Here is a 72,089-nt window from a genome sequence, read left to right as displayed (position 1 = left end):
TTGTGATTCAAGTTAAATGAGAAATATATTTGGATATTTATACGTAAGTACGTACTTTTATACACAAGTAGTATGCTTAACACGTTGAAAATGTTTACCAAAACAAAAAAACGTTGAAAATGAGTCACTAAAAAGAGAGTTCAAAATGAGCTATTATATTGATGCCATCACCTCCACACGTTCTCATATTGAGGTCAGTAAGTGATCATGCTCTACGCACTAAGACCCTCGACGCATGCAGGGCAAGGATTAATATTTATTTTTTTGTAATAAGAAGAGCAAGCATTGATATTTATTTATTTATTTTAGTAAGAAGGGCAATTAGCATTGTTAGCTCTTGCTAATGATATTATATTTAGCGTTTTCAACTTTATACATACCATGAAAACTATATCCACTAGTACTTTAGCAGCCACTTGCATTTATCTTTTCCCGTTAGGCCGTTACCTCTACTAATGCCAAAGGGCCTTTCAATTCTTGTTCAAATTGCCTACATTTGAATTTGATTCCAACTAAACTTTTATTCTAATCAACCCTCCGTTTTTTTGCTGGAGATAAAACAAGATATCAGCCACCAACCACTAGTATCTTTTCCCTACAAGATTTTTGTTAGGTCCTGGATAGATCGTATTGCTATACAGCCTGTTAAATAACAAGAGAAAAGAGATGAATATTTGAAAAAAATTTGTGTGTATTGACTGATGAAGGCTGTACAATATATAAACAGACTAATGGGCTAAGCCCAAACCTAACGTAATCTGACCTAATACAAAATAAGGAAACCCTAATTACAATATATTTCTAACACTCCCCCTCAAGCCCCTCAAGTTGGAGCGTATAGGTCATATGCACCAAGCTTGTTACATATAAACTCTATTCGAGGGCCCCTCAAAGATTTTGTAAACACATCTGCTAATTGCTCATTAGAGGGTACAAAGCTAGTTTTAATTTCACCAGCAAGAACCTTTTCTCGAACAAAGTGGCAATCTATTTCTATATGCTTGGTTCTTTCATGAAACACTGGATTTGATGAAATGTGTAGAGCTGCTTGATTATCACAAATGAGAGTTGCATGTCCAGTGTCTCCAAACTTAAGTTCTCTAAGAAGCTGTTTAAGCCAGATGAGATCGCAAGTAGTAGTCGCCATGGAGCGGTATTCTGCTTCAGCACTTGATCTGGCAACTACGCGCACTCACGCGCGCGTGACAGCTAGGTCACTCTCGGCCACTCTCCTTCACTCCGGCGGCGAGTGGCGGCGCGTGGAGGCCACTCTCCGGCCGCGGCTGGTTGCGATCTTCTCGTCTCCTTGCGTAGGTTGTGGATCTGGTCTTGTTTTGGTGTTTGGACCTCTTTTTGTGTTGACGCACAGGTCCCTCTTCTACCGGTTAGTTTTTGACCTGTTCTTTCTGCCTTTTTCCTTTGATTATGGACACTCCTGTCTCCAACGTTTCTGTTTTTGGGACTTCGGCGGGACAAAAGTCGGAGTCTACTATTTTCTCAAATTATATCCTTGCTCCGTTGAGTGTGGATAAATTGGATGGTCCAATTATAATACTTGGTCTTCCGATCTGCGACTCTGGTTGGATGGGCAGAATTATACATCCCATCTCGCCACTAAAGCTGAATCTGTGGCGGAAAATGAGCGCACACAATGGAAGATGATTGATGCTCAGTAGTGTAGTCTCATTAAAGCTACTCTTCATCCGTCTATCAAGCAGATTTTTCGACCTGCTGTTACCTGTGAAGCTATTTGGAGTCAGCAAAAGCTTTTGTGACTTGGTGGTCTGAGAAGCAAACATCAGGTCCTACTGCATCCATTGCTCCCACTGGTAATTCTGGTAATTCTTTTGCTGGCATATCTCAGTTGCACTCTATTGGCCCTTGGATTCTAGATTCTGGGGCTTATGATCACATTTCTGGTAATAAGTCCTTATTCACTTCCCTTTGTACTACTGGTTCTTTTCCCACTATTACTATGGCCAATGGGTCTCTGGTCCAATCAAGGGGAATTGGCACGGTTCTTCTTTTACCTAATTTATCTCTGGATCATGTTCTATATGTTCCTGATTCTCCTTTTAACTTACTTTCTATTAGTCGGTTGACCAAATCCATTGATTGTGTTGTTTCTTTTACTAAAACCTCTATCATCTTTCAGGATCGGAGTTCGGGGAAGGAGATTACCAAAGGACGTGAGTCTCAGGGCCTCTATCAACTAGTTCCCTCTTCTTCAGCCTGCTCCACTGTGGATTCTCCTCTTACTATCCATGCTCGTCTGGGCCATCCTAGCCTTGCAAAGCTTCAGAAGATGGTTCCCCATTTATCGTCTCTTTCTACTTTAAATTGTGAGTCTTGTCAGTTTGGGAAACATACTCGTAGTACGTTTCCGAGTCGTCTTAGCCGTCAAGTTGTTTCTCCTTTTTCTGTGGTCCACTCTGATGTTTGGGGACCAAGTCATCATTCTTCTACTTTGGGTTTTAAGTACTTTGTTACTTTTATTGATGATTATTCCAGATGTACCTGGTTATTTTTAATGAAAAAGCGGTCTGAGTTGTTTTCTATTTTTCAGTTATTTTATAATGAAATAAAAACTCAATTTGGTATTCCTATTCGTACTTTTCGTAGTGATAATGCATGTGAGTACTTATCTCATCAATTTCAACAATTCTTTTCATCTCATGGCATTCTTCATCAAACATCTTTCCCTCATACACCTCAACAAAATGGTGTAGCCGAGTGCAAGAATCGCCATCTGGTTGAAACCACTCATGCCTTGTTAATTAATGGTAATGTTCCATACACATTATGGGGTGATGCTATACTTACTGCATGCTATCTCATTAATCACATGCCGTCATCTGTTCTCAATCATAAGGTACCTCACTCTATTTTATTTCCCCATCAAGCTTTATATCCTTTAACTCCACATGTGTTTGGTTCTACGTGTTTTGTTCATCATCTTGGTCCAGGTTTGGATAAATTAGCTCCCAAGTCTCATAAATGTGTTTTTCTGGGTTATCCTCGGTCTTAGAAGGGTTACCGTTGCTACTCTCCTACTTTACGTCGATACTTTATCTCGGCGGATGTCTCCTTTTTTGAATCAGATCCCCTTTTTGGAACCTCTACTACTCCTGTGGATACTGATTTTGTACAGTCGTCCTTCCCAAGTGACCTTCTTTACCTTCCGTCTTTACCCGCCCATGTTTCTAACTCTCCTTCTATCACCTCTTCTGCTGATGAGATCGAGCATAGTTCGTCAGATGTATCTGTGGACTCACATTCAACTGCATCTCCTCCCATGGCTTCGGTCCCACCTTCAGATTGTGACCTTCTCATTGCTCTTCGTAAGGGTACTCGTGATACTCGCCCTCCGGCCAGGTATACAGTCAATATTAGTTATCATCGTCTTTCTCCATCATATTTTGCTTGCCTTTCCTCTTTGTCCTCTGTATCTGTTCCTAAGACCACAGGTGATGCACTTTCACATTCGGGATGGAGACAAGCTATGCTTGATGAAATGAGTGCTCTTCATCATAATGGCACATGGGACCTGTGCCTCTTCCTTCTGGAAAATTTGTGGTTGGTTGCAGATGGATTTATGCTGTTAAGGTTGGACCTGATGGTCAAGTGGATCGTCTTAAAGCTCGCTTGGTGGCGAAGGGTTTTACTCAGGTCTTTGGCTTGGATTTTATTGATACTTTTTCTCCTGTGGCGAAAATGTCTACTGTTCGCCTTTTTATTGCCATGGCTGCTATTAGCCATTGGCCTCTCTACCAACTGGATATCAAGAATGCTTTTCTTCATGGTGATCTTGAGGAAGAAATTTATATGGAGCAACCTCCTGGATTTGTTGCTCAGGGGGAGTCAGGTCTTGTTTGTCGTCTTCGTAAGTCTCTCTATGGCCTCAAACAATCTCCAAGAGCTTGGTTTGGTAAATTTAGCAGTGTTGTTCAACAATTTGGCATGACTCGGAGTGCAGCTGATCATTCTCTCTTTTATCGTCATTCTGCTTCTGGATCTATTTATCTGGTGGTATATGTGGATGATATTGTCATCACAGGCAGTGATCAGCATGGGATCACTCGATTGAAACAACACTTATGTCATCATTTTCAGACTAAGGGTCTTGGGAAACTTCGATACTTCTTAGGAATCGAGGTGGCCCAATCTAAATCTGGTGTTGTGATATCTCAGAGGAAATATGCTCTGGATATTCTTGAAGAAACTGCTCTGATACCATGTTAAATAACAAGAAAAAAGAGAGGAACATTTGAAATATTTTTGTGTGTATTGACTGATGAAGGTTATACAATATATAAACAGACTAATGGGCTAAGCCCAAACCTAACGTAATCTGACCTAATACAAAATAAGGAAACCCTAATTACAAAATAAGGAAACCCTAATTACAATATATTTCTAACACAGCCTATACCAAATAGTATGCGCTCAGAGATACTATAGAAGTAGGTATGTATTTGGCCTATGGCCAATATCCCAATCACTGCGCACAAATAATAGGCTTATAGCCAAGACGTGGGTGTATGCACAGTGTTGGCAGTAATAGTAAATAGGTTAAAAGTGTGTAGCTGAGGTCTTTAGGCTCTTATTTATAAGGATTACCTTCCTAGACATGGGCCTTTTTAGATCTCCTATATTGCGTTAGGATTCAGCTCCCTTTCTATTGGGATGAGGTCCTTATCTTGAGTACTTGATATCTCAATATTGTTGAGATAATTATGTATTTATCCCTTAGTGGATTCTTAGGTGAGTAGTTAGGATATGATGTATATATCCATAACAATTGCCCCCCAGCCCGGTGTTACGAAGCTCGGAATGCCGGGGTGTTGGAATATCGTGTCGGCTTCGACATCGTTGAATTCACGTATTATGTGTTTGAGGTCGACTGGGTCGGAGATTGGATCATGCGTTTGACATTTGATATGTCATCAAGGCGTGAACTTTCTTTTGGCCGAGCTGTTGATTTCGTCGTCCTTGGCCGTGATGTGCATTTCGGCTGCGACGTCACGATCAAGCTCGGGTTTGATCTACGACATCTTGGTCGAGCTCGGGTTCGATCTCATCGTATCGATCTGACCTTTCGTTTCTTACCGGCAATAGCGGTTACGAACTCCCACGTGTTGTCCCCTCATTGGTGGTTCGTGCATCGTGGAACGAGCGCCGTTCTGAGCTTTTGCAGGTCATGAGTGTGTTTATTAAATGTGTGCAGAAGCAATTTTACCATTTAGCCCTTGATTACTCAACCGTTTGCGGCCTCTTCATCTTCGCGCCTGGTGCTTTTCTTCCTTTAAATACCAGTTTTCAAAATGGTATAGGATTTTCATTCTTCTTTGGGTTTTCCTTCTGGAATTATCTTCGCCCAGTGTTTTCTCTTGTCATTGTTGTTTGTGAAGGTTCTTGTTGAGTTCACGTCTTCTCTAGTCATTTCACAGTTGCTCTGCTCATCCTTTACTTAGGTACTCCTTTCTTCCCTCTTTGTTTTTGTTCAGACTTTGGTTCGGTTATCGCTTGCATTTCCTTTCAATTTAAGTTTGGAATTAGTGTTTATTCTTAATTGAAGTGAGGGGAAAGCTTGCGTTTCCTTTGAGTCTTCATTCGAGATTTTTTAGAGAGGTTCTTTGTCTATTGTGATTTTGGGGCTGGACATGGATATTCCTAGTTCATCTTCGGGCTCGGCTGCTGGCCGAGGTGATGAGGTGGATGAGGAAGTAGTAAAGCAGCTGCCTCGAGCCGTTCAATATTGGTTTTATGGCAAGGAATACACTGAGGAGGAGAAACTTCAACAGCTTCTCTACGGTCCTCGAGGAGGTCGCTGGAGTTCCCAAGGTGGACGTGGTAGGAGAAGGAGAGGACGGAGAGGAGGGGGTCGTCAGACTCAACTTAATTTTGGTAGGGGCGATCCCCCTTTGGTCTCGAATCCTTCAACTCCTGGGTTGAACCCCTCTCCTGATCTGGTTCCTTTATCCTATATTTTTCCGTCATCTCAGGTGGTCACGGATCCGAGGTTCGTTTTAGATCAGATCCCTCCCCTTGTGTTGAATGACAGTTCTTCCAGCCCTTCTTCATCCGAGCTGGGTTTTCCAGAGTCGAATACCCCTTCTTCTTGCTTCGATGATTCGGCTTCAAGTCGGATGCCGTTTGTTGATCTTGTCAGTAGTTCTGACAGCTCCATCCCTTTTTCTTTGAGTCCATGCTCGTTGCCATCTGATCTCAGAAGTTCAAGGTCAGATTTGGCTGATTTTTGTACTGATCCTCATCCTTCGTGTTCCAGGGCCGTAACTATGGAAGAGTCTGACGTCCAAAATTGGGTTCTTCTCGAGATTCTCTACATGCGATCTACGATGTCTCCTACCGATGTAGTCCAACTTCCAGTTGGAGATCCCAGTGGGGTTGATATTCTTCCAGTAGGTGATCATCCAGTGTACGAGGGTCTTAACTTGGACGAGCCCCATTTCTTTTGTTTTTATCAGGATCTGATTACCAAGATAGGGATTCGGTTCCCTCTTACCGAGTTTCAAATGGCCGTGATCCGTAGACTTCAGATTGCTCCTTCACAACTGTAAATAATCTTGGGATACACCACCCCAAAAGCTAGCTCAAAGGGTGGGAGTGCCCAAGGCCTTATAAACTCCACATTAGTTGCACATACAACCAATGTGGGACTATATATCTCAACACGCCCCCTCACACAAGAGCCCGTTGGGCTTGAAAAGTGGACAATGCAACAGGCCCAGCCTACCTGTGCTAAGAAACTCCACAAGAGAAAGTGGGGGGCGGCGAGGCTCTGATACCAAATTGAATCTGAAATATATTGTATATTCGAGTGTATAAGTCTGTACAAGGAGGCTCTCTATTTATAGAGACTAAAAGACCTAACGGAATGACCTAATGGGCCAAGCCCACGATCTAGACTATTCTAGACTATTCTAATAATAATAAATAAATTAATATTATTTCTAACAACAACTTTATCCCAACTCATGGGCCTTCATCCAGGGTTTCGAGAAAGTGTGTGCATACCTTTGTCTTCCTTGCACAGTTTGCCTATTTTTCTTTTTGTTTGATGTATATACAGTCCAGACTGGGGCCGAGGCTAATGACAGGGAGGGTTGGGTTACCCTTCGAGGTGCTCCGAACCGGGATATTTTTATCCCCTACTCTCAAACTTTCAAAGGCTTCAAGAATGCCTATTTCAAGGTGGCAGCTCGTTCTGATTCCATCCCCTGGTTTGCCTCGTCTTGGTTAGACGAAGGGGATTTGGCGTGTCGGTTCGAGCTTTATTGGACGCAGAATCACTATCAAAGGCGTCATAGAGATTACGCTACCCCAGGAGTAGCTCTTTCCGACTCGGAGAGGTTGGCGGCGTCCGTCCTAATCGATTATGCCGACGAATATGGAATTATTGATCTAAGTCGGATTGTAGATAAGTTTGGGGAAGATGTCCTTTGTGAGCTCGGTATGTGGTTTATCTTCATGGTTTATTTTTGGGATAACTTATAACTTTCATTCTGATCTTTGATCCTCTTTTGCAGTCAGTATGACGAGCTTTGAGTACAAGAAATTTCTGCCCAAGTCCAAGAAAACTTCTGTAAGAACCCGCACTGTTAATTAAGGAAGTTAATAAATTAATTATGTGAAATTCTGAAATATTCCATAATTGACCTTAATAATTATGAGAAGGCTTAAATAATTATGGTAAGTGATTAAGAATGCTGAAAGTCGCTTTTCTGATGAAAAGTGCAGATACCGATTCTGCTACTCGGTATAAATGCGTACCAATGAAGTATCCCAAAAAATTATAATAAGTGCATGAATATTACTAGAATATTATATAGGACTTGTAAAACAAGTTTCAAGTTAAAATAATGAGAACTGGTTCCAGAACTGATACTGGCTATGGAAAAGCGCGTACTGAAAAGGTGCTGCAAAAAATAAAATAAAAATATGAAAAATCTTAGAAAAATGAGTAGGTTCAGAATCCTAAGTTTGGGATTTAAATTCTAATCGTGGCTATTAGTGCTAATACAATGTGTTTAAAATTTAATGAGGCTATATAAGGGCATGGCACACACTTCTAGGTCAGATTTTGTGCCTTCTACGTAGGAAATTCTGAGCTTGTGAGTGCAGCCCCCTTCTATACCATTCTCCATAGCTTTCTCCTCCAAAGAAACCACCTTTCTTCCATTTCTCTTCACCAAAATACCTTGTGTGAGTGAGAGGGATCGTAGGGGTTGAGTGAGAGGCCTCACTTCTAAGTTTGGAGTTCTGTTTTTCTAGAGTCTTGGAGCTAACTTTGTTGTTTGGTTTGTGGGAGCCATTGTTATGGAATTTTGTGCTCCAAGGAGTGATCTTTGGGTGCAAAGAACCAACCTTTGATCACATTTTCGTGCACCTTCAAAGTCAGAACCTTTGAAGCTGGTTGGTGAGCTCCAAGAGCCATTGTTGCTCTGTTTTAAGCTTGGGTAAGCTTCATCACCTTAGATCATGAGTTTTATACGTTAAAAGTTGAGTCTTGGCATGTTTAATGAGTTAAACAAGTAACCAATCTGTATATGAACTTAAAAGAGAGTAAAAATGCATGCTTTAACGTTTAGAAGTGTTAAAAGATGAACCTTTGGAGTGATATCTCGCAAAATGCAGAAACTGCATTCTGTCGCGAAATGCAGAAACTGCATTCTGTCGCGAAATATTCGGATATTGATATCCGGATATGGGGTGTGTGATATCCGGATATTGATATCCGGATATGGGCTCTGTGATATCCGAATATGGATATCCGGATATGGATATCCGGATATGCCCCTGACATATATCCGGATATTCTGAGTTTTCGCAGAGCAGTAGCTGTATTGTTAATACAGAAGGCTGTTTTGGGTTTGTGCATCCTAGATTGATGAAGTGGCACTTCTGTAATGATTAATCTAAGTGATTAATGGCTTATGGCTTTGTGAGAAGCCTAAAGACATGAAACGTAGGAAAGGCGTTGTCTTTGTGTCTTATACTTGTTGAGTATGATTAGTGATATGATTGCTGGTCCGAAACAGATTGTGATTCTGCTGTGTTTGGGCTTTAATCTTGTGTGGACTCTTGACTTGGATAGCTAGCTTGCAAAGTAAGCTTTCGTGTCCTCGGTTTAGCCATTGTTGGTTCCACCATACCCCATGGAGAATGGTTTATATGCATGATGTGTTTTAATGTATTGATATTTGAAATGTTGTTGAGTTGTTATGTGTTGAATGCCTTATAATATGCATGTGTTGTTCCACCTAGACGGTAAGCTTGAGTATGTGGCGTCATACAAGATGGTGATTCTGTGGGTGGAGTGCAAGTGGCGTCTTGCACTATATGTAGGAAATAGACGTATATCCTGCATTTCTCTGGCCAGTAGAAAAGTTGACACACATGGCGTTATTATGCTGCTGCATTGCACTAATTTTTGGAACTTATATTGTTAATTGCTTTTGAACTTATATTGCACATGTAAGTGAGCTTGGGGTGGAAGATCCTTGAAGACCCCTTGTCTTACTGAGATTTCTGTATAGAGATCTCACCCCACGTTTGGGGCACCATTTTCAGCTTCAGGTAATGCAGGGGTTGAGTCCTCTAGCGGCAGGAGGCTGGATGCTTAGCTGCTTTTTATGTTGTTATGCTGATTATGTTGGATGCTGGATTATGCGTGTTGCTATTATGCCATTTGTTTCATTCTGCATTGTTATTATGTTGCTATTGTTGAGATAATGTTGGGCTTATTGCTTTATTTGGTGAACATGTGGATTGTCCATGCCACATTGTTTGACTATGTCTTATTTTATATTCGAGTTGTAATAATGTATCAGGATATTGTCCGGACTACGTGTTGTAGTTCCGTGATTTTAGATACTCACTGTTAATTATATATTGAGGTATTTCAGTTAGATGTCTTTTGCAATTTATATAGAGGCAATGTTTTTATGAAAATGATTAAGTAATCCACTCGGCTAATGATAATGACGTCATAATTGAAAGTGAAAAGTTATTCCGCATTTTTAATTAAGCGTGGCTTAATACGATGACATGATAACAAATCGGGTATACACGGGGTGTTACATTTTATGGTATCAGAGCACTTTCTAGGGAAAAGCCTGTATGTGTTGTAAACTTGATGTTTTGTTGTGAGTCGTTTCTGTGTGTTCTCTCTATTAGGTTTTGCTATGATGATGCATATGTGACCACATTGCATGGGCCTGATCAACTCATTCTTTGTGTAACTTATGCAGAGTCATGGTACTACCTCGAAGGAACCGAGACACTAGCGAGGATCAACCTGATCCTGTCCTGGCTGCATTGGCTGAGATGCAGGCGGCTCGACTAGCTGACCAGAAGGCCATGAGAATGGCAAACCAGGCTATGTTGGACGCCGTCAGAGAGGCGAACAGGAAAGTCACTGAGGATGTACTGGAGGCGAACTGCCTGGCGAACATGACTATGATGAGGGTCATGTTGGAGGAGATGAGGGCTGGTCCTGCTGTTGGTCAGTTCCCTCCGCCACCACCTCCATCGCCGCCACCACCTCCACCTCCACCTCCACCTAGCTTTCAGGACGAGAGCATGAGTCACGTTGAGGGTGCCACTCCTTTTACTGGGGTGATGGGACCCTACTTGGAACTTGTTGAGGACCGATGATGCTATTGATCGTCGGCTGAATGCTTTCCGTAAGCATAAGCCACCTTCTTTCGATGGATCCTATGATCCTATTACTGCTGCGAGATGGCTTCAGGCGCTGGATAAGATTTTCTGGGTCAAGCAGTGTACGGATCTGCAGAAGCTGATGTTCGCGACCTACATGCTGGAGGGCGACGCACATGAGTGGTGGATGAACACCTCTCACGCTTATGAGATGCAGGGTCATGTGATGACATGGCCATTCTTTGAGGACTGCTTTTTGGGCAGATACTTCCCTTACGACGCGTAGGAGAGGAAGCAGGGGGAGTTCGACAGATTGGTACAGGGCTCGATGTCGGTTGACGAGTACCTGGCGAAGTTTAATGAGCTGGTTAAGTTCGCTCACTTTCGGATGGCTATGCCCACTTTGACCTTTTTGGCTGCTAAGTTTCGCAGGGGACTTAGTGAGGAGATTGCGGAGCGTATTGCTGCAGCAGCATCGAGAGACTTCGGGACATTGGTGCAGCAGTATCGGGACATCGAGGATGTCTGCATTACGAGTAAGGCCAAGAGGGCCAAGATTGCTGAGACGAAAGGAACTGGTAGTTCCACTTCCTGGAAGGACAGGAAGTTTACTAGTAAGGGAAAAAAGAAGCAGTTGGCTGCTAGGCAGGCACCTAGTCAATTCAAGGGGATGTCGACGCAAGAGAGTTTAGCTAGACCTCCTACTCCTAGATGTACCGGTTGGGGGAGATTCCACGTGGGGTCGTGTGCTACCGGCCAGTTGATCTGTTTTCTGTGTGGCAAGGAGGGCCACTACTCCAGAGATTGTCCATCATCGACGGCGAGAGCTACAGCGGTTCAGGCAGTTCTGTTACAGATGATTCTTTTGGTGTCTATAGCGGCACCTATTGTGCCACCTGCCACAGGGCGTGTGTATACATTGGATCGACAGCAGTCGGACCGAGCTCTGAACCTTGTCAGAGGTACTATTTCCATTGGTGGAGCTGTTGTTGATGCTTGTTTGATTTCGGGGCTACGCATTCCTTTATTGAAACTCTGATTGCTGTGGGGCTTGAGTTGCCCATGTCTGTGCTTTCTCCACCGTTGCGGGTGACTACCGCCACCGGAGAAAAGTGTGTTGCTACCACTGTTCATCGAGATGTTGTGTTTCAGTGGGATGGCCGTGATTTTCGGTAGATCTGATTGGATTGCGGATGGATAACTTGGAAATCATTATGGGCATGGATTGGTTGTCCAAAAATTTTGTGATGATTGATCGTTGTGCCAAGAGAGTGGTGATGTCTCCATGTGATTCCACAGCCAGTTCCTCGCCTTTTAGTTGAGTGCTGCAGGCTAGGAGAGCCTTGTGAGCAGGGACATTTGGTTATGTCTTGTTGGGAGGTTTGGTGAGTGGGACACAAGAGGATATCATTGGCATTCCTGTGGTCGGGAATTCCTTGAGATGTTTCTGAGGAGATTCCTGAGTTTCTGTCACAGCGGGAGATAGAGTTCTCCATTGATTTGTTGCCTGGTGTGGGACCTATTTCATTAGCTCCATATCGAATGTCGCCACCGGAGTTGGCGGAGCTGAAGAAGCTCATTGAAGATCTTTCGGCGAAAGACTTCTTTCGACCGAGCGTGTTTCCATGGGGAGCACTGGTCAATTTTGTTATAAGGTATGATGCCTTACGCCATTACATAAGTGTGATGGTGCTTTGTTTGAGAATGTGAAATTCTCTTCAAAGAAAAGTAAGTGTGTAACACTTGAACCTTGTGGCAAGGACACGCGCGTTCTTGTATATGCGAGACTTGTGCATGTACAAGTAGTTTTGTGAGTTGAGTGGTATCCATGACTCTAGGTTCACTTGTTATTATGGATATGTTTCATATGTAGTTGGCATGTTGATACCATGGATAGTGTAAAGCATGAAATAAGTACGATAAACTGTGGTAATGTATCAATGTTATTTCACCTCTAATTGACTTTCAATTTTGCAGATGTCATGGAGATTGAGGTACACTGTTGTATATTGTATTCGAATTATTATGTTATTGAAATTGAAAATTTTGCAGGTGTACGTGAACTAAGGCACGTTACTATGTGAATTAGCATGTTAACTAACATGTATTGGTTGAAATGAACGTGATTATGATTTCGTGTTGTGAAATGAATATGAATTTATTTTGAGGATATTGATTATTAATTGTAAGTCTTGTCGAGGTTAGAGTCATGGAATAGGACCAAACTCACTCTAGTTTTGTGTGGATTAGAGTATGTGGGGTTAGGTCACCTTTATGGAGAGAGTGACTGGTGATCCTAGTGAATCGTTTGACGAATTCGGTGTGATTGCGAAGTTTCAAGATCTGACGGTGACCTCTTTGTTTGGAGGTGCACTTCTCGAAATGGAAACCGTGCAAGTTGAGCACGAGCTCATGGAAAAGATTAAAGAGGAGCAAGTGCAGAGAGAGTGCCTAGATTATGTAAAGAACCAAGATGGTGTGTCTTGGAACAAGGATGGATTGTTGACCTTCCAGAAGAGGATTATGATTCCTCGAGGTCCTTTGACTGTTGAGGTGATGACAGAGGCTCATAAGGGCTAGTTTACTGTCCACCCTGGTGCCACTAAGATGTACCAGGATGTGAAAAAGAGTTACTGGTGGCCGGGTATGAAGAAGGACATAGTTGTGTTTGTGTCCAAGTGTTTGATTTGCCAGAAGGTAAAGATTGAACACCAGAGTTCGTCTGGTAAACTTCAACCTCTAGAGATTCCAGAATGGAAATGGGAGAGCGTTTCCATGGACTTCGGGATGGGTTTACCGAAGATTCAGGCTAGTTGTAACTCTATTTGGGTCATTGTGGACAGATTGACCAAATCTGCCCATTTTCTTCCAGTTAAGGTGAGCTTCACTATAGAGTAGTTGGCCAGACTTTATGTTCGCGAGATTGTGAGGCTTCACGGGGTGCCCGAGAGTGTCATCAGTGATAGGGACCCGAAGTTCACATCTCAGTTCTGGGAGGCGCTGCAAGAGGCTTTTGGTACGCAGTTGAGACTGAGTACAGCCTATCACCCTCAGACTGACGGACAGACTGAGCGGACCATCTAGTCATTGGAGGACATATTGAGGTCTTGCACTTTGGAGCAGGGTTCAGCATGGGATAGGTACCTGCCATTGGTGGAATTTTCGTACAACAATAGTTTTCATGCTAGCCTGGGCATGGAACCCTATGAGGCGTTGTATGGTAGGAGGTGTCGGACTCTTACCTGCTGGTCTGAGGTTGGAGATAAGGAGCTTTTTGGCTTGGAGTTTGTCCAAGATACTACCCAGCAGATCCAGATGATCCGAGAGAAACTAAAGCAGGCGTAGAATCGCCAGAAGAGCTATTTTGATGCCAAGCATCGTCCACTAGAGTTCAGTGAGGATGAGCACGTGTTTGTGAGACTTTCACCTGTCACCGGTGTTGGTCGGGTGTAAGAACCCGTACCGTTAATTAAGGAAATTAATTAATTAAATATGAAAATTAGGAAATAATTCCATAATTGACCCTAATAATTATTATGAGGCTTAAATAATTATAGAAAGTGGTTAATAATGCTGAAAGTCGCTTTTCGAACGAAAAGCGCAGATACCGGTTCTGCTAGTCGGTATAAATGCGTACCGAAAACGTATCCTAGAAAATTATAATAAGTGCATGACAATTCCTAGAATAACATATAGGACTTGTAAAACGAGTTTCAAGTTAAAATAATGAGAACTGGTGCCAGAAACTAATATTGCTATGAAAAGCGCGTATCGAAAAGGTGCTGCGAAAAATATGATAATTTTTGTAAAATTGAGTAGGTTAAGAATCCTGAGTTTGGGATTAAAATGCTAAGCGTAGAAATTAATGTTAATACTGCGCGTTTATGACTTAAGTGATTATATATACTTATTCCTTGGGCACAAAACCCTAGACAATTCTGTTTCCACGGGACTTAGGCGGCTGAAGAGCTTTCTTGTACTGTTCCATTGCTCTTTTCCTTTTTTCTAACCAAAACTCAACCTTGTGAACTTTTCTTGATTGTTCTTCATCCTAAACACTTGGTGTGAGTGAGAGACATCATTGTGGGAGAGTAAGGGTGTTCATTCTTGGTGTCTCAGCTGTTGTGTGTGGGGTGTTGGGCTGAGTTGGTAAGTTTGGGTTGGTTGAGCCTTTGTCATGGCACTTTGAGGTCCAAGTAGTGATCTTTGAATGCAAGAACCTACCTTTGTGGAGGTATTTTCGTTTACCTTGCAAGTCTGAACTGGAGAGGCAGTGTGGTGAGCTCCAAGAGCCACTCTTGCTCTGTTTTGAGCCTTGGTAAGTGTCACCAACCTTGTTAATGAGTTTAATGGGTTAAAGTTGATGTCTTGGTATGTTTAATGAGTTAAACAAGTAGCCCTCTGATATATGAACCTTGAGCAGAATTGAAATGCATGCTTTAACGTTTAGAAGTGTTAAAAATGGAACCTTGGATGGATATCTTCGCGAAATGCAGAACTGCATTCTGTCGCGAAATATCTGGATATGTATATCCGGATATGCATATATCCGGATATGGATATGCATATATCCGGATATGGATATGCATATCCGGATATGGATATGCATATCCGGATATGATATCCGGATATTGATATCCGGATATGCCCCCGACGAATATCCGGATATTCTGGGATTTCGAAGAACAGTAGCTGCACTGTTCATGTAGTGGGCTATTGGGGGTTTATGGACCCTAGATTGTTGAACTTGAACTTCTGTTTTAATTGAACTAAGTCAGAATCAAGTGATTAAGGGCTTATGGTTTTGTACGAAGCCTTAAGACGTAAAACGTGAAAGAAAAGGCGTTGTCTTTTGTTGAATGCTTGTAAAGTATGATTATTGATATATTATTGGTCCGTAACATATTGTGATACTGTTGTGTTTGGACTTTGAGATTGTGTGGACTCTTGGCTGGGATAACTAGCTTGCAAGGTAAGCTTTCGTGTCCTCGGTTTAGCCATGTTGTGGTTCCACCATGTCCCATGGGGGTATGATTATATGCATGTTGTGTTACATGCTTTGGATATTTTGAAATGCTATTGAGTTGTTATATGCTAGTGCCTTTATGATATGCATGTGGTGTTCCACCTATACGGTAAGCCTGGGTATGTGGTACATATAAGATGGTGAGGCTGTGGGTGAGGTGCAAGCGGTGTTCCTTGTACTACGTGTGGGTAATAGACGTATTCCTGCATTTCTCTGGCCAGTAGAATAGTTATAACACACATGGCATGAATATCTGTTGCATTGTATTGAGTTTTGGAACTTATATTGAATTACTGCTTTTGGAACTTATATTGCACATGTAAGTGAGCTTGGGTGGAAGATCCTTGAGGACCCCTTGTCTTACTGAGATTTCTGGTTTAGAGATCTCACCCCACGTTTGGGGAATGCTTATTTCAGGTTCAGGTAATGCGGGGGTTGAGACCTCTAGTGGCAGGAGGCCAGAGCTTAGCTGATAGATGTTACATGTTTATGCTGATATGTTGTTATGAATGGATGTTGGATCCTATTTACTGTCTTATGCTTTTAGCTTCAATTTATGGATTTCTCTGTTGAGACTCTATTGGTTATGTTGTTGATTTGGTGAGCATGGAGATTGTCCATGCCACATAGACTTGATTATGTCTTGTTTTATGTTGGAGTTGTATTAATGTATCAGAATTACTATCCGAACTACGTGTAGTGGATCCGTGACATAGATACTCACTTTATCTATATTATGAGGTATTTCAGTTAGATGTCTTTTAGCAACTAACATACAGGCGATATTTAAAGAAATTGATTAAGTAATCAGCTTGGCTAAGTATAATGACGTCATAATTGAAAAGAAAAAGATATTCCGTATTTTTAATTAAGCGCAGCTTAATACGATGATATGTTAATAAACCGGGTATACACAGGGTGTTTCATTTTATGGTATCAGAGCAAAGGTTCTAGGGAAAAGCCTGTATGTATTGCAATGATTAGGACGTTTGGTTGTGTCTGTCTTGTGTGTTTGCTCCGTTGGTTTTTATTATGATGATGCATATGTGATCACATTGCGTGGGCCTGATCAACTCATAATTTGTGTAACTTGTGCAGAGTCATGGTAGGATCCAGGAGAACACGTGAGACTGCTGAGGGTCAACCCGACCCAATCCTAATTGCATTGGCTGAGATGCAGGAGGCCACTAGATTGGCCAACGTGGCAATGATGGACGCTGTTAGAGAAGCGAACCAGAAGGCCACGGAGGATGCTCTTGAGGCGAACCGGCTGGCGAACATGACTATGATGAGGGTCATGTTGGAGGAGATGAGAGCTGGTCCTGTTGTTGGTCAGTTCCCACCGCCACCACCTTCACCGTCGCCGCCTCCACCTAGTGTTCAGGATGAGACCCTGAGTCACATTAGTAGTGTTACTCATGTCACTGGGGTGTTGGAACCCTTTGTGGAGCCTGTTGAGGACCGAGATGCGATTAATCGCCGGCTGAATGCTTTCCGTAAGCATAAGCCACCTACCTTTGATGGGTCTTATGACCCTATTGCTACGGCGTGATGGCTACAGGCGTTGGACAAGATATTTCGGGTCATGCAGTGTATGGAATCCGCAGAAGCTGATGTTCACTACTTATATGCTGGAAGGCGATGCCCATGAGTGGTGGACGAACACTTCTCATGTTTATGAGATGCAGGACCATGTGATGATGTTGCCATTCTTCGAGGATTGTTTTCTGGGTCACTACTTTCCTTATGACGCACAGGAGAGGAAGCAGGGGGAGTTTGACAGGTTGGTTCAGGGCTCGTTGTCTGTTGACGAGTACCTAGCCCAGTTTAATCAGCTGGTGAAGTTTGCACACATCCGGATGACGAGGCCTACTCCGACATTCTTGGCTGCTAAGTTCCGCAGAGGACTTAGTGAGGATTTTGCTAGTTACCTTGCTGGTTCTGCTTCGAGAGACTTTGGGACACTGGTACAGCAGTGTCGGGATATCGAGGACTTTTACAGCTCGAGTAAGGCCAAGAGGGCCAAGGTTGCTGAGGCGACGAAGGTAGCTGGTAGTTCCACTTCTTGGAGAGACAGGAAGTTTGGGAATAATGGCAAAGGAAAGCAGATGGCGGCTCAGCAAGCGCCGAATCAGTTTAAGAGGACTTTTGTTCAGGGGAGTGCTAACACGAGCTGTCAAACTCGCGCAAATTAATTAAATTAGGTTTATTAAAAAAAGTGTCAACCTAAGTCGTCTCTCAAGGAGTTTGCAAGGATCTTGATCGCTCAGTTATGAAAATAAAAATAAAAATAAAATGAAAACCAAATGAAAACGGAAACTAAATGAAACAAGAACTAAATAAAAACGGGAATCAAATAAAAACGGAAACCAAATAAAAATGGGAACTAAATAAAAGAGAAACTAAGGAGAAACGAAAACTAAAGAAAATTGGAAACTAAAAGGGGGGTTTTTAATATGATTGTCAATTTAAACGGAAATAAAAAATAAAATAACAAACGAGAATAATCAAATTAAAAGTAACCAACCCAAGAATTAGGATTCCAAGGATATCCATCATTGGACAAATAATTACCAAATCGTGATTGATCTCAATTGAATCAGAATCCTTGTTTCCAATTGAGAACCCTCTCTAAGCGATCGCTTAGCGTTTGGTCGAATACAGCGCGTCTACTCGCGCAATCACGGAGTATCAACCCGTTCGACTTGAGTTCATTGGGTTAATCAACCTAACCATTATCAACCCGTTCGACTTGAGTTCATTGGGTTAGTTAACCTAACCATTAAATCTAATGATTAATCTCTTTCCTAAGAACGCAATCGTGTATCTCAGATTGAACACCCACAATCGCGCGATGCCAAACCGAGTTAGAAAAAGAAACGAATTTGGTTCAAAATGAGGCGCAGGTCCTCAGTATTCAACCATGGAATCCTCAACCCTTGGGTTGATTAAAGAAAAGAGAAGAGAGAAAAGACAAAAATTCTATTAATTTCAAAACTGTAAAATTCAAATTCAAACGAAAGATCATCCACAAGGTCCCTACTCTCGCCCTTTTAACCCCTAATCAAGCTGGGCTTCGGGCTCTACAAATCCAACTCAAAATAAAAGGAAACAAAACAGAAATAATGGCTCTGGCCCTCATGTACATTGGGTTCAAAATTATAACTTAAGTCCAATCGTCAAAATAAATTTCTAGCAAAACACGTCCATCTTGGGCTTAGGTTTCGGCCATCTGTCTGTCCGAATTGGGCTTCAGTAGCTGAAATAGCAATTGTAGCCCTTCCTGTTAGCTGCAAAACACAATAATAACAGAGTTAATCAGACATCTGTAGAGTGAAGTATGACCAAAATACAAAAGTAGTGTAAATCTGGAAAATTATGACGAAAATCAATTAAACCCAATTAAAATCTAGAATTCTGATTTGACCAAAAAGACCTTTATTTAATTCAAATAAAACCTAAAAATACCAACCAAGAGTAATAAATAAGTGTAACAAAATATGTGTTATCAAATTCCCTCATACTTATCTTTTTGCACTCTTGGGCAAAAACTAAAATAGAAAGCAAAGACTAAGATCAACCAATCCCTGCTAACAATTACCAAGTATACATAAAATATACAAAGATCACAAGTCTTCAACAGATTAACCAATCAGGACAGAAATTTCCTAATCTCAAATCACAAGACTTGCTAATTTCAACTGTACATTCCAATTATCGAAAATGGTTCCTTACAGTATGCTCTCAATATTTTTCTCTCGAGTGTATCAGATAATCAGTGTATCACTCAAATCTACTCAAGAAAATCATTCTACCATAGGCTTGCTCGAATTCTACTTCTCCACTGCTACTAACACATGCATGCACAAATCAAGAGGGCTTTATGCAGGGTTGTAATGGGGTTGAGGTGAAGGTATGGATAAAATATGGAAAAGAAGGTTAAACACCTCAGAAATATACAAGAGCAAAAGTTAAGAACGACACTAAGAAAATAAAAAAAAAGATAATGAAAAGATAGAAATAAACATATATATATATATTTGTTTATTTTTTCTTTTTTTCTTTTTCTCTTTGTTTTTTTTTCTTTTTTTTTTGGCTTTTTTTTAACTTTTTTCTTTTTTTTTGGCTTTTTTTTTTAATCAATACAGTAAAACCACATAGCATAAAAAAATCAGATGATCACCCTCCATACTTAAATTTTTGCACGTCTCGGGCAAACCCCCACACTTAAACACAACATCACAGTGAAAACCAATGCTCAGTAAATCTCCAGGGTGTGGAATTAATTGGTTTTTCACTTAGGCTAGTAATGTGGCTTAAGAAACAAAGGATATAAAGGCTCAAAGGGGCTCACCAAGGTATAATAATGTAAGGGATGACTATCTGGCTAAAGGGAAAAAATAAAAGAAAAAATGCCTCTATCATATTCATGCATGTCAATGCAAAATGCTGTTTCAAAAAGAACAAGATCAAGTTCTAGAGAATAAAGATCATGAGCAGAAACACACAAGAAAGAGAGAATGACAAAAGATGTAATCCATTCATACAGGCCCAAAATCTCACAAGGGTAAAACCAAATTACGCAATCAGCATAACAATATCAGTCAACAAGTAATATAATCCAAGAGTTAAGAATTAAGCCTGATTCGAATAATCTATCAAAAGAAATATGTCCAAGTTCATTCCATGTATAACTCAACAATTATCAGAAAGAAAAGGAAAATCCACTTATTGACAATTAAAGTTGAAATAAATAAAAAAATGCAAAGAAAAAGGAAATAAAGAAAAAGGAAAAGAAGACTCCCTATCCTCCTTAGGGAAGGTAAGTGGCATCAGTGAGCCTGATTTGTGCCTCCACAAGCTGCTACTGGAATTCCTCATAAAAAGGCTTGAAGCAATGTTCATCCACATGTGAAGATCCTCTCAGTCTGCTTATCACACCACTCACTATGATTAATTTTTTGCATAATAGAAACAAAAGGAGAAAGAGGGTAAAGAATGATAGAGAACGATGCAAACTCCCTGGCAACGGCGCCAAATTTAACACGAGCTGTCGAACTCACGCAAATTAATTAAATTAGGTTTATTAAAAATTTGTAGTAAAGCGTCGACCTAAGCCGTCTCTCAAGGAGTTTGCAAGGATCTTAATCGCTCAGTTATGAAAATAAAAAATAAAATAAAATGAAAACCAAATGAAAACGGAAACTAAATGAAACAAGAACTAAATAAAAACAGGAATCAAATAAAAACGGAAACCAAATAAAAATGGGAACTAAATAAAAGAGAAACTAAGGAGAAACGGAAACTAAAGAAAATTGGAAACTAAAAGGGGTTTTTTTTTAATATGATTGTCAATTTAAACGGAAATAAAAAATAAAATAACAAACGAGAATAATCAAATTAAAAGTAACCAACCCAAGAATTAGAATTCCAAGCATATCCATCATTGGACAAATAATTACCAAATCGTGATTGATCTCAATTGAATCAGAATCCTTGTTTCCAATTGAGAACCCTCTCTAAGCGATCGTTTAGCGTTTGGTCGAATACGGCGCGTCTACTCGCACAATCACGGAGTATCAACCCGTTCGACTTGAGTTCATTGGGTTAATCAACCTAACCATTAAATCATATGATTAATCTATTTCCTAAGAAAGCAATCGTGTATCTCATATTGAACACCCACAATCGCACGATGCCAAACCGAGTTAGAAAAAGAAACAAATTTGGTTCAAAATGAGGCGCAGGTCCTCAGGATTCAACCATGGAATCCTTAACCCTTGGGTTGATTAAAGAAAATAGGAGAGAGAAAAGACAAAAATTCTATTAATTTCAAAACTATAAAATTCAAATTCAAACGAAAGATCATCCACAAGGTCCCTACTCTCGCCCTTTTAACCCCTAATCAAGCTGGGCTTCGGGCTCTACAAATACAACCCAAAATAAAAGGAAACAAAACAGAGATAATCACTCTGGGCCTCATGTACATTGGGTTCAAAATTATAACTTAAGTCCAATAGTCAAAATAAATTTCCAACAAAACATGTCCATCTTGGACTTAGGTTTCGGCCATCTTTCTGTCCGAATTGGGCTTCAGTAGCTGTAATAGAAATTGTAGCCCTTTCTGTTAGCTGCAAAACGCAACAAGAACAGAGTTAATCAGACATCTGTAGAGTGAGATATGGCCAAAATACAAAAGTAGTGTAAATCTGAAAAATTATGACGAAAATCAATTAAACTCAATTAAAATCTAGAATTCTGATTTGACCCAAAAAACCTTTATTTAATTCAAATAAAACCTAAAAATATCAATCAAGAGTAATAAATAAGTGTAACAAAATATGTGTTATCAAGTGTAGCGAGACCTCCTGCTCCCAAGTGTTCGGGATGCGGGAAGACTCATTTTGGGCCGTGTTCTACCGGCCAGTTGATTTGTTTCCAGTGTGGCAAGGAGGGCCACTTCTTTAGAGATTGTCCTTCGTCGACAGCGAGAGCTACTGCGGTTCAGGCAGTGCCACTTCATATGGTTCCCCTTCCTCCTACTTCGGCACCGGCATTGCCACCGTCTTCTGGGCGTGTTTATACCCTGGATCGTCAGCAGTCGGATCGAGCTCCGAACCTAGTCAGAGGTACTGTTACTATTGGTGTATCATCTGTTAATGTCTTGTTTGACTCTGGGGCTACACATTCTTTTGTTGCAACCCCGATTGCTGTGGGGCTTGAGCTGCCCATGTCTTTGCTTTCTCCACCGTTGAAAGTATAATGACGTCATAATTGAAAAGAAAAAGATATTCCGCATTTTTAATTAAGCGCAGCTTAATACGATGATATGTTAACAAACCGGGTATACACGGGGTGTTACATCGGGCACTCGGAGTGAGGAAGCTGAGTCTAAGATTCATAGGACCATACCAGATCCTTGGTAGAGTAGGACCTGTTGCCTACCGGCTTGCCTTGCCTCTGAACCTAGCCAACATCCACGACGTGTTTCACGTGTCTCAGCTTCGGAAGTATGTAGCAGATCCTTCGCACGTGGTGCAACCAGATGATGTGGAGGTTTGGAAGAACTTAAAGACTCCCATCGGACCACTCAAGATTCTCGATCGTGGCGAGAAGCAGTTGAGGAGCAAGATCATTTCGATGGTCAAAATGCAGTGGACAAGAAGAACTACTGAGGAATGTACTTGGGAGCGAGAGGACGAGCTTCTCCATCAGTATCCCGACTTCCGAGACAGGTATATTCTGATTTTGAGGACAAAATCCTAAAAAGGTTGGGTGAATGTAAGAACCCGCACCGTTAATTAAGGAAGTTAATTAATTAATTATGTGAAATTAGGAAATAATTCCATAATTGACCTTAATAATTATGAGAAGGCTTAAATAATTATGGTAAGTGATTAAGAATGATGAAAGTCGCTTTTCTGACGAAAAGTGCAGATACCGGTTCTGCTACTCGGTATAAATGTGTACCGATAAAGTATCCCGAAAAATTATAATAAGTGCATGAATATTCCTAGAATATTATATAGGACTTGTAAAACAAGTTTCCAGTTAAAATAATGAGAACTGGTGCTAGAACTGATACTGGCTATGGAAAAGCGCGTACCGGAAAGGTGCTGCGAAAAATAAAATAAAAACACGAAAAATCTTAGAAAAATGAGTAGATTCAGAATCCTAAGTTTGGGATTAAAATTCTAAGCGAAGCTATTAGTGCTAATACAATGTGTTTAAAATTTAATGAGGCTATATAAGGGCATGGCACACACTTCTAGGTCAGATTTTGTGCCTTCTACGTAGGAAATTCTGAGCTTGTGAGTGCAGCCCCCTTCTCTACCATTCTCCATAGCTTTCTCCTCCAAAGAAACCACTTTTCTTCCATTTCTCTTCACCAAAATACCTTGTGTGAGTGAGAGGGATCGTAGGGGTTGAGTGAGAGGCCTCACTTCTGAGTTTGGAGTACTGTTTTTCTAGAGTCTTGGAGCTAACTTTGATGTTTGGGTTGTGGGAGCCATTGTTATGGCATTTTGTGCTCCAAGGAGTGATCTTTGGGTGCAAAGAACCAACCTTTGATCACATTTTTGTGCACCTTTAAAGTCAGAACCTTTGAAGCAGGTTGGTGAGTTCCAAGAGCCATTGTTGCTCTATTTTAAGCTTGGGTAAGCTTCATCACCTTAGATCATGAGTTTTATACGTTAAAAGTTGAGTCTTGGCATGTTTAATGAGTTAAACAAGTAACCAATCTGTATATGAACTTAAAAGAGAGTAAAAATGCATGCTTTAACGTTTAGAAGTGTTAAAAGATGAACCTTTGGAGTGATATCTCGCAAAATGCAGAAACTGCATTTTGTCGCGATATATCCGGATATTGATATCCGGATATGGGCTCTGTGATATCCGGATATGCATATCCGGATATGGATATCTGGATATGCCCCCGACATATATCCGGATATTCTGGGTTTTCGAAGAACAGTAGTTGTACTGTTCATACAGAAGGCTGTTTTGGGTTTGTGGACCCTAGATTGATGAAGTGGGACTTCTGTAATGATTAATCTAAGTGATTAATGGCTTATGGCTTTGTGAGAAGCCTAAAGACATGAAACGTAGGAAAGGTATTGTCCTTGTGTCTTATACTTGTTGAGTATGATTATTGATATGATTGCTGGTCCGAAACAGATTGTGATTCTGCTGTGTTTGGGATTTGAGCTTGTGTGGACTCTTGGCTTGGATATCTAGCTTGCAAGGTAAGCTTTCGTGTCCTCGGTTTAGCCATTGTTGGTTCCACCATACCCCATGGGGGAATGGTTTATATGCACGATGTGTTTTCATGTATTGATATTTGAAATGTTGTTGAGATGTTATGTGTTGAATGCCTTATAATATGCATGTGTTATTCCACCTAGACGGTAAGCCTGAGTATGTGGCGTCATACAATATGGTGATTCTATGGGTGGAGTGCAAGTGGCGTCTTGCACTATATGTAGGAAATAGACGTATATCTTGCATTTCTCTGGCCAGTAGAATAGTTGACACACATGGCGTTATTATTCTGCTGCATTGCACTGATTTTTGGAACTTATACTGTTAATTGCTTTTGAACTTATATTGCACATGTAAGTGAGCTTGGGGTGGAAGATCCTTGAGGAACCCTTGTCTTGCTGAGATTTATGTTTAGAGATCTCACCCTACGTTTGGGGCACCATTTTCAGGTTCAGGTAATGCGAGGGTTGAGACCTCTAGCGGCAGGAGGCCGGATGCTTAGCTGCTTTTTATGTTGTTATGCTGATTATGTTGGATGCTGAATTATGCCTGTTGTTATTATGCCATTTTTTTCATTATGCTTTGTTATTATGTTGTTGTTGTTGAAACAATGTTGGGTTTGTTGCTTTATTTGGTAAGCATGGGGATTATCCATGTCACATTGTTTGACTATGTCTTATTTTAGATTCGAGTTGTAATAATGTATCAGGATATTGTGCGGACTACGTGTTGTAGTTCTGTGATTTTAGATACTCACTGTTAATTATATATTGAGGTATTTCAGTTAGATGTCTTTTGCAATTTACATACAGTCAATGTTTTTATGAAAATGATTAAGTAATCCACTCGGCTAATGATAATGACGTCATAATTGAAAGTGAAAAGTGATTTCGCATTTTTAATTAAGTGTGGCTTAATACGATGACATGATAACAAACCGAGTATACACGGGGTGTTACAACTTCCAAGGGGAAAGCCAAAGAGGTCTCCTCCTTCGAGCCTGAGGTTTCAAAGAAACGACGAGTTGATTCCATATTTGGTGGCAGTTTGGTGGGTGCTGAGGCGGTTTTAGCTGATGTTCCTGCTCCTCCCTCATCATCTCCATTCCCCCCTCTCGTCGTTACACAAGGAGACATGATTGCCTTGGAGCCTAGGGAGTTGTGGAAAGTCGGAGTTTCAGACCGACTTAGAGCCGTTCTAAATTCCCCTCAGCAGCTCGTGGGCAGTTCGACCTTGACTTCCGACCTGAGGGCCTTGATAGCTCGGTTGAAGGAGGACTCTTTGAAAGAATCCTCTTTGCTCCAATCCTTCCAGGATCTCCATCAGTCGTCTCTCACTATTAAGGTGGAGGAGCTTTTGAGGAAGCATGACGAGCTCGGTAAGGCTAAGTCCGAGTTTGAGGTGAAGGTTCAAGATCTATCCTTAGAGCTTTCCCAGGTTAAGAAAACTTCAGAGTCGGCCAATAGCAGGGCGGAAGGTTTGAAGGTCGAGAAGGAGATTATCTCTAAGTCTTTGACCGACAAGGATGCTCAGATCCAAAAGCTGCAGGCCGACTTCGAAGAGGCTAAGGCTGTGGTTGTGAATGCTGCCACTGAAGCTTTTGCCAATGCTATTGCTCAAGCTCAGGTTCTGAACCCTGACCTTATTACTGATAGGATGGACGTTTCATATGACGTGAAAGATGGTGCTATCATTCCTGGGACTCTGGGCTCTGACTCTCCTGATGAGGAGGAGATCGAAGCCGAGGTTCATGAGGTCGTTTCTCCATGTGCTGAAGAGTGAAGGGGTCAGAATGTTGTCCTTTACAATGTGTCTCTTTATTATGGGGCTTTTGATCCCCTTTTTGATTTTGTATGAACATATTTGCCGCTTTAGGTCGGCTTTAAAACTCTTGCAATTGGATCTGCCTTTTGATTTTCTAAGATCATTGCTTTGATTTAATTCTCTTTTCATTTGCATATTTGAGGTTCAATTTCGATCTCGTTCTGTTATATTTCGACTTATGGTTTGCCGAGGTTGTTTTGATTGATCTAGGACAAATTTTGTTCGTCAACAAAACTTTATTCCTTTATTAGATCGTTAAGATCGAGGGCTTTTATTGCTTAAATAGAAATCGATATGCACTAATAAGATTGAGGTCAATACTCATTTTATTCGCATTTCAAATGAAATCTATTTACAAGGCCGAGCTTAAAAGCTCGTTTTATTTGCTTTGAAATAAATCTACCTACTGACTGAGCTTAAGCGCTCGTCTTATTTGCGTAGAAATAAATCTATCTACTGACTGAGCTTAAGAGCTCGTCTTATTTGCAAGAATTTAAATTTATTCACAAGTTTTCAGAAGTCAGACTTCAGGCCTAACTGTAGTAGGCCTTTAGCTTGTCCGCGTTCCAGGTTCTCTTCACCGTCTTCTTGGAGATGGTTTCTAGAATATAGGCTCCTCTTCCCAAGTTTTCTTTAACTCTGTAAGGGCCTTCCCAATTTGTGGCGAGCTTTCCATCTCTGGCATTCTTGTTGTCGATGTCTGCTCTCCTTAGTAATAAGTCGTCGCTCTATAATGACCGAGGTTTGACCTTTTTATTGAACCTAGTCGTCACCAGACGTTTCTCCATCATATTCTTATATCTGGCGATCTCCCTACTTTCGTCTAATAGGTCGAGTTCTATAGTTAATGCTTCACTGTTTTGTTCCTCAGTTCCCTGTAGTCTTTGCACCCTCCTCCAAGACGGCTCTCCGATCTCCACTGGGATCATAGCCTCACAACCATATGTCAGCTTGAAGGGGGTTTCTTCTATGGCAGATTGGGCGCTTGTTCTGTATTCCCATAAGACGAGGTGTAATTGCTGCACCCAATTTCCTTTAGCGTTGAACAACCTTTTCTTGAGACCATTGATGATCACCTTGTTAGCTGATTCGGCTTGTCCATTTGTCTGAGGGTGCTCTACTGATGCAAATCTATGTTTGATCTTGAAGTCAGTCATTAACTCTTGGAACTTCTTGTCAGCGAACTGTGTCCCGTTGTCGGTGATGACCTCGGCAGGAATTCCAAATCGGCTTATAAGGTTTCTTTCGAAGAACCTTTGGATCTTGGCCGAGGTTATAATGGTTAGTGGTTCGGCCTCAATCCATTTGGTGAAATAGTTCACTGCTACTATAAGCCATTTCAGCTGTCCCTCAGCTGCGGTGAAGGGCCCTAGGAGGTCCATCCCCCACTTAGAGAACGGCCATGGTGCTGTGATGGTTTGCAGCTCCTCAGGAGATGCATGGAGGATGAGTGCATGCTTATGACATTGTTCACATCTTTTCACATGCTTCTTCGCGTCTGCTTTCATGGTAGGCCAATAGTATCCTGCCCTGAGTGCTTTTCTTGCTAGGGCTTTTCCCCCCATGTGATGCCCATTGATGCCCTCATGGATCTCGATCAGGGCGTATTCTGCCTCACTCCGACTTAGGCATTTGAGCATGGGTGGATAATAACCCTTTTTGTAAAGCTGCCCTTCCACTATAGTGAAGCAAGCCGAGTTTCTCACGAGCTTTCTGGCCTCTTGGGCCTCGTCAGGCATGACTCATTTATCCAAGTAGGCCACTATTGGCCTTCTCCAGTCTTTATTCTCGGTTATTACCATGACGCAGGTCAGCTCTGGGATGTTTTGCTGTATCACTATACGATGATTTCCTGATCCCTTCGAGCTGGCGAGCTTTGACAAGATGTCTGCTCTACTATTTTCATTTCAAGGTATGTACTGGACCACCGCTTCTTTGAACTCTGCCAACAGCTCCTTGACTTGCAGGAGATACTTCATCATGAGGGGTCCTTTAGCTTGATACTTTCCTTCAACTTGTGAAGTTACTAGCTATGAATCACTGAGGATTTTTATCCTTCTTGCTCCGTGTTCCTTCGCCTGTATGATTCCTGCATTGAAGGCCTCGTACTCGGCTTGGTTATGGGAGGTCGAAAATGCCAGGTGGAGTGACTGTTCGATGGACACTCCCTCCGGGCTCTCTATTATCACCCCGGCTCTGCTTTCCTTAGAGTTTGAGGATCCGTCGACGTATATCGTCCAGAGGTCTTCATTCTCATTTTCTTTATCTTTAGGTGAGGTGAGCTCCAGGACAAAGTCGGCCAAGGCCTGGGACTTGATTACCTGCCGGGGCTCGTAAGATATGTCGAACTCCGAGAGCTCAACGACCCAGTTGATCATCCTCACTTGAAAAAGGGTTATGAAATATTATTGATTTGTATTTGAATCTGTACATAGGGGTCTCTATTTATAGAGACTTCTTGACCTAATTTTGACCTAATGGGCTTGGCCCAATATACAAGTAACGGACTAAATAAATACAAATAAATGACTACATAATTACTAATAAATGACTACATAATTACTATTTACAACACTCCCCCTCAAGCTGATGAATATATATTTATCATTCCCAGCTTGCTAGCAAGTTCTTGAAATCTATCTGAAGGAAGCCCCTTTGTCAATAGATCAGCTAATTGACGCCCAGTGGGAATGTATGGAGTGGTAATCAACCCGCTATCAAGTTTCTCTTTGATGAAATGGCGGTCGACCTCAATATGTTTAGTCCGATCATGTTGAACTGGATTATGAGCTATACAAATAGCGGACTTATTATCACATAGCAGCTTCATAGGTCCCTCACATTTTATTTTTAGATCATCAAGTACGATTTTCAGCCACAGTAACTCACAATTGCCTTGAGTCATAGCTCGAAATTAAGCTTCTGCACTTGATCTGGCGACCACATCTTGTTTCTTACTTCTCCATGTCACCAAGTTACCACAAAGAAACATGCAATAACCAGTGGTAGAACGACGGTTAGTCACGGATCCAGCATAATCAGCATCTGTGTAGACTTCTAAAGATAGATTGCCATCACATCGGAATAACACCCCTTTACCAGGAGTACCTTTCAGATACTGAAGAATTCTCTCTACTTCCTGCATATGTTTCTCCTTTGGATCGTGCATAAACTGACTGACAACACTAACAGCATAAGCCAAGTCTGGTCTAGTATGGGCCAAATATATCAATTTCCCAACTAGCCGTTGATATTGTCCTTTATCAACTGGAGGACTCTCTTCTTCATAGCACATCTTGTGATTCTGCTCAATAGGAGTATTAGAGGGTTTACACCCGAGCTTCCCTGCTTCTTTGAGAAGATCAAGAACATATTTCCTCTGGCTGATAAAGATTCCTTTGCTCGAATGAGCTACTTCTATCCCTAGGAAATATCTCAGTTTCCCAAGGTCTTTGACTTCAAACTCAGAGGCAAGCCGTGTTTGCAGAATCTGTCTCTCCACAAAATCATCACCTGTGATAATAATATCATCAACATATACAAGGAGCACAGTAAGCTTCCCATTTTGGGAGTGCTTGAAAAAAAGAGTGTGATCTCCTTGACTTTGTTTATATCCTAAGGTTATCATAACCTTAGTAAACTTTCCAAACCAGGCACGAGGTGACTGCTTCAATCCATACAAGGCCTTTTTTAATTTACAAACTTTATTTTCTCCCTTCACAGAATCAAAACCAGGGGAATTTCCATGTAGACTTCTTCTTCTAACTCACCATTGAGGAAAGCATTCTTCACATCAAATTGGTTTATATCCCAATTGTAATGGGCAGCAAGGGATAACAAAACTCTCACCGTATTCATCTTTGCAACTGGAGCAAATGTTTCTTCATAATCAATGCCATAGGTTTGAGAGTAACCTTTGGCAACTAATCGAGCTTTGTATCTCTCAAGAGTTCCATCAGAATTATATTTCAGGGCATAAACCCATCTGCACCCTACTGCTTTCTTTCCAGTAGGTCTATCAATAACCTCCCATGTTTTATTTTTCTCCAATGCATTCATCTCCTCTTGCATGGCTTAAGCCCAATTCCCATCTTTCAAGGCTTCATGTACTTATTTTGGGATTGCAATAGAGTCTAGTGCTGAAACAAAGCTTTTGTGCTGCACAGACAGATTAGCAGAGGAAACAAAATGGGAGATAGGGTATTGAGTACAAGAGGAACAAGATTTCTTGGGACATTATCTTTTTCCTTTTCTAAGAGCAATGGGTAAATCATCAGAATCAGTAGTAATCGGTAAGTCATCAGAAGTATCATGATAAAAAATATGAGATTCAGGACTTACCAGTGGTTCAGACGATTGAGGTTGCTGCTGAGGCAATGTGGGCTGTGTATCAGTCATAGGAGGATCAGTCACAGGAGGATCAGACATAGACACATTGGGAACAGGAACAAGAGGAAGAGACACTGACTCAGGTGAAGGAGTAGACACTGAAGATTCAAATTCAAAGAAGGAAGGTGATGGGTCTTCTAGTGAATTATTCTCCCCCTGAAGATGAGGACCTTGGAAAAAGGACTCAGATTCCTGAAATGTAACATCCATAGAAACAAAAAATTTCCGACTACCAGGGTGATAACACTTGTAGCCCTTCTTATCAGGAGCATATCCAAGGAAGACACATTTAAGAGCCCTAGGATCCAACTTACTGCGATGCTGTTTATGAATATGAACAAAGACAACACACCCAAACACTCGAGGAGGAAGACTTTGCAAAGTTGGAACAGAAGGAAAAAAAGAAGTAATGGAGTGAATAGGACTTACATGATCGAGAACCCGAGTGGGTAGACGGTTGATCAAGAACGCTGCAGTAAGAATGGCATCTCCCCAATAGCATTTGGGTACATGTGTTTGAAACAGTAAGGCACGAGCAACTTCAAGAAGGTGACGATTTTTTCTTTCAGCAACCCCATTTTGTTAGGGGGTGTCTACACAAGTAAGTTCATGAATCATACCTTGATTTCGTATAAATTGGGAAAAACTGTGATTAACATATTCAGTATCATTATCTGTTCTTAGTCTCTTGATTTTTCTACCAAATTGGGTCTCAACCATTTTATAAAATTGAAAAAACAGATGTGGTACCTCAGACTTTTCATGCATTAAGTAAACCCAAGTTACACGAGTGCAATCATCAATAAAAGAAACAAACCATCTATTTCCAGAAGCATGAGGGACTTTAGAAGGACCTCAAACATCAGAATGAATAAGATCAAAAGGTTCAACACTCTTAGTACTACTAGAAGGAAAAGACACACGATGATGCTTAGCAAACTCACAAACATCACAATGAAAAGACTCAACAGGCTTAGATAAAAACAATGACGGAAATAAAGACTTGAGTAAACCAAATGGAGGATGTCCCAAGCGCTTATGATGAAGCCAAATCAAAGAATCAGCAGTTGATTGACCATGAGACATCAAGATGTGATCTGTTACTTTATTTGCGGGAGATTGTGACACCAGATAGTACAGCCCACCTTGCTCTTTAGCACTACCAATCGTCTTCCCCGTGGCGAGATCCTGAAAAACACAATGGGTAGGGAAGAAGGTTACAGTACAATTCAGATCTTTTGTAATTTTATGAATAGAAAGAAGATTCGTGGAGAGTTTAGGAACATGAAGAGCATCTTTAAGATGTAAGGACTGCTGTAAGTTTATGTCACTAGAACCCGCAACTGATGTATGTGAGCCATCAGCTATGGCTATAGTATGAGTTCCAATGGTAGGATGATAAGAAGCAAAGGAGTCAGCACAACAAGCCATATGATCAGTAGCACCAGAATCAACAACCCAGGAATGTTTAAAATCATTACATGAAGAAAGGAAAGAATGAGTTTTGGGGCTGATACCAGTCAAAGCCAAAGCACTAGTATCAGATGGCTTACTCAGATAATCAAGCATGGTTCGGAGCCATTCTAACTCATCTAGAAGAAATGCAGGTTGGGTCTCATTAGGTGCAGGAGTTATTCCAAAGGAAGTAAAATGCGCTTGACCACGCATCCTTGTCATCTTTTCTAAGACAGTTTGCTTTCCATGGAGGCGAAAGCATAAATCCTTGATATGACCTGTTCTTTTACAATAAGAACACCATCGATCATCTCTCTTAGGTTTAGAAGATGCACCATCATAAAACTTTGTAAAGGAACTCCTTTGAGAAGAGGCCATACTGCACAAAAAACAGTCAACGAAAAAGGCTCTAAGAAGCCAAAAAATTCGGAAAAAATACCAAACGATGTTCGATCTGAGAAAAAAACACAGATCCAGAAAGAGAACAAGGAGACGAGAAGAATGGTGGTGGTCCGGTCCAGAAACACCGTCGAACGCGCCTCCACGCGCCGGAGAAAGCAGCTGCGCGTGGGCTTCACTCTCGGACAAAGAGGCGGCGCGTGAGAGCGCGTGGCAAGGCTTCTCCGGCTGAAATTTTTTCGGTGTGGTCGTCCGGTTAGCGCGCACCTGTCTGTGGTTGGTTACGGTTGAAAAGTCACCGGAAAGGGTTCTAAACGGTGAAGACAGAACTGGTTGAAGGCGGTCGGAGGTGTTTGGGTCGTTTGTGGCGGAGGAACGTTGCGTAGAATGATAGAACGAAAAAAAAAGGTCAACAGTGGTCCCCTTGGTCCAAAAGGTCTCCGGAAAATTTTTTCCGGTGGCGGCTGATGGCGGCAAGAGGCAAAGAAATTAGGGTTTTGTAAAAAAAAAAGACAATAGGCATGGAAGCAGAGCCCTCAAGATCGAGAGCTCTGATACCAACTTGAAAAAGGGTTATGAAATATTATTGATTTGTATTTGAATCTGTACATAGGGGTCTCTATTTATAGAGACTTCTTGACCTAATTTTGACATAATGGGCTTGGCCCAATATACAAGTAACGGACTAAATAAATACAAATAAATGACTACATAATTACTAATAAATGACTACATAATTACTAATAAATGACTACATAATTACTATTTAAAACATCCTCCCAGCTAGATCCGGCTTATGTAGCACTTGTCTGATGGGCTGGTAGGTTCTTACGATCACTCGATGCCCTTGAAAGTAAGGCCGACGCCTTCTTGCCGTGGTGAGTAAGGCAAATGCAACCTTTTCCAGCTTCTGATATCGGAGCTCAAGTCCTTGCAATGTTCGCCCTACAAATTATATCGAATGCTTCCCCTTGTCGGTCTCTCTTACCAAGGTTGCACTAATAGCCTTTTCCCCTACAGAAAGATATAGGATCAGCGTTTCGCTGGGCTCTGGTTTCGACAGCACAGGTGGGGTGGCTAAGAAACTCTTTATTTCTTCGAATGCTCTTTTGCAGTCTTCTCCCCATCCGAATTCCGCCTCCTTTTTTAGGAGCTTGAAGAAAGGCAAGGCTTTTTCTGCCAACTTAGGCAAGAACCTGGTTAAGGCCGCGAGGCGACCTATGAGTTGTTTCTTTTTTGCTTTCTGATTGCTTCGTTTCGAGGACGGCCTTGCATTTGTCGGGGTTAACCTTAATTCCCCTATTGGTGAGCATGAAGTCCAACAATTTTCCAGCTGGGTACCCCGAAAGCGCATTTGGTTGGATTCAATCTAATTTTTGAGCTCTCAATTGCTCGAAAGTTTCTCTGAGGTAGAATACATGTGTAGTTATATGCACCGATTTGACGATCATGTCGTCAATGTACACCTCCAGGTTTCTTCCAATTTGGTTTTGGAAGACACAGTTCATCATCCTTTGATAGGTCGCTCCGGCATTCTTGAGGCCGAAAGGCATGACCTTGTAGCAAAAATTTTCCTTCTCCGAGATGAATGTGGTCTTCTCGTGGTCATCTGGGTGTAGCGGGATCTGATTATACCCAAAGTATGCATCCATGAATGACAGTTGTTAAAATCCTGATGAATTATCAACTAGCTGGTCGATGTTTGGCATCGGGTACGAGTCCTTTGGGCAGACTTTATTGAGGTCGGTGTAGTCCACGCAAATTATCCACTTCCCAATCGGTTTCTTCACCATTACCACGTTGGACAGCTAAGTGGTGTATTGTATTTCTCTAATGAAGCCGGCTTCTAGCAGCTCGTCCACCTGCTCGTTCAAAGCCTGACGTCGGTCAGGACCTATTTCCCTCTTCTTTTGGGACACTGGTTTCGACCCGAGGTACATAGAAAGCTTGTGACAGCAGAAAGTTGGATCTATTTTCGAGATCTCTAATGCCTTCCTTGCAAACACGTCGGAGTTTTCGTTGAGAAAAGAGACCAACTCCTTTTTGGTCTCGGCCTCCAGGCCCTTTCCTACCTTGGTGTGTCCTTTACCGTCCTCCCTAATACTGACGTCTTCCAGCTCTCCTTGGGGTTCTGGATGAGGTGCTTGGAGCTCTTCCCTCATGTCCAATTCGACCATATTTACCTCGTTTCCACATGGGTATACCGACTGGTCTCTAGTGGAGGCTTAACCTCCATTTTTGATCCGAGGAGGAGATGATGGCCCTCCATGATTGATCCTTAGAGTCTCATAGTAACACTCCCTAGACTCTTTCTGATCTCCTCTGATAGTGATGACCTCGTTCTTTGCCCCCACCATCTACAGTGCTTGATGCTTGGTGGAGACTAACATGTCCCACTCGTGGATTGTAGGTCGGCCAATGATCACATTGTAGGAAGAAGGAGCGTCTACTACGACGAACCGAAGCCTTCTAGCTCGAAACGCATCCTTCGTTCCTAAGGTCAGCTTCAAGTCTATGTAGCCATTTGGAGGGGATGGCTCTCCGTTGAACCCAATCAACTCGGTGGGGCATGGTTTCAAGTCTTTTTCATCCAAATTCATCCTTTAGAAAGTGTTCCAAATTCATCTCATTCATGAAGGCATGCATTATATCCTGATTATTTTTCATCAGATTATCGGTCATTGTTCTATTTGCAGCAGTCTCTTCCTGCAGAGCATTTAGAACTGCAGTAATAGGATCTGGTGCTAGACGACCTGCACCTCGAGTTCCACGACAAACTTGTGCCCTACTCATGATATATGTACATGTAACACAAAGGAATGAGCTGATCGGACCCACACTGAGGAATCACATATACATTAATCATAAACAGTTCACAGATAGCCATGCAACACAAAATACAGTTATGCATTATCAGAGTTCCCTTACAAAACTACTCTGATACCATAAAATGGAACAGCCCGTTGTACACCGGTACTGTTAACATTAATTATGATATTAAGCGCAGTTACAATCATAGCAATTCATTGAATAAAAATGCGAGTAAACTTTTTCCGTTTATCACGCGAGCATTTAAATCAATAAAAAGCGTAATAATAAAAGCTGTGACCGTAACTGTAAACTCTTTGCGGAATAATTATTTAAACTACTTTTATAACATGTATTACATCACTCAAGTCACTAAGGGGTTCCCATAAATCCACTTAGCTAAAATCTCACTTTTACATTTTCTATCTATCCGAACATGGTTCGGTCTTTAATTTTCTGCGGACAAACCGCATACGACAAGACTCTTATCTTTTAGTATGTTGTTCTAGACTTAATTACCTTTCTAGGAAGCTATCTGAACGGTAATTATGCAGGTTATAAAAATGCGAGGAGAGAAGGTGATGATGAATAGTACCTATGCTTATGTGTCTTAAGTGATTTTAAGTGAGGTGAGCCTCATCGCCACCTCATGCGATTTCAAACTAATTCGAATTTCCCTCCGATTTCACTAAACGTCCATAAATTCTTAAACTATTTAGAAACTCTAATTTTTAACATTAACCATTGTCCTTTAATTACCATTGATCAGATGAATCCAGAGTTTTTCGGTCGTTCGGAGAAAATGCTGTTTTAAGCTGTTACGCGAGCTGTAGGCACGCTTCCCCAAACTTACTAATTTCCATCAATTGTCATCAGAAATCATATTTCCTAGTCCTATACACCATTTATAACTTATATCCACAACCTAGAGCTCAAAACTCAATCGGCACGTTTTACGGTGTAACTGTACCGCAGTATTTTTACCCGGTAAAAATACTATTCACTAAATTTTCTGAAACTTGGCAAACCACTCAATTTTTCGTTCTGAATCCATTTCCAGGGTTATTTTCATCATTTGAGACCTTCTACTCAATTCTACCTTCCTAGGGTTGCGTGTTTGGCTAATTACCGTTTTACCCTTTCTTTGTATTTTAGCCTAATTTTCAGGATTTTCACTAATCCATCCCTTTAATCCTCATTTAGTATATTAATACATGATTTAGAAATGTGAGGTGTTATACTTTTCCTTTGAAGGTCGGCATGTCTCTAACTGACTTGGCCTCCTTCAGGTACTTTCTTCTTGCATTTGTCGTGTCGCCTCCTCCACCCAGAGCTCCGCTTATCACGTTGTATTCAAATTCAGCTTCTTGGAATTCCTCATCTTTAGCTTCGACCTTTTTGCCCTTTGGAGGCAGTCTTGCTCTCGTTCTTTCCTATCCTCTCTCTTTGGGTTGTGACTTCTGCTCCAGCTTCTTTGCCTTCGCTTACTATTCTTCTTACAATGAGTTCGGATAATGTATTGCTTCAATTTCCCCTCTCTGATGTGTTTCTTGATAGCATCTTGGAGATCCCAGTAGTCATCCGTGATGTGACCATTTTGGTCATGGAAAGCACAGTATTTGTTTCTGTCTAATCCGTTCTTGCTCTTGAGGGGTCGAGGTCTCTCAAAATTACGCATCTCGGTCTGAGCCACTTCTTTCCATATCCGAGATCTGTACATGTTTAATGGTGTGTAAGTGTCATACTTGGTCCTTAGAGATTAATCATCCGATCTTTTGTCATGAGAGTCGTTTCCTTTCTTCAATCCCCGCTGATCTCGGTCTTTGTTCTTCTTGCTTGGGCTCCGGCGATTTGGGCTCCTTCCTTTGGACTCTCCATAAGCCTTCTACATGTCTTCAACATCAATATATCTTTCCGACCTTCGTCGGAACTCCTCCAGATCATTGAACGGGTTCTTATAGATTGACTTTGGGAGTGGAGAATCGCCATCTAATCCTGAGATGATCAGATGCAGATGTACTGGTTCAGTTAGATTCCGGACCTTGAGGGCGGCATCTTTAAATCTATCGAGGTATTTTCTCAATGATTCATTCTCCTTTTGCCAGATTCTTCCCAAGGCATAGGCCGGCATTGGATGTGCCTTACTCGTTTCAAAATTCAGATAGAGAGTTCGAGCCAGGTCCTCGAACGAATCGATCGAGATCCTGGGGAGCCTGGTTATCCACGTCATTGCCTAACTTGTCAATGTCGTTGCGAAGATTTTGGCCTTAATAGGTCCAATTATCCCGTTGAACATCATCTCGGTCTTGAAAGCCTCTAAGTGGGCATCCGGGTCTTGACTTCCGTCATATGGAGGTATCCTGGCACTTTTGAACCTCGACAGAATTTCCAAGTTCATGAGCCTTTCAGTGAACGGACTATCATTAGCCTCTTCATCATGGAGATAGTTATCTCCTTGGTTGTTGACTGGTCCTCCGCCTTCTTGGTGGTTGCCATGACGAAGGTTCTGCACAGTCTCAGTTGCTGCGGTCGTGTTCTGTTGCTGCGGCCACCCAGTTTCGACTTGGCCTGTTCCTCCAGCTCGGCCTTCAGTGTTTTGGTTTCGTATCTCAGCCTCCAATGCCTCCATCCTCTGGGAATCTAACCTTTGTTGAGCCAAGAATCTATTCTCCATCTATTGCATACTTTGAAGGATTGCATTCATGGCCCTAGTTGTCACATCTCCTGGCTGATCATTCTATGGAGGTGGGCGCGCTGTCTCCACCGTCGCATTGGTCTGGGTTCTGAAGGGCGGCACCTGCGTGTCGACCTCTCTGACCTAGACATCCACCAACACAGGAGACACTATTGATTGGAGATGTTCCAACGCAGACAGGTGTGGCGGCGGTTGGGCAGTGCTGGACGTCGAACGGGTGTTCTTCATCGTGGAATGAGAATCAAAATTTATCGTTCCCCACAGACGGCGCCAATGTTAGGTCCTGGATATACCGTATTGTTATACCAGATGGTATGTGCTCAGAGATACCGTAGAAGTAGGTATGTATCTGGCCTATGGCCAATATCTCAATCACTGCGCACAAGCAATAGGCTTATAGCCAAGACGTGGGTGTGTGCACAGTGTTGGCAGTAATAGTAAATAGGTTAAAAGTGTGTACCTTGGGGTCTTTAGGCTCTTATTTATAAGGATTACCTTCCTAGGCTTGGGCCTTTTTAGATCTCCCAGATTGCGTTAGGATTTAGCTCCCTTTCTGTTGGGATGAGGTCCTTATCTTGAGTACTTGATATCTCAATATTGTTTAGATAATTATGTATTTATCCCTTAGTGGATTCTTAGGTGAGTAGTTAGGATATGATGTATATATCCATAACAATTTTAATAATGATTTAATGTTTTTCATGTTGTAAAATTTATCTCGTATAACAAGAGAAATAATAAAAACTTTTATTAATCACATTAATATTTCAAAACCCATAAACCCTTATTTTCGAGCTACCTTTCCTTTTCTTTCATACTTCACCCTTTTTATAAAATCATATTTTAGAAAAAAAATTGTCTTTTTGAGAATAGACGAAAATAATTTAAAATTAAAAAATCACTTAAAAAATATATAAGTGATAGTTTTTAATAGAAAATTGTCATCATTGAGTTCCTAATTACTTATGAAATTTACTTTGATAATCCAGTTTTTAAGAATCCTAATGTATAAATCTATACATTATACATATTTAATCTTAATGTATATGTGAGTTAACATTTTTAAATAACTTTATTTATTTTCAGTATTCACATCTAACTTTGATTATTACAAGTTTATAAATTGATAATTTTATTTTTTTATGATATTAAGCAACTTTTTAAAGGTGTGCATGACAACCATTCTGTTCTCTGGCACTGTTTCTAAAAAAAATAATTCTTTTCTATTTCTGTGCCTTGGAACAGTTTCTGAAAAAAAAAATGTGTTTGATAACATATTTTATTTTTATTCTGAGAATGACAATTGTGTTTGATAACACAACAAATAATATTAAAAAATAATTTCTATTAAGCATAATTTTTTTTCGGATCATTAATTTTCTTTTTATATGATGTTGTGGTGGTGGTGGCGGCTGCAGCGGTGGTGGTGGTAATTGTGGCGATGGTAGCAACATAGTGGTAGTGGCGACGTGGTGGTGATGACGGTAGTGGCTGCGGCGATGGTGGTGGTGGTGGTAACGACAATGGTTGCGATGATGGTAGTGGTGGTTGGTGACGATGGCGGTGGCGGCGACGTCTTTGTGGTGGTAATGGTGGCAGTGGTGGTGGTGGTGGTGTGGTGACGGCAGTGGCTACGATGATGATGGTATTGGTTGGTCGCGCTGGCGGTGATGGTAGTGATGACAGTGATGGTAGTGGTGGTGGTGATGATGGCGATGAGCGGTGGTAGTGGTGGCGGCATCATCGTGGTGGTGGTGGTGATAACGACATTGGTGGTATGATGCGACAATGGTGGCGATGGTCATGTCGGGATGATGGTGGTGGTAATGATGATGGTTGTGGTGAAGAGTGATTGAGAGAGACAAGTGTTTCTCATTTTGTGTCCGGGAACAAAAAAAAAAGATTTTTTTATTCTTTTATCTGTTCTCCCAGTACAAAAATTAAATCGTACCACCAAATGAGTTTTAAATTCGTTCCATTAATGTACTCGAAATTAAATCGTACCAACAAATTTTACGAAATGAGTTTTCTATCCATTTATGTTCTCGAAAACAGAAATAAAATAAAAAATGATTCCGCGAAGGTTGTCATACACACCCTAAGTCTTAAAATTGCTTGACTTTGATTTTCTATTGCACTATTCGAATGCAAGTCAAGTCAAATTGTAAATTTTCAAACTTTGTCTTTAATTTTATCTTTTTATTTGTAATTATCTTACTCTACGGGAGGCAATTCTGTTCGAAGTAGGTTCATGATTAATATTTTAAATTCCTTCCAAAAATGATATTTGGGAGGATCGAATACATGCTCTCTCCTCACGTGTTTAGCTTCTATGCGCCAATTGAACTTCCATCATTTGGTTTACCTTTATATGTTATCTTCAATTTCTTTTTGAGATTTAAAATTAAATTTTGTAAACTAATTTATTTTTTTAAAAGTTGTTCAACTTAACTAAACAAACTTGTAATTACTTATTTTAAATTATGGGTTTAGTGTATATCCAGTCAAAGGAGATAACTTATCTCCAGTGAGCCTAAAATGACATTGTTTTAGGGTTAAAAAAAGTTTTATTTTATAATTTTAATTTATTACAGGGTTATATTAGTCTTTATTTTTTTTGGACTCATTGAAAATAATTTTATCTACTGGATAAATGCTTTTCCTTTAAATTATTATTTTTTTTAAGAAAAAATAGTTGTTTCTTGTTATACTCCCAAATCCAATATTTAGCTAGATATATATTGCTATTGACAATTTTTTTTTTTAAATTTCTTGACTAGCTTATGGATTACTGGACTCACTAGAGTTGAGTGAAGAAGACCATAAGGACACTAAAATTCTCCCATTCAAATTTCTCACACTATGAGAAATATTATTCTCAATTTTTCATGAGGTAATTATCTTATGTTATTTCATTTCAAAAATCTCACCCACTCTTTTTTTTTATCCTTTAAGGCTTTAATGATAGGGGGAATATTAATCTTATGTTACATGAGAGTATTATCTCATGCTATAGAGAGAGTTTAAGTGGGGTCCACCATTAAAAAGTAAAAAAGAAAAAGAAAAAAGAAGGGGTGCGATTTTCGATGTGAGAGAAAATGAGATAACTACCTCATGTAAAATGAGAGTAATATTTCCCTAATGATAGGCCCTATATGGCTTCTCTCTTTAATATTATAGAACTATTCTCATATAAAATGAGAATAACATTTCTCCAGTTATATACTCAAAACTTAAACTCAAAATCACTTATTAAATTGGAATAACCTATGTGTTTAGGGATCATTGATATTTTTAATTGAGTGAAATTTATAGGGCTTAAACTGAGTTTTTATTTTTAAAAATGTTTATTCATTGTCTATTTCAATATTATTATTTTTTTCTTTCTTTATTGTCATTGATCTATTTTTATTGTCATTGATCTATTTTTGTATGGTTATAATTATTTACATGACCATATCATATATATTTTTTTGACGTGAGAGAATTTAGATCCATTATGTACAGTGTTGTTCTTACAATGATGATTTTTCATAAATTATTTTACTTGAGAATTGAGATTGTGACACATTGCTCTAGAATATTTTCAAGGAGGCAGTTATGACACCGCTGTGCTTGACTTGGTGGTGGTGGTGTTACCATCTATGACTTGTGGTGGTAGCATATCAACCCCCGTCCCATTGACCTGGTGGTCCTATTGATAATAACATTCGGTTGACTCGGTGGTGTTGTCACCATCCCCATCCCCTTCATATTGTAGCCAGATCACTGTTATGTAAGTCTTATACTCATTATTATTGATGGATATTACTTATATTTAACGATTTAGAATTATCTCTTGCATTTAAATTAAGGTAGATGTGATCTACTTTTTCCGTTTCTCTCCTTTCCTGAGAGGTTATCACTCACTTTAACTTGACGGCAGCAAATAAAGTTATTTTCATGTTGTAGAAGAAATATTAATCTTTCCATAAATGAGATATGCTAATAATACAGGGGGAAATGCTTTTCTCATAGGAAAACATTACATAGGTTTTACAATTAAAAAAAAAATGAAATATTTTTTCAAATTTTGATGAGTATGTAATATGAGAAAAACTTTCTCAATGTATAATGAGAAAAACATTTCCCTAATAAAAAAGGGTATATTGACAAAAAAAAATTTCTATAAACTTACAAAATACACTCTGTCTTACGAATAAAACTTTACTCAATAATATTTTATCAGTAAAATGTAATGTAGTTTATAAATAAAAAGTTTGTAAACATAACCTTCTCCTCCACTCTTACATGAATTTTACAATATGTGAGTTGCTTTTTGTTCTGGACCTACATAACAAACCACAAATTTATGAGCTTTATTTGTTACGAGGTAAAATGATTTAATTTCACGTCTAACTCGATGTTATGTATAATGATCTGCCACCAACCACAAAACAAGATCATGAATAAGATGATAAAGGGTCAATCAGTATTCTAAACTTTGAACTTTTGCACAGTCATGCTGAAAAAAATATGCATGAGGTAAGCAAATTCAAAATCATGTTCCCGAAGAGGTAAACTTGTTCATATTGCTGCAAGGAGCTGGGGTTGACTACATGACCACTCAACAGGTCATGACTCTGGCCACTGCAAATGTGGGCGGCTAATGAAGGCATGGCAAAACTTTTTAGTTCACAAAGAGTTGCAGTGGAACTACGTCACCTCGCACTTATTGCACTTGCCAAGCCAAGAGAGTGTGTTTGTTATAAATTGCAACCTTGTGCCTTTCAACTCTCCAATGTCCACTAGCTAGTGCTCTCACTGGTCCCCCCCTTTATTCACTTCCAAATTTTAGCCTTTGAATCCTTAAGTTTCTAATTAATCTCCTTCAGCTTACTGAGTTTGTTCTCAAGGTAATCTTCTCTTGTATGTTTTTTTTAGTGACACTATTATGCTTTTTCTTTTCTTTTCTGTCTGTTTTTGATATTTCTCCAAGTCCATCAATTAATTGACTAATTCAGTCGAGTGGGGCAGGACCACTAGGACCACAAGAGCTGCAAAGTTCTTCCTATCAAATTTTTAACACAGTTGCATACTAAAAACTTGAATTCGAGACCATTGGTTTAGTTGGAATAACCTCGTGCCAGTTAATACACGTGTCTGGTGGTCTCTTGTGCTTATTTTTAGTGACACTTTTCAAAGTGTTGAATTTTTTTTTAACATCCTTTGAACTTTTATCTTTTTTTCTTTTATGATTTAATATGCAGTTCAGCCCATGTCAGTCTCAGCAATTCCAGCATCACCATTAGGGGGGGATCAATTGTGTGAAAATGGATTTGAATGTGTGAAAATTCTCCCTGCCTCCAATGATGCCCATGGAGGAGTTATTGTAGACTTGAAGGAGTCTATGGACTCTGAAGTTTTTGCTACTTTGCTTAGATCTTCACTTTTACAATGGAAGCAACAGGTGATTATTATGGTCTATATAGCTCTAACATGGTACTTTTTGCATTTAAGGTTTATGAAATAAAATTCTCATATGAAGAAGTTTAGCCATTTTTATTTAACTTCCCCTCCAATCTGATTATGTTCTTTGAAAGGATTTCTTAAACCTGAAAATATGCGTTTTTTATGAAGTCAGCTGATAAATGTGCAGCATACACGCTTCAACTCAAGATAATCTGTTCTTTGGATGAATTCTTTGATCCAAAAAAAAAAAAAAAAAAAAATTTACCGCCTTCAAGGTCCTCATTTATGCTACATGCACGTTATAACTTCGCTCTATATTTCAATACAATGTTAAATTATCAATGGGGCATCTGGTACCAGATTCATTCAAACCTTTATTTGTATAAAAATAGACATTTTTCCTGCATAACTGCTTATTATAATGTTCTTACCTGAAATTGATTCAGCCATACAGTAAAAATGAAAATATTTGACCTCTGGTCAGCCTTTATTAACATTAGTACTGCTACGCACTGCAGGGAAAAGATGGTGTTTGGATCAAGTTACCTATAGAGCTTGTCAACCTTGTCGAAACTGCAGTTAAGGTAATTTTGCCATATTTTCTTTCAGAATTTTGTTGTAAACCTTGCAAGTAAAATTGTGTTAACTGTTATGGTTTTATGTTCTCAATTTTGAAATTAAATGGTAATGTTTGTCTCTTGTCTGATAGATGCCATAGGTTAGCCTGATTTTTTACCATTTCATATTGAACACATCTTGTGTCAAATTTGGTCATTTGGGATAGCTACTTGTGTGATGTGGAAGATGATAGCTTTCACACAGAGTCTACCATTGGATTAAAACGAGACTATTTTTATTGTCATTTTATTTTTTATCATGTGAGGCGAGCCTTAGAGTGTTGTTCCTCGGTCACATGTTAAAGTCTGGGAAATAGTCTCTTTATAAGAATATAAGAGTAAGACTGCGTAGAATTGACCCTCACCCCTACCCTTGCCAGGGTTTGCGTTTTTATTTTTTCCCATGTGATGTTAGTAACTGAGTCTGAGGTTGATGGGATCGTGATATTTGTAATAATTATTGTCATATAATATGTTGTGTGTTTTGTTGCTGACAGGAGGGTTTCTGGTACCACCATGCTGAGCCAAGCTATCTAATGCTAGTTTACTGGATTCCTAAAACTGGTTGCACAATCCCTCCAAATGCTTCCCATCGTGTAGCAGTTGCTGCTATTGTTTTAAATGATAAGAAAGAGGTCTAAATTGATATCAAAGAGTTGTTTTCTTACAAATAATCAACCTGGTTTCGTGCTGCCATTCTAGATTGTAATTCTTTTTCCTTCCTTTCTTTTTTTGTTCCCTTTGTTTTTGGGGTGGTGGTGGGTTTCTAGGTACTTGTAGTTCAGGAAAAAAGAGGTAGATTCCATGGGATTGGCGTTTGGAAGCTACCTACTGGAGTAGTTGATGTGGTAATGCACATTTCCAAAGACAATTCCATTTCATCTTCAAAAAAATTACCACTTTGTTTAGCAACACAAAACTTGGTCTTGTATCTGCAGGGTGAGGAGATTTTTGCAGCAGCTATTAGAGAAGTAAAAGAAGAGACAGGAGTAAGTAGTTGAGTACAATGTTGCATTCCCTTATGTTGTAGAATGCTAGTACTATTGTATTGGTCATAATAACTTTTACTTTGGTCTGTCTTTTTTCTTGTTCAGGTTGATACAGAATTTGTGGAAGTACTAGCATTCGAGTATGAATTTTCTAATTCGTGAGACCTATTATTCACATTTCAAAGATTTAATATGATTGACCAGGGGAGTCTTATGAATTTGTTTTTGGGGGGTCTTTGTTTGATACCTCAAATCCCTTTTGGTGTGAGAATACCTTTCAGCACCCTATGAATTCATTTGATGAGCACCTCTAAGCTTGTGGCATCATACTAGTGACATGTGTTTACTTTATTTGCACATAACAAATGATTTGAGATGAAATTGCAAATGTATTGCAAATGTTCCTAGGCATGGTCTTAGAACAAATTGGGAAGACTTAATGGAGTTTAACAAAAATCATTAAGCTCAATGTAATGAGTTGATTGAGGACACTTGCTTTTGCTTTTCTATTCTAATCATAAGTTTGGAATCTGATATCTTAATAAACTTAAGTTCTTTAAAGTAATTGAAAATTTAACATCTCTTGGCCTGACTTTCCTTTTCTTTCTTCACTTCATAATTTTTCTTTTGACATTCTCATGTTTCTGATTTTCAGACATGCACACAATTCATTCTTTGGGAAATCAGATATATCTTTTCTTTGCATGCTGCGTCCTCTTTCTTTTGATATCAAAAAGCAAGAACTGGAAATTGAGGCAGCTCAGGTACTTCTAAATTGACAATGACACCTCTAGTTTCTTTTTTTTTTCTTTTTTCTTTTTTAATTCACTAATGAAACAGAACATAAAAGGTGACATGACATCAGTGGATATTCTTCTTCTTATCTATAGGATCTTGTCCAAAAGAAGAACCTAACTATGCAGATCAGCCTTAATATGTCAATACTCCTCACCACTCATCAACAAAGTCCAATGGCACAAACACTAACAAAATCTTAACTGAAAACAAATACAAAAATTGCTTAAATGAAAATAGACTTTTGAACAACCACTTTAACTTAATAGAATGACTACTATGTATTTCACAAACTAATCATAGTTATATTTATTGAGTGTGACACACATAATATGACTATCTACATAATCAACTTGTCCTTACATTCACCAGTCCATAAACCAACATAATTCTCTGATTGGTTCCAAATGCCCTTCAAGTTGTTGAAGAATGACTGTAACTGCTAATTATAGTAATGGAAACTACGCACATAAGGGCAAATCCCAATGCACAAGACTTCACGACTTGCAAGGGTAAAGGTGAGGAGAATCAATTGTCCGTAGTCTTATCTTTACATTTTTTGCAAAGAGGCTGAATGAAAACTGTAAAGAACCAATTCAACCCAAAAGCTTAAGCTGGTGGGTGAGGCTACATTAATGGTTTTATATATCTCTAACACGCCCCTCACAAGAAAGCATATTGGGTTTGAAAGGTGGATGATACATCAGGAAGGCTATCTATGCTAAGAAATTCCACAACGAAAATAAGGGCGGCAAAAATCGAACCCGGGACACCGAGGCTCTGATACCATGTAAAGAACCAATTCAACCCAAAAGTTTAAGCTAGTGGGTGAGACTACATTAATGGTTTTATATACCTCTAACATAAACTATGCACATACATTAGAATTTTCTTTTTCTTCCAAGTTTTTCGCATGTTTAATCTCTGTCTCTTGTTTGATTGTTAATCTCTACATTCAAAAGAGTGTTAAATTAAAGATTCTTTAATAGAATTCTGCCCATCACTTAATGCTGACTTTCTACACTATTGCCACATAATCCATTGCTGCTATATGTTTAAGTCATGACACTAGTGTTATTATGAATCATCCTTACTACATTTTGCAACCCGTGTTATTAATGCTTTGTCTTTTCTTAAAAAGTGGATGCCGTTCGAAGAATTTGCTCTTCAACCTTTTAATCAGAAGCACGAGCCCTTCAAGTACATAATTGAATTATGTTTGGCAAAGTTGGAAAGGGTCTATACTGGATTCTCTCCACGACCTGTCTCATCATATTTCGTGGAGGACTTGAATTATCTATATTTGAATAGCCATGACTTGGACAAGTCTTCAAAGTCAGTCTTGGACCTGAGTCAAAGTTGAATTTTGATACTTCTTTCTTGTAGACTGTTTGTTGTACGTCAATTTCTCCTTATATCATGATTTATACGTGAGCAAGGTTATATTTATAAATTTTTTATTTACAAACTCTTATAAATTATACTATGTAACACGGGTAGTACATACTACTTAAGCATATACTACTTAAGCATATACTACCCGTAGTACATAGTATAATTTAAAAAGTTTGTAAACAAAAAGTTTGTAAATATAACCTACCCCTTTATATGTTATTTAGATTTTGAGCAAAACTCACATACTTGTGAGACTTGGTACCGAAGTTCATCATGATTAATTTTTACGCAAAACTTAGAATGATGTGAGATTGATATTGATGTTCAAAGATGATGACTAAGCTTCTTTCTTCGAATCTTCCATTGTATAATAAGCTCTCTTCCTTTGAAGAGACATATTCTTGGTAAATCTCATCATTGTTTAGTCATCTATCGATCCAGCTCTTTTAGCATGTTGTGATAAAATCCATTATTTACAATTGTGCTGGAGTCACTATGTTGAAAGATGAGTTCTAAGACCAAAAACATAAAAAGAAAGAAAACCTCTTTTAATGAGATAAGAACAAGTAAAAGTGAAAAGGTTGATATTACAAAAAAAAAAGTGAAAAGGTTGAACATTTTGACAATTTGTCAGCATTGAGAGTCATGCAAAATAGTTGAGATTTGTTTGCTGCTTGAATATCATCATGACAAATGTTCTGCCATGCGGCATCAGATCCAAGACCTTTATACATCCGAACATGGTATCTAGAAAACTCTGCTTTGCTATAAAGCTGTGTCAGATCATCATTGCAATCCTCATGTTCACCCTCTCTTTCCTTTTCTTTCTTTATGCATCTTCTAAACCCTTCTCTACTTTGAAGGAAGAAAGTAATTTAACCAAAAAAGAGAATGTTCACAACAAAGTTTCTGATGGTTGTAACCCTTTGGTTATCACTATCCAATTTTCCTTTACAAGTATATGGGGATGCTTCAGGTGATGCCATCCCATCCCCAACAGCATGTGTTAATTGCCCCAAATGTGAATACCCATGTCAACAACCCTCACCACCACTTCCTGGATACCCTTCTTATGGTACTCCACCAGCACCATCTCCTCCACCTTATGGTTACTCTATATATGGAGCACCACCACCACCACAGGATAAAGGCCAAAGCAAGTGCCCTCCAGCTGCAGGTGTTCAGTGCTGCACCCCTCCAGCTCCTTACACTTTCTCACCTCCAAATCCTTACACTTATGTGCCTTATGGTGAAGGCCAAGGCTCTGCTTCAATGCTTATGCCAGTTCTAGTTCCAATGATGATGCTTTTTTCTTCCTTTTTTCTCTTCTGAATTTGGTTGGTGTTTATTTTCATCGTCCAGTTTATGAATATAAATGATCATTTTAAATTGGAGATCATATGTATTATCATATCAGGTTGTCAATAACTATATAAGTTATGCTATATATATTCAATGTTATGGTGCAGCTACATGTCATATAGTGTTTTGCCTAGGTAGGTTCTTACGCTTCCAAGTTGAATAATCATTACAATAGTTTTAATATAATCTTTCACATAAAATTCATCCCGGACACCTAACTAACTCTTAATATAGCTAAATTCTGTCATGCTTTTTTTTTTGCTATATATGTACACAAAAAACCACTCCCGTTAAACTCGACTAGTGAGTGTGGGGTAAAGAAAATCCTTGTACGCAACTTTACCCTTGAATAATTGTAAAAAAGTTGTTTCCTGGGTTCGAATCCAAGAAACAACATCTTCGCAATTATGCAAAGGTAAGGCTACGTACAAAGATTACCTCCACCCACACTCGTTAGTCAGGTTTAATAGGGAGTGATTTATTTTTATATGTACACAAAAAAAGGGAAAATAAGAGAGGAAGCTTGGATAGGTCCTAAAAGGCTTGTTTCTTTGTGTTAACATCCAAAATGGCCTCTGAATCCTTACACGACGACAACTATGTGAAGGGGGAAAACTTATCCCTTTGTAGGTGAATCCGGAGAGTAGGTTAGTTTCTGCTTCTGGGATAAGGGGAAAGAAACAACAAGGCCAAGATGATCAGGAACTAAGTCACCGAGTGCATTTAATATTGGACTGGGCCACTAATGTTGGCTTGGACCACCAACTTCTCTGTTCTCAACTTGTTCCAAGAGTTAAAATATTCTTGGCATTTTACCTTATTCACCGTCTTAAAGATCTCGACAATTTTTACTACTTCATATTACTTTTGAACAAAAATAAAAGATTACTATCACAAAGTAGTTTCTGTTAAAAATGTTAGCCATTGACTAGCATTTTATAATAACTAATTAATAAATGTTGGAATTGCATTGTTAGAGCCACTCCACAGAGAAGCACCATCTAAAAATTATTCGTATGCTACTGATAGCAGCGAGGCACACGGTATTCCTTAGTATAAGGGGAAAGAATAGTTGGCTTTGTGCTCACTGGCAGAGTCATGTGATTTTCATTGTACAGCCACTTCCATTTTTATAGTAGCTCCCACCTGAGGAGCCCATGTGAGAGGAAACTTGCAAAAAGAGTAAAGCGCACAAGACATATTTCATTTGGGACCTCCACACTGACTCTCCTTACTCAGTAAACTGGGCAACTTTATTGGCTGGTATTGGTGGCAGTAACTTCACTAGTTGGGTTATTCTTATGTTTTGATTATCTAATGCAGTGCAAGCCATTGGTCATTAACATTTTAGTTTCTGTTAAATATCACATAATAAATGACCATCTTATTTTAAACAATAACAATGTTTAGACATTGGAATAAAAAATCCCAATAACTAGTTGTCTATGAACACACCATGAATAAAACATAAAAAGTCACTCTCCAATTAAATCCCACTAGCGATTGTGGGATTTTGACAATTTTTGTAAGTAACTTTAAATGGGGCTCAGAGAATGTCATATCTGTCAGGCGGGTCTAGGGGAAGCCACTCCAAGTACACCAATGAGCCTAGTTACTCTAAGTACACCAAGTGGATCTGACACCATGTCTCAACCCAAAACCTTAAGGCATTAGGTTCATGGGTCCTTCCACTTATAGACTCTTCACTTAGCCCATTATTAACCAATGTGAGACTCATCACACTTGAATATCTCAACAATCTCCCCCTCAAGTTTGAAACTCACCATTGATATGTTCTCCCTCAACCGAGTACCCCAAGCACAAAGTAATCAAACACAAATCCGCCTCCTCGCCAATCACCAGGCTAGCTCGAGCCCAACCCGGTTCTGATACTGTCAGGCGGGTCCAGTGGAAGCCCGTGGCGGGGGAGCCACCACCAATGAGCCAAGTTACTTCAAGTACACCAAATGGGTCCGACACCACATCTCAACCCAAAACCTTAAGGCATTGGGTTCATGGGTCATTCCACCTATATACTCTTCACTTAGCCCATTACCAACCAAGGTGGGACTCATCACACTTGAATATCCCAACAATATGGGGTTTAGAGAACTCGAAGATGAGTGTCAAATTTTAAATTTGATACTGATGTCAAAGAATTCTACTCATATATATATATATATATGAGGTAGGATCCTTTGACACCGGTGTCAAATTTTAATTTTGACACCTCATCTGAGAGCCGTTAGATCAAAAAAGATCAACGACTCTGATTTGCAAGCATGTGACACCATTGATCTTTTTTTATCTAACGGCTCTCAGATGAGGTGTCAAAATTAAAATTTGACACCGGTGTCAAATGATCCTACCTCTATATCTATATATATATATATATATATATATATATATATATATATATATATATATAAAGCATAGCTTGGTTTTCTATCCGAGAGTGACACGAGAAGAACATTTCGCAGCAACATGAAAAATGATTTTGCTTAAAAGCATATACCATTGCTTAAAAGCATATACCACTGGATTTATGAATGGTTTTAGAGTTCTTCTAGTTCTAGATAGAAGTTTCAGTATAATGAGAAAATTTTATGCGTATTTTGATTCGGAGAGCGTGGCTTGAAATCACCATTTGTTGGATTTCTTTTCAACTGTGGTTATTCAATATGTTTTGCCATCAGAAATACGTCAAAACGTCAAAACATTGTAATAATCATTCATACACAAAGAAAACTAATACAATGTAATATTTCACACACAGTAGTACGCGTCAGTAACTGCCCACATTGGTGAGGAAACTGATTATTGAACTTTAAATTCCGAAGACGCTGCCTTTCAAAACAAAAATTGTTTAAATTTTGGTATCAAACAAAATGAAGACTACTGAGACTGGAGGAAACAAGTGACCAAAAGTATAAGCTTTAGGAGCTATAAATATAAAAATAATCAATAACGAATTTTATTAAATGACATAAAATAACAGTAATGGAAGCATCCTAGTTAACAAGTTAACTTAGAAACTATCTGCTGAATCGTTTTGTTCGTCATCTGTTCTGAACATAAAAGAAAGTTTAATAAAACTGAAATATAACATTCAATTTCCGCTTTGGCTTTATATATTCTAGCTTAATTTGATGTTGAGTGATATCATTGAACCGAGTAAATAACGGTAAAAAAACAACCAAGCGCCAAACGCACTGATGTAAAATTACATTGAAAACTCTACCAAAAGAATAAATAAATAAATACACTGAAAAAATTGGAAAATGGAAGAACATTGATCTTTAAGCCGAACACAACAGGATTAAAAGCTGCACCCACCAAACAATGATCAAGACAAAACAGGGACGGGGTGAAAGAATTCACTCAATGTCCTTGTCCACAACATAAAAAAGAACAGAACCCATTGATCCCAACTTTGCAACTACAAAGCAATTTTTAAGCCCCCAAATTTAGTCAAACCGCATGACTTTCCTATCATAATCACAAAGCAGCCTAAAAGCGCTTAACCATAACAAAGTGAGCAATAATTGCAGGAAAAAAAGAACAACACAAACTCAAGTTGTTTTCAGCTTCGAAGTTCACACTAATAAACAGCTACATTACTACGAAAGACAATTCAAGAAAAGTAAACAAATGTTTACATTCACATCAGAACCGTTCAACAACTTTCCCTCTCTCTCACCACCAAAATCACAGCATTATCTCCAATAGAATATTAAATCAAATAAAAATACACACTTCCAATTATCTTTATTTCCTAACTGAACAAAAAAAGCTAAAAATGTTTTAAAAAAATAAATTAAAACCAGCATTTGTGTTCCAGAACTCACAGAAGTGGAAAACCAAAACCCAAAGCCAAAACCAATATAACGTTAAAATACCTGGCGCCGTCAAACCTAACGGCGCCGCTACTATCATCTGCGTTCTGATCTGCAGCATCATCCGGGGAATCAGCAGGAGCGTCGGAACTTGAATCTGCCGGCGCATTCGCTCCCTTCTTCTTCTTGCTCTTCTTCGGTGCGGCGGGAGCGTCGGCTGCGGCGGGCTCCGGCGCCGGGGCTGGCGACGGAGATGGAGCCTCGGCCTTGAACAACTCCCTGGGAAGCAGAACCTTATCAATGGCGAAGATCGCGAGAGGCTGTTCATCAATGAGCGTGTCAGTGATCTTGGCAGTGGTGGCCTTGGTCTTGAGCGTGACCTGCTCGCCGTCGTTCTGAACAGTGAAGTCAAACTTGTTGGCGCCGTCAGTGGCGAGAGTGTTCTCAGGTCCGTTGTTGGATTTGAGCAGGTCAAGGGACAGGTACACCGGAACGCCGTGAAACTCGAGGAGCGAGGCCTTACCGGCGGCGGTGAGGTTCTTGTACTTAGGCAGGAAAGCCTTGAAGGCATCGTCCATGGGGCAGAACACGGTTAATCCGCCGGCGAGGGAGTCCGTGAAGGTTGAAAGAGCGTCAGCGGTGGCGGAGAGCGTGTCGGCGAAGACTTTGCAACCGTGTTTGGACATAATGGCGGTGAGGTTTTGTTGGCTGGGTGCGGGTGTAGGAGCTTCCGCTGCGGCCGAGGGTAGGAGATTGCTGATCTGGATAACTGAAATGTTGTATGGAATCTCCTCAACGGATTTAACAAACGACGCTGAGAGCGTTCCGTCGTTGTTCTCTGCGCCGAATCCGACTTTTCCGCCGCGAAGGTCGGTTATGTTGACGAATCCGGAGGATCCCGGGGCGGTGCCGGTGGCCTGGTACATTGTGGCGGCGAGTGCGGTGCCGTTGGTGATCTGGTGCAGCTTCCTGGCTCCGAAGTAGTCGAGGAGGACGTGGAGGGAGAGGACGTTTTTTATTGTGTAGATGGAAGGATGCTTTCCGAGGAGGTCGTTCATGGCGGCATTGTTGACGGCGCAGACGGTGATGGTTGTGCGGCGGTTGATCTCCGGCGCCAGGTGTGTTAGAGTTAGGTAATGGTTGAAGGTGGAGAACTCAGGGTACTTGTTGAGAATGCGCGTGATGTTGTGCGCGTGGGTTGTGGCGGCTGTAAAGAGGAGAAGCACCGCCGCGAGGGCCGCCACAGTCGCCGGCATTCTGGAAGCTTCGGAAGAGAGAGATCTGCCTCCGACAAATACGAAGAAGTAGTGAAGTACAGTGAAGAGGGAAGAAAGAAAAGAAAGACAAAGGAGGGTACTAATAAGTGCGTTCACAAAAATAGGGCTTGGATTTAGAGATTATTACGGTTTAAGCCACTGTTGAAAATTGATATGTTCATTGGCGTAAATAGTGGCATTGAGTATTATAAATGTGGGTAAGATAAATATTATTAATAGCGGTCTAAATAGATTAGATTAGGAGGAGCTTATGAGGTAATTTATATTAGATTAGATTTAACTTAGGGATTTACATTTGTTATTTAACATTACACAATAAATTTTTCTACACACACAATATTTTGTGGGACTCATATTTTTTAAAGAAAAAAAAAAGAAAAATTACGGCACGCAAAACGAATCTCTATAACATTACACAATCATTTTTCCTACAACATAACTCTTATAAAATCCTTTAACTTATTTTGTATAGTCAAATAAAATATTTTCATATTTTTAAAAAAATTATTTAAAATATAGGTCATAAATATTTTTTATATATATCGGATTTATAGGCCAATTTATATAATATTATTTATTTTAAAAAATAAATAAAATTATTATTTTAATGATGTTGAATAATAAATAATATTATTTTAATTATTAAATATTTAATAAGTTTAAACATGTTAACAGACTTAGATTAAGATTTTTAATTTTTGATATAAGTCAAATCAAACTTATAATTTATGCCTATATAAAATTAATAAACAAAATTATGCCCTAAAATATTTCATATAGACCTAACTTATTTAAATCAAATCTAAGATGACCTATTTAAGGACCTACTTATTGGTTACCACTTCTTCGAGGGGAATCTGACCGAGACGGGCACATACTAAAACATTTGGGATTTTGAGGAAAAAGAATGAAAGTTGTTTGGAGTATGTCAACTTAATGCGGAACAATGACTAAAGTGTTACTGTTCACTAATTTTTTATCTAAATATCACGTGAATAGTTTTATTTCCTAACCCGTCACGAGACAAGTTCGCTATCCGGTGTAGCGAACTCGATTTGCTGACATGTCACATTTCTAGTGTATAACAAGTACCAAAGTAAAAAAAAAAGTTTGAAGGTTGCTATATGCCGTAAACCAAGTTCGCTACCTCGTATAGTGAACTTGATGTCCATTAGAAACGTGACACGTTAGCAAATCGAGTTCGCTACATCGGGTAACGAACTTGCCCCGTGGCATATTGAGAAATAAGACTGTTCGCGTGGCATTTAGGTAAAAAAGTTGGTGCACTTTGGTCACTGTTTCAGTTACTGCAGCATCTCTTTCTTGTTTACTTGGAGAAAGAATAAAATTAATTAATTAGATACTTGTTTTTTTTAATTTTATTAATTAATTGATTGATAATTTATAGAGATTAATATTTTTCATGTTAAAAAAACAAGTTTATCTCTTACATACAAAAATATATATAGGATATATGTAGGAACCTATGAAGAAAAGAAAAAGAAAAAGATATAAACTACACATATTTATATTTATATATATATATATATATATATATATATATATATATATATATATATAGAAAGTAAAATTACTTTCTCTGACATAAAAGAATATTAGTCCCTAATTTTATTTTTATTTTTTTGGTACATTGCCAGGAGGTATCCCCATTCAACCTTCTCCGGGCACCATGCCCTCAGGGTACGGCCCGTTTGGGCTAGCCCCTCGTTGTAACAGTGAGTGCACTAAGCTTCGCAACCGGAAAAAGGACGAGACTAATCCCCAAACCGAAGATTTCTGGCTTATCCTCTGGCCCCCAAAGATTTTCCAAGAAACTGCTTGAGGCAGAGTTTGATCCCTGCACCAAGCAATCCCTTAGAAGCTCAGCTACTAACTAAGCTACCCTTGGAGGTTATTAGTCCCTAATTTATATTCACAAACAATTGGTGCAGCGCTAACCCAACGTGAGTTGGCCTAGCAGCCGTTGATTAGGCCCCAAACGTTCTCCTGGCAATGAGTGAGAAAAGATCAAATCCACTTATTTGGGGAGGGATCAATCCTCTTAACAGGACCTACGCGAAGTGGTTAAACTTGTCATTCTCACGGTAATTAAATTATATTGTTTAGAAAGTTAATTTTTTTTTGGTATCCTGTTTAGAAAGTTATTTAATCTCTTAATTTATTGTTTTCAAAATTAATATAGGTCATTATTAATTTAATATTAAATTTTAAATTTATTTTTTAAAATTTATTTATTTATATTTTATTAAGTGTTGCAACACTTTACACTTGGATAACAAAATTTGATTATGTTATTCAGTGTTGAAACAATTTACTGTAGGAAAAACAAAGCTTTGGTATTTCTCTGTAATTTTTTTTAAAAATTTTGTAAAGAAGATGGATAATAAATTCAAGTGTGTTGGCGTGTCAATTAAAATTAGAATAATCTAAATAAGGGAATAGAATATTTTTAAATTAATTGAATTATAAATCTAATCAATATAAATTAAGAAACAAACAAATACAGAATAAAATAAACCTAACTTTAGAAATAAATAACATGAATAAATATAGAATAAATCGCTTATCAAAAAAAATATAGAATAAATCAAAATTATCACGTGAAAAATCTCAATTGAATGAGACATTTATTTTACATTTAATTGGTCAGGAAATCTTAAAAAAATTACCAATATACATTTTCATATTTATTATTTTTCAGCGGATGGTTTCAGAAATATATTCAAGACTACTAAATACAAAAAGATTTTTCTGCCATATACTTGATAAATTATAAAAACGTCAATTTGAAGTTAGTTTAATAATAAGAAATTTTGTAATGTATTATTAGTTTAAAACTATAAATATATTAAATCATGTGTTGATATATTTTTGAATAAATGTAAACTTATATATTTAAAATAATTAAACTCAATAAATGATGTAATAATATATTATTAAACATAAATAAAAAATTACACTGTCAATAGATGTAAACTAAATAATATTATATATCATAATAAAGGGTTTGATTTTCTCATGTTAAATGAGAATTCTCATGTTGTAGAGATAAAAAGCATGTGGAACCCATGTGTTAGAAAAAATTATATGTAGGACCCATGTCAGCACGGAAATCGAAGTGTGTGTAGGAAAATTTGAATTCTCATGTTAAATAAGAATTATAAAACCCCATAATAAATTTATCAACCGTATAACTTGGCAAATCGATATTTTCCATATCATTTACAAGGTTAAATATTTATTGTTTGATAATTATATAACAAATGTTTAAACTTTAAAGTCAATCAAATATACCGTTCACGAAAAATTTTAATGGTGTTATATTATTGATAAAAATTATTATTAAGTATTTATTGATGGTTAACTTTTATAATAGATCTTAATTTTTTTTAAAAAATTCATTGATTAATTAATTTTTTGATTAATCCAATTCAAGTCCGACATAATATAAGGTTAACAAAATTTTTCCTACCTACTTTCTAACATAATTATATATTCAGAATTTCAACTCAAGACTACTGATTATATATAGGATTTATTATTTTTTCTGTCACATATAAATGAAGTTATTTTTAACAACTTTAAAAATTACTTCGTTTTGAAGGTTGAGATAACTAATGAAAAGTATTTTGATAATAACAATTTTTTTTCTGAAATATCCTTTATTAATTTTCTTAACCTTTAAAATGATGTACTTTTGAGGTTGTGGGAGTCTCGACATAATTTTTTATCCTATAATAGAAAAAATACTTGCCCTTAATTATAATAAAAAATTCTGGTACCAATTAATTTATGGATAAAAGATGTGTTATTTTAAATGATATAGTCCTTCTACTCTCTTTTTTGGAAATAAGTCCTTCTACTCTTATAAAGAAATGGAATCCACACATTTAAAAAAATTTCCTACTCTCTCATGATCTATTTTTTTCTTTCATTTAAAATGATACATACTTTTTTCTTAATTCATATTATAGATAATTTTAATAAATCTTATTGAGTCTACTGTCATCATTATTTTTTTGTTTCTATATCAGTGATGAATTATTTAAAATTCATTAATTATTTATTTTATAATAAATAATATTTGAACTGCATCAAAGATACTTTCTTCGACTAAAAAGGTACTTAACTCTATAATCTCAAATAAATGTAAATTTGATGAAAATGAGGCATTTTTAAGGTACAACATAAACCATATCTCAATTCTCAAGCACCGAATCGCATAATGACCCGCGCTGTAAAGTGGAAAGTTTGTATTTCTTGTGTGCTTTTCGTAAAGGGAAAATGATTAGGTACGGGCAGTTATAGTTAAAGGTGAAACCATGACCGTCAAAGACATGGCTCCTGGATCGATGACATTGTTAAATTGAGTCATGTAATGCTGAATTTCAGCCGTTAATGATGGCAATGGCAATGATTGTAAATAAAGTGAAAATGGGGGGCAATTTTTGAAGTCTGGAAGTACTAGTGAAGGTGAGAGAGGTGGTGGCGTTTTTAGACTGGGCTGGTTTGAGCGGTGCAGGGTATGCCACGTGGACGGTGGATGAAGTGGGCATGTGACGTTGCTAGAACATGCACCGCCGACAATCTCTTCTTCACATTCGTGTGTTTATTTTCATTCATGGATTAGGTTTTGGTTGGAAAAGTGGTTCATGATTGTGTTTATTTCACACTTAGCTTTTTTTGTTCCTTTCTTGCTAACAATCCCAAAGTCTTGTGTTAAAATTGAGAAAAGAAGAAACCATGGCTTATGTTTCAACATAGGAGGAATTAAATACGGGAAAGTTTAGGCTAGTGATATTGTGGCCCTGAAGTAACACACATTTTTTAACATTATAAAATTCAGAATTTTATCAAGAAGATGGGTCTCAAATAATAAATTTCACACCACGAATCATCTGAATTAATTAGTGAGGAATTGATCTAGTTTAACCAATAATTTTGAGTTTGAATCATTGAAAATGCAGTTGTGTTAATATTTACTAGGAAAAGCTTTGTTACTTATATGATCTTATCCGGTTCAAATCAGCTAAGCAAATAATTAATGAACTAATGAATAATATAAAAAATAAATTTCACACATAGAGTGAGATTCACTCTATTTTTTTCTTGTTAGGTACGAACATAGTTACACATGACCAAATGATGATAATTAAACCATCTAACAGGGTGGTCAAACTATTTGTTTCAATTACTATTCAGGCTCTACTTTAATAATCACCTCTTTAGTGTAAAAATGTAATGGGATGTTGTTTTTAATTCCTGATTAGGATTCTGGTTTTAAATAACGATGGAGTCTTGGAAAGGTCAATAATTACGAAGTTGGTTGGTTAAAATATTGCATGTAAAACGATTGCTGCGACGGAAGAGACAATTGTTAGTAAGATATCATTGCCTATTGTCTTTGGCATTTTATTCTTAGATCTAGTTAGAACGTTTTAGATTGCAGGTGGCTTTCTTCGTTCCTAACATTCCTTCCCAAATGTTTCAGTTTGAATATGCTAAAATATTAATAATATTTATTAAAACAAAGAATATTATATTTATAAATTTTTTCGCTTAATCTTACAACCAAATCTTAATCATTGATAATTTTGTAGTTGTTCTGTCTTGGAAACAGAGATGTCTAGCCCAATGGACTAGTATGTTGATCTTGAATCTAGTGCCCTCTCCAGGATATCTATAAAAGAGATACCCTCGAGTCAAGCAGATTACTGTGCACAAGAATACGATAACGGCTTTGTCAAAGGGGAGGTGTGTATGTGGGCACAGTGACAACATAACAGTAAGGGAGAGAGCGTAAGGTACCTGTAGGTTTTATCTTATTTATAGGATTTACCTGTGGGTAGTAGATTATGGACCTTTAGTGCCTCTGAAGAGGGTCCAGGCCCGTTTGCCAAGCTGTCGTATTAGGATTAGCATCCTTGATGGATATCTTCCCATTGTTATGCTCGATTTAAATCTTATATCACCCCTTACTAGGACTGTCAGTCAATGGGCCCCTTATATGGGTCCATAACAGTTACCCCTCAACCAAGCTACATGAGTGTCCGAGTTATCGAGGTGAACTCGTTTGTGCATCGATTCGAGTTTCTATTGAAAACATCCGAGTTCTCATGAACTCTTTACGCATATGCTCTGGGCTTTGACTTTTTCAACCGGGGACTTCATTGCCCCTTATCTTGGCGGGTTAAGCATGAACCCTGTGAGATACCGTTCACATTCCTTGTGCCGAGTTAGGAATGAGCTTGAGATGTTGGGATCCAACTGGCGAGTTGGCCCCAAGCACATCATTCCTGAGACTCAGTTTGGCATCACTTCGCCTGGGTGTCCATTGCATGGATCCCGGTTGTGGGTTTCTACTTTTCAATGCCGACTTTCTTGTCGGTGATCATTTCGTTTGACACGTGGTGCTTGTCGCATTTGTTAGCGTGCTGCAGCCGTCTTGTGCCATTTTCACATTTCATGCACATTTATTAAATATGTCGTTTTAGGCGTCTGATCATTACTTTTGGGGTGTAATGACTTAAATGCCCTTGACCTTTGCCATCCATAACCGTTGCAGTTATCATTCTAGGTATATAAGCATGCATCTTTTCCTTTCTTCCATTTTTACCTTAGTTATTCTGCAGAAACTTTTCTTGGCGCAAGTTTCTTGAGTGCTGCCATTTGCAAGTGTATTTTTGCATCTTTGCAAGTTCGTTTCTTCTATTCAAGTATTCTTCCCTACCTTTGAACATCTCTCATTCTCTTTTTCGGTAGTTTGTATTTGGGTGTTTGATTCCTGAATATTCATTGTTTCTGTTTTGAATTTGTTGTTGTTCATGTGTCATTCTGGTAAATCATTTTGCTGATTGCTTTTTCTTCTTTGCTGCATCAATATTTTTCTCTTCTGGAGTGATATATATTCTTTAAATTTTTGGCATTTTAGCCTGCATCACCCTCCATTGTCATTTTCCTCCTTGTTATTTTGAATTTGGTGTTGTTTCAATCTTTACCATAATGAGAGGGGAAAAATCTTCTTCCTTAGTTCTGCATCGTGAGGGGAAGAAGGAGGAAGAATTCAATTTGCTAAAGAAGGTCCCTCATGGGGTTTGGTTTTGGTTCTGGGGGATCCCGAGAACTGAAGAGGAAGAACGCGAAGCCACGCTTCGTGGTTATCGTGGTGGTGGGTCCAGAAAGCGATTCGATTTGTCAAGTCGAGCTCTAGGTGAGACCTGGGGTCTCGGTTCTTCCCGATTGGGTAGGAGTCGTCTTTCTGCAAGTAGACGTGTTTCCCAATATTTTCCCGAAATCGGTCCTAATCCTTCCAGTGTTTCTTCTACCCTGGATCCTGAACTTCTGTCAATCAATCGGGGTCTTCCACATTCTTCCCACAACCAGAAAGCCGATCCTTGCTATTCTTGTGCCTTTCTGAGTTCTAAACTCATTGAGAAAGGATTTGACTCTTTAGCCGAGTCTACTTTGGCTAGTTTTCGGCATAGAGATGTTCTGGGGTCTATCTCTGCTTCTGGTGAGGCAGATGATCCGATCACAATCTCGGACAAACCAACTTCTTCATCCTCTAGTGACTCGTCGTCTAATAGCTTTTTTTGATTCAGGTATGCCTATTCTGTCCTTCTGATTAAGTTCTTCTTCTTATTTTAGCTATTTATGGCGTCATCTCCACCAGAGATTGTAGAGGAGTCACATTCTCCTGAATCTGACTCTGAGTCTCCTCCAGCCTCCTTAGTAGCCCAGTTTCCTTGGGTAACTTATGAAGTCTTAAACATTACGTTCGAGATGAGTGCGGACGATGTGTCTGGGCTTCCCATTGGGAAGTTAGAAAACTATGATATAGCTCCCCCACGTGCAGACGAGCCGGTTTGCTCTGGGAGGGATTCAGATGAGCCTTGTTTCTTCTTTTTCTACCGGGATCTGGTTACTCAACTCGGTATTAGTTTCCCTTGACCGAGTTCTAGATTTGCATTTTGAATCATCTTCACATAGCTCCCACCTAACTTCACCCTAACGGCTGGGGTTTTGTCAAGGCCTTTGAGCGTTTTTGCGCCTATTTAGGTTTACCTCCTTCCGTTTCTATTTTCTTCTTCTTTTTTCAAGCTATTACAGCTCAAACTGGCCGTGAACCACCAGAACGGAAAGGTTGGGTTACTCTCCAGGGTGTTGCTGGCCGGAAGCTGTTTCACGTCTACTCAGAGTCCTTTAAGAACTTCAAAGAGAAAATCTTTTAGGTTTCTGTACATCCCGGCAAAGAAGCTTGGTTTCTCAATGCTTCTGATTCCGAAGAAGTGGAAGGGAGGTTTCCTTTGTATTGGGCACCTGACCACTATAATTTTGCCTTCTCGAGTTATCGTTTTAAGGAAATCGAGTTGAGCTCTGCTGATGTTGACACCATATTCGCCATTGGGGACTATAACCAAGCATGTGGCCATGCCAGTGTTGCATCTTTTATTTTCAAGTCTCAAGAAGAGCTTGATTCTGAAATAAGTATGGCTTTGTTTGAGCAGCGACACCTATATTTACTATATTGTGTTTTTATAACCCAGTTTCATGTTTTTTTGTTTTGCAGTTCCCGACATGGATGGTCAGCAAAACGAACAGCCCAGCTTTTTGGCTGCTCTTAGCCGAGGTAAAAAAGATGTCGTTGTCGACTTGACGACAAAAAAGAGAAAGGCTCCTGACTCCAAGGTCAAGAAGCCTGTTGTTGTTGCTGCTGATAAGGCCAAGGGGACCCCAGTTGATAAAGGCAATCCTATCTCCATTGGCGATAAGGCCAAGAGAACCCCTATTATCCCTTCCTCTACTCAAGCTTTGATCAGGACTCCTGCTCCCTCCTCTACCGCCGGACTCGCCAAACATGCCTTATGGCAATCCGGGATTACTGGTGATCTCCGCGATGTTGTTTGCCCTCCAGAGCAATTCTTCAACTCCACTCCCTTCACTGCCTCTGAGGTAAATGAGTTAGAGAATATGGAGCTTAATTATATGAAGATGGCGATGATGGCGAGGCCCTTACTCTCTTTGAAGAACAACTATGTTCGTACTCTCAATGAGGTAAATGCATCCCGAGAGGAGAGAGCTAAGATCATTGCCGAGTTGGTGAAGGTAAAGGAGGACTTAACTATCCTCCAAAATGATCATGATGAAACTGTTGCCGAGTTGGCAAAGGTAAATGAGGACTTCACCATTCTTCAAAGGGATAACAATAAACTTCAGTACTTGCATGCTTGCAATTGTCAATCGTTGAAGGATTTTAAAATTAGCATGAAAGTGTTGAGGCAAAGCTGAAGGAAGCCGAGCATGATGCCCAGTTTTACCGGGGAGAGCTTGAGAAGTTAGTTGTGGGGTCCTTCAACATTGCCTTGAACCAAATTAAGGTCCTTAATCCCGGTTAGGAATTTAATTCTACCGGCTTGCATCCGAAGGCTTACATCGGCAATTGTCAAATTGTCCCCCCCTCCTCTGGAGTACCCTGCTGGTGACTCGGTAACTCAAGTCGGGAATTATCAAGTTGAGGGAGGTAAGGAGGTCACCAATCAAGTTGCTGCCGAGGTGGGCGTTGTTCAAATGGGAGAGGTGGAGACCCCTGCTACCTGTAACATCCCCGTCTCGAGCCGGTTCAATTAACATACATATGATACAAACAGAAACAGCGGAAGACTTACTTACGAAAATACGAACTAACTTTTTCTTTTTCTTTAATCCTTTTTCACATGACATATCACATTGCATACTTCTTCTAATTTAATTCTTATTTTACGGAGACGAAAATCGGACAGAGTAACCTCTGTAAATCGGACAACTGGGGATTTTCCAATCCCACACTCAAGAGTTCCTGATAGACAATTTAAACAATATATATTTCTAGAAGTACCAGTCATGCAAACATACTCAGATACCCATCTATGGGCGCATGCTGAACTTGGCTCTGTGCCACAAATCTAATAGCATGCAATCCAATACATAACATAACTGAATACTACATAGTCATATCATCATGCCTGAATACATAAATGTACATGTATCGAATATGAACACTATGCAACAATACATCTTTTCCAAAAATACGTCTAAAACAAATAGTAGCATCCGACCACCCAGAACTCCACATCCTCATACTAGTACCTCTAGCCACGGTTAGTGTCCTTGTCCCATGAGGCTCTTCAATTAACTGTGTTCCTGAAATCATATCCCCAAACGGGGTTAGAGACGAATCTCTAGTAAACTCCAGGTTTATGGAAAACCCTCCATACCCTGGGCTCACTTCCTGCATGACAGTCAGATACATAATATACAAAACATCATATAAGCAATTATCATAACTGAACAAAGCATATATACATATCTTATCAAAGACAAACGCGGTCATTCCCAAGGGATGACCCCAAGCGAAAATCAACACACGTAACAAATATCTTTTACAAAAATCATCACAATACTCACATCAGAACAAAACGTGTTATATCAAAGATGTACGCAATCGTTCCCAAGGGATGACCCCAAGCGGAAATCAACGTACGTAACAAATATCATTTACAAAATCATCATACATATCCCATAAAACATGTCATAAAATCAAATATCATAACTAAACAAAACATATACACATATCTTATCAGAAACGTACGCGGATATTCCCAAGGAAGGACCCCAAGCGGAAATCAACGCACGTGTTCCCAAGGGAGGACCCCAAGCGGAACCAGAACATATCAGAGGCGTACGCAGTCATTCCCAAGGGAGGACCCCAAGCGGAAATCAACGCACGTGTTCCCGAGGGAGGACCCCAAAGCGGAACCAGAACATATCAGAGGCGTACGCAGTCATTCCCAAGGGAGGACCCCAAGCGGAAATCAACGCACGTGTTCCCGAGGGAGGACCCCAAAGCGGAACCAGAACATATCAGAGGCGTACACCATCAGTCCCGAGGGAGGACCCCAAAGCGAACATCCGGGTACTATACAATCAATGGCCAGATATTGTTACAGAAATCATATTACAGAAGTCATATCATAACAAAACATATCATATTAACACATATCAAAGTAAATACATCAAAACAAAACATATCATATTATCATATAGCTCTATATGAATGCATCTATATCATGTATCTCATACATATCATACAACCTGACCACAGTCCGTACACTATGGCGGAACACAGAGTAGGAGCGAACCCCATAAACATAGAGCTTACCTCTTTGAGCTTTACAATCTGCTTACTTGAAGAACAAGCTACTTATCATACTCCACGAGAATCCAAACGTTCACAGTCCCTAGGTACACCTAGAGAAGGAATTCAACATAAAACTCAATAAAATGATATAATGCCATGTAAATATACAAGACACACACTTTATTGTTTATTTTCTTTTTACTTAATCATATTAAGTCATGAGTGGGTGGTTCTTTGTTCAACAAATCCCCACAAAATTCCATATATTCACTTAGTCTTAGGATAGTCCCAAAAGGCCTTTAGAACACTCATTACTCCTCTTAGCACCTAAAAGCCTATTTTTCCCAATTTAAGGCCGAATGCCCATTACAAAGGAGCTATAAGATTTCTCTTTGTCTAGTGCCTAAACCCAAGCTTAGCCACCTATATAAATTATTTTACGCATATAAGTATCCTCACTTTGCGAAACAATATCTCCGAACATATACCTCATTTGAAAATGGCCAAAACTCATTTTAAGGCCATACAAAGGAGCTACCTTATTTTCTTTTTTATTTCACCAAAGCGAAGGTCCATACACCTTAGAATATCATTCCACGCATAAAAGTATGCTCGCTTTGTAAAACAGTAACTCATAGCACATACTTCCTTTGAAAATGGCTAAGAGGCACATAAAGGAAATCATGCCAACTTCATGATTTCAATGCTTTACTCCATCAAATTCAAGCTTATCACACACCTCTAATCCAAGATTCGTTAATTGATATATACGACACTGTTCATCTCTACAATACTATTCATGTATGCGTTACTATTCACGTATACGACACTATTCAAAAATACGGTATTTTTAATTTTCCAAAATACATTTTCACCGTTAAAATTCTCATCTAAACACTTTTCTCAACATGAGCTAAACCTGAATTAAGCTCTAACATGCTCAATCAATCCAAATTTTTAAAATGAAAACCTATATTCAATCTTTCTCAAAACTCAAAGAAAACAAAGATTTCTTAACATGAACTTACCTAGAATGAAGGGAGAAGCTTGCTTCAAGCTCCCATGGCTTCAAGCTCCATCAAAACCCATATTTTCCATGAAATTCGAATTCTTTGGGGGAGAAGATCTCTCTCTACAGTGAACCCCACTCAGAAATACTGGTACCAATAGATTCCTCTCGAAATTTCTCACAGGTTTGGCTTTGGAACGGAGTGATTTGGAGGTCTCTAGCTCAAGTTATGAATTTTGGAAGAATTTTAATCAAAATCTCCATTTTCATTTTCTTTCCTTCGTTCTCTCTGTCTCGCGTCCGTAAAGAGAAGGGAACAGTGACTCCCTTGAGTCACTTATATAAATTCATTATACTAGCGGGTATAAGCTCATCTATCTACACACCTCCATTCATTACCAAACTTTAACCAATAGACTAGAATATTTTTCTAGTCACGTTTCTATTTTTACTTTCACTTTTAGATAACTTTATTTATCCGCATTTTTTACCTCTTAACTGTCATTTTAACTCATTTTTCACCAAAAGTGACTTTATTTCTTTTTCTTTGTAATTATCCTTCAATATTAAATCCATAATAAATGTGAGGGTCATTATATTCACCCCACCTTTTAAGGATTTTGCCCCCAAAATCACAGATATAACATAACACATACCTGACGTCAAACTCAGGATAACGCTGGAGAATATCATACTCTCGCTCTCAAGTAGCATCCTCAGAAGTCAAACTTTCCCATTGTATCTTAACCCATTGTATCTTAACCATAAGAATAACCATGTTCCTCAATACTTTCTCATCGCGAACCAGAACTTTCAGTGGTCCCACAACAAACTTCAAATCTTACTTTACCTCATTATCGTCGTGTTGAACAATGTGGGACACATCAGATACATCTCTACAAAGTTGACTGATGCGAAAAACATCATGCAAATTAGACAAACGTGGAGGTAAGGCAAGCTGATACGCCGCAGGTCCGACCCTCTTTATTATCTGGTGGGGCCTTATGAACCTAGGACTTAACTTCCTCACACCTAGAGCACGCCTAAACCTGTAGTCGAAGACAAACTAATAAACACATGATTCCCTTCATAAAATTCAAAGGGTTTATGTTTCTCAATCTCTTTTACATATAATCGAGCCAACTGCTCAATAGAGCAACTCATCTTGACTGGAATGAAATATGCATACTTAATCAATCTGCCTACCATAACTCACATAAAATCAAAACCAGCCTAAGTTCTCGGCAATGCTACTACAAAATCCATAGAAATACTAACCCACTTCTATTCCAGAATATTCAAGGGCTGCAGTAATCCATAGGGCTTCTCATTCTCAAATTTATATTCGTCATTTTATTTCTCTGAGCTCATTTAAGTTCACTTTTATTCCCTAAGGAACAGTAATAACAATTCACAGTTGGGTTTCTGCACTGTTTTTAACGAAGTGCCCTGTGAATTACAAATTGTGCACTGTTTGCACGCAAAATCGTAAAATTTCTAAACTTATCATTTTTGGTCTAAACATGACTTGTTTAGCATATAATGGACTTACTTATTACATCCATCTTCTTACTGAAAATATAATTCCACTAAAACATCAATGTATCAGTCTTTCTACTGATAATATAATTTACAATTTATTGTACATCAGTCCTTGCTGATAATACAATTTACAATTTCATTGTACACCAGTCCTTACACTGATAATACAATTTACAAATTTTAATGACCAGGGAAACTGCACTCTATGAATTACACAAGGAATATCCTTGATACATGCTAAATGCAAAGCATCACATCATAACTAATACTCTGGTTAACTATTCAAGGGCTCTCCCCAAGAATAGCTAACTGACATGTCTCACATGTCTAGTGTGACTCCCAGGGTCAAGCCATAGGCAATCAACACAAACTGTAGTATGAAAATAACTCCCAGGGTCAAAGCCATAGGCAGTCAACATACCAAGGTCACTGACAAGGATTCTCATAACATATATCATCATTACATCAAAAATCATATAATATTTATATGAACGTGAATGAATGCACATATACAACATATCAAACACTTATTCATAAACTAAACAATATCTTTCTTCATACCAGACCACTAGAAATTTTGGTTTCATGGCCTGATACATCTTGGTAGCAATAGGATGGATAATGTACTTACCCATATGGCCCTCAGCCAATACCTCATCTACCATTTGACCCTTCGGAACAATGATCCGATCTTTGTAAAATTTAAGACCGAACCTATCAGTGGACACAAAGTCCTGTTCTTTCATGGACTGAATCTCTTCATCAAGCAATTGAGCTTCTTTGATCCGCTCAACTAATGAGTTCTGGACTACCGTAGTAGTCAATAAATGCAGACTATCCTCGGTATTCACAGGAATGCAGAGATCCCTGAATTTCTCAATCAAATTATACTCAGAAATCATCAAATTGGCCATACCAAGCGTCTTTCTGCTTAAAGCATCTGCTACTACATTAGCCTTACCGGGGTGATATTGCAATTCAAAATCATAATCCTTCAGGAATTCCACCCATCGGCGTTGCCTCATATTCAGCTCTTTCTGATCAAACAGATACTTCAAGCTTTTGTGGTCATTGTAGACAATGAAATCGGCCCCCGTATAGAAAGTGTCGCCAGATTCTCAATGCGAACACTACGGCTGCCAACTTAAGATCGTGTGTCGGATAGTTCTTCTCATGCGGCTTTAACTGCCGAGAAGCATAAGCAACCACCTGACGAAACTGCATTAAAACACAGCCTAACCCAAACTTAGAAGCATCACAATACACCACAAATTTACTGGTAGGATCCGGCAATATCAATACCGGAGCTGTAGTCAACTTCCTTTTTAACTCCTGAAAACTCACTTCACATTCTTGGGTCCACACAAATGGGTTCCCCTTACGGGTTAACCGTGTCAAAGGTAGTACCATCCGTGAGAATCCCTCAATAAAACACCTGTAATACCCAGTCAAACCAAGAAAACTCCTGATTTCTGTAATATTTTTAGGACGCTCCCAATCTAACACTGCTTCAATCTTACTCGGGTCCATTGCCACTCCTTCAGATGAAATGACATGGCCCAGAAATTGTATCTCAGAAAGCCAGAAATCACACTTTAACGGTTTAGCATACAACTGATGCTCTTTCAGAATCTGCAAAACAATCTTTAAATGCTCAGAATGCTCTTCTTTGCACCTTGAATATATCAGTATGTCATCAATAAAGACAACCACAAATTGATCCAGATAGGCTTTAAAGATCCGATTCATATAACTCATAAAAACGGCTGGTGCATTCGTAAGCCCAAAAGGAATAACCAGGTACTCGTAGTGCCCATATCAGGACCTGAAAGCTGTCTTCGGAACATCATCTGACTTTATCCGGATTTGATGATACCCGGACCGAAGATCAATCTTAGAAAATATAGTCGCACCACGCAACTGATCCAACAAATCGTCTATACGCGGCAAAGGATACTTATTCTTGACAGTAACCTTGTTCCACTGCCGGTAATCTGTACACAATCTTATAGACTCGTCCTTCTTCTTAACAAAGATCACCGGGACTCTCCACGGAGATACACTCTGTCTGATAAAATTCTTACTAGACAAGTCTTCGATCTGCTTCTTCAATTCAGATAATTCCAGAGGTGACATCCGGTATGGGGCAAGAGAGATAGGCCCCACGCCAGGTAACAAGTCGATTGTAAATTCAATTTCCTTCTCTGACGAAAATTCGAAATTTCATCCTTATCACAGTCAAATCGAATGCTTCATTATTAATTCAAGCTCTTTCTGCCTAGTTGCAGTCCAAGTCTGCTGTAGTGCAGCCAAAATCGCTACAACATGATCCGGTGGTGGATCATGATTATTAAAAGTTCTACGAGTTCTCCTTGGAGGAACCATATCTCTGCATATATTACACTAAGGAATGAGTTAGCTACGCTCACACTCAGTGATCACACATGCATTATACAGCACTGCAAGAAAACACTCAAGAACTTCCAACTTCAAATATATTATGCTATATATCATGTAACTCCCTAGAGCAACTGCTCTGATACCATAAATGTAACATCCCCGTCTCGAGCCGGTTCAATTAACATACATATGATACAAACAGAAACAGCGGAAGACTTAACTTACGAAAATACGAACTAACTTTTTCTTTTTCTTTAATCCTTTTTCACATGACATATCACATTGCATACTTCTTCTAATTTAATTCTTATTTTACGGAGACGAAAATCGGACAGAGTAACCTCTGTAAATCGGACAACTGGGGATTTTCCAATCCCACACTCAAGAGTTCCTGATAGACAGTTTAAACAATATATATTTCCAGAAGTACCAGTCATGCAAACATACTCAGATACCCATCTATGGGCGCATGCTGAACTTGGCTCTGTGCCACAAATCTAATAGCATGCAATCCAATACATAACATAACTGAATACTACATAGTCATATCATCATGCCTGAATACATAAATGTACATGTATCGAATATGAACACTATGCAACAATACATCTTTTCCAAAAATACGTCTAAAACAAATAGTAGCATCCGACCACCCAGAACTCCACATCCTCATACTAGTACCTCTAGCCACGGTTAGTGTCCTTGTCCCATGAGGCTCTTCAATTAACTGTGTTCCTGAAATCATATCCCCAAACGGGGTTAGAGACGAATCTCTAGTAAACTCCAGGTTTATGGAAAACCCTCCATACCCTGGGCTCACTTCCTGCATGACAGTCAGATACATAATATACAAAACATCATATAAGCAATTATCATAACTGAACAAAGCATATATACATATCTTATCAAAGACAAACGCAGTCATTCCCAAGGGATGACCCCAAGCGAAAATCAACACACGTAACAAATATCTTTTACAAAAATCATCACAATACTCACATCAGAACAAAACGTGTTATATCAAAGATGTACGCAATCGTTCCCAAGGGATGACCCCAAGCGGAAATCAACGTACGTAACAAATATCATTTACAAAATCATCATACATATCCCATAAAACATGTCATAAAATCAAATATCATAACTAAACAAAACATATACACATATCTTATCAGAAACGTACGCGGATATTCCCAAGGAAGGACCTCAACGCACGTGTTCCCAAGGGAGGACCCCAAGCGGAACCAGAACATATCAGAGGCGTACGCAGTCATTCCCAAGGGAGGACCCCAAGCGGAAATCAACGCACGTGTTCCCGAGGGAGGACCCCAAAGCGGAACCAGAACATATCAGAGGCGTACGCAGTCATTCCCAAGGGAGGACCCCAAGCGGAAATCAACGCACGTGTTCCCGAGGGAGGACCCCAAAGCGGAACCAGAACATATCAGAGGCGTACACCATCAGTCCCGAGGGAGGACCCCAAAGCGAACATCCGGGTACTATACAATCAATGGCCAGATATTGTTACAGAAATCATATTACAGAAGTCATATCATAACAAAACATATCATATTAACACATATCAAAGTAAATACATCAAAACAAAACATATCATATTATCATATAGCTCTATATGAATGCATCTATATCATGTATCTCATACATATCATACAACCTGACCACAGTCCGTACACTATGGCGGAACACAAAGTAGGAGCGAACCCCATAAACATAGAGCTTACCTCTTTGAGCTTTACAATCTGCTTACTTGAAGAACAAGCTACTTATCATACTCCACGAGAATCCAAACGTTCACAGTCCCTAGGTACACCTAGAGAAGGAATTCAACATAAAACTCAATAAAATGATATAATGCCATGTAAATATACAAGACACACACTTTATTGTTTATTTTCTTTTTACTTAATCATATTAAGTCATGAGTGGGTGGTTCTTTGTTCAACAAATCCCCACAAAATTCCATATATTCACTTAGTCTTAGGATAGTCCCAAAAGGCCTTTAGAACACTCATTACTCCTCTTAGCACCTAAAAGCCTATTTTTCCCAATTTAAGGCCGAATGCCCATTACAAAGGAGCTATAAGATTTCTCTTTGTCTAGTGCCTAAACCCAAGCTTAGCCACCTATATAAATTATTTTACGCATATAAGTATCCTCAC

General features: G+C 39.2%; 2 protein-coding genes, 1 long non-coding RNA gene and 1 other non-coding gene across 5 annotated transcripts; 1 reads left to right on the top strand and 3 right to left on the bottom strand.

The window, feature by feature from the left end:
- Positions 1 to 43,254: 43,254 nt before the first annotated feature.
- On the top strand, positions 43,255 to 47,640 carry LOC133309232 (nudix hydrolase 10-like). Its single transcript, XM_061509992.1, has 8 exons — positions 43,255 to 43,488; positions 44,009 to 44,074; positions 44,605 to 44,742; positions 44,878 to 44,955; positions 45,046 to 45,096; positions 45,202 to 45,236; positions 45,752 to 45,860; positions 47,033 to 47,640. Exons 1-8 carry the CDS (start codon positions 43,297 to 43,299, stop codon positions 47,252 to 47,254), a joined length of 891 nt encoding a protein of 296 aa, XP_061365976.1. The 5' UTR covers positions 43,255 to 43,296; the 3' UTR covers positions 47,255 to 47,640.
- Positions 47,641 to 49,625: 1,985 nt separating this feature from the next.
- On the bottom strand, positions 49,626 to 49,744 carry LOC133309315 (U5 spliceosomal RNA). Its single transcript, XR_009751302.1, has one exon. It is a non-coding gene; the product is annotated as a U5 spliceosomal RNA (small nuclear RNA).
- A 2,535-nt stretch (positions 49,745 to 52,279) lies between these two features.
- Positions 52,280 to 53,764, bottom strand: LOC133309292 (fasciclin-like arabinogalactan protein 1). Of its 2 annotated transcripts, XM_061510062.1 has the most exons (2): positions 52,721 to 53,764; positions 52,280 to 52,678 (listed from the first exon to the last, which is right to left on the bottom strand). In XM_061510062.1, exons 1-2 carry the CDS (start codon positions 53,738 to 53,740, stop codon positions 52,493 to 52,495), a joined length of 1,206 nt encoding a protein of 401 aa, XP_061366046.1. In that variant the 5' UTR covers positions 53,741 to 53,764; the 3' UTR covers positions 52,280 to 52,492. The 2 variants fall into 2 exon arrangements, with proteins under 2 accessions (XP_061366046.1, XP_061366041.1); XM_061510057.1 differs by having other exon boundaries at positions 52,282 to 53,764.
- A 9,948-nt stretch (positions 53,765 to 63,712) lies between these two features.
- On the bottom strand, positions 63,713 to 66,259 carry LOC133309304 (uncharacterized). The gene is made up of 3 exons (XR_009751299.1): positions 65,987 to 66,259; positions 64,980 to 65,068; positions 63,713 to 63,961 (listed from the first exon to the last, which is right to left on the bottom strand). It is a non-coding gene; the product is annotated as an uncharacterized LOC133309304 (long non-coding RNA).
- Positions 66,260 to 72,089: the final 5,830 nt, after the last annotated feature.

Source organism: Gastrolobium bilobum, unplaced genomic scaffold, assembly GCF_033153095.1.
Source record: "Gastrolobium bilobum isolate Gb01-03AN ecotype WA unplaced genomic scaffold, APGP_CSIRO_Gbil_v1 utg3577, whole genome shotgun sequence".
NCBI classification, from domain to species: domain Eukaryota; kingdom Viridiplantae; phylum Streptophyta; class Magnoliopsida; order Fabales; family Fabaceae; genus Gastrolobium; species Gastrolobium bilobum.
The sequence above is the reverse complement of the archived record's forward strand: the minus strand, read 5'-3'. Positions and strand labels throughout refer to the sequence as shown.

Excerpts from the sequence above, each read along its gene's own strand:
- LOC133309232 (XM_061509992.1), top strand. The coding sequence starts at position 43,297 with ATGTCAGTCTCAGCAATTCCAGCATCACCATTAGGGGGGGATCAATTG. Across the intron at positions 45,097-45,201 it reads AAGTAAAAGAAGAGACAGGA|GTTGATACAGAATTTGTGGA; the intron begins GTAAGTAGTTGA and ends TTTCTTGTTCAG. Across the intron at positions 45,237-45,751 it reads GTGGAAGTACTAGCATTCGA|ACATGCACACAATTCATTCT; the intron begins GTATGAATTTTC and ends TCTGATTTTCAG.
- LOC133309292 (XM_061510057.1), bottom strand. The coding sequence starts at position 53,740 with ATGCCGGCGACTGTGGCGGCCCTCGCGGCGGTGCTTCTCCTCTTTACA.